This window comes from Parasteatoda tepidariorum, chromosome 3 (genome assembly GCF_043381705.1).
Source record: "Parasteatoda tepidariorum isolate YZ-2023 chromosome 3, CAS_Ptep_4.0, whole genome shotgun sequence".
Taxonomy (NCBI): domain Eukaryota; kingdom Metazoa; phylum Arthropoda; class Arachnida; order Araneae; family Theridiidae; genus Parasteatoda; species Parasteatoda tepidariorum.
The window spans coordinates 25,800,111-25,864,218 of record NC_092206.1 but is presented as its reverse complement, the minus strand read 5'-3'; the positions used below and the strand labels follow the sequence as shown (position 1 = coordinate 25,864,218).

At 27.7% G+C, this 64,108-nt stretch overlaps 4 protein-coding genes and 1 non-coding gene across 5 annotated transcripts in view; 4 read left to right on the top strand and 1 right to left on the bottom strand.

Moving 5' to 3' along the window:
- Window positions 1–3,519: 3,519 nt before the first annotated feature.
- On the top strand, window positions 3,520–11,232 carry LOC107440505 (DNA-directed RNA polymerase II subunit Rpb7). Its single transcript, XM_016053451.3, has 8 exons — window positions 3,520–3,649; window positions 5,006–5,115; window positions 6,095–6,254; window positions 6,336–6,386; window positions 8,042–8,107; window positions 8,234–8,305; window positions 10,202–10,235; window positions 11,140–11,232. Exons 1-8 carry the CDS (start codon window positions 3,638–3,640, stop codon window positions 11,148–11,150), a joined length of 516 nt encoding a protein of 171 aa, XP_015908937.1. The 5' UTR covers window positions 3,520–3,637; the 3' UTR covers window positions 11,151–11,232.
- A 2,222-nt stretch (window positions 11,233–13,454) lies between these two features.
- LOC107440507 (general transcription factor IIA subunit 2) lies at window positions 13,455–20,622 on the bottom strand. Its single transcript, XM_043041791.2, has 4 exons — window positions 20,443–20,622; window positions 18,415–18,519; window positions 14,571–14,700; window positions 13,455–13,582 (listed from the first exon to the last, which is right to left on the bottom strand). Exons 1-4 carry the CDS (start codon window positions 20,512–20,514, stop codon window positions 13,566–13,568), a joined length of 324 nt encoding a protein of 107 aa, XP_042897725.1. The 5' UTR covers window positions 20,515–20,622; the 3' UTR covers window positions 13,455–13,565.
- A 253-nt stretch (window positions 20,623–20,875) lies between these two features.
- Window positions 20,876–34,678, top strand: LOC107440506 (thioredoxin-related transmembrane protein 1). Its single transcript, XM_043041790.2, has 6 exons — window positions 20,876–21,143; window positions 22,245–22,360; window positions 23,264–23,309; window positions 27,824–28,100; window positions 32,713–32,808; window positions 34,421–34,678. The coding sequence occupies exons 1-6, from the start codon at window positions 21,007–21,009 to the stop codon at window positions 34,517–34,519; spliced, it is 771 nt and encodes a 256-aa protein (XP_042897724.1). The 5' UTR covers window positions 20,876–21,006; the 3' UTR covers window positions 34,520–34,678.
- An 18,073-nt stretch (window positions 34,679–52,751) lies between these two features.
- LOC107446208 (ribosomal protein S6 kinase alpha-5) overlaps window positions 52,752–64,108 on the top strand; it is a 149,933-nt gene continuing 138,576 nt past the window's right edge. Inside the window, exon 1 of the mRNA XM_043041792.2 lies at window positions 52,752–53,065. Coding sequence (XP_042897726.1) covers window positions 52,999–53,065 — 67 coding nt within the window. The 5' untranslated portion in view covers window positions 52,752–52,998. The remainder of the gene's footprint in view (window positions 53,066–64,108) is intronic.
- TRNAK-CUU (transfer RNA lysine (anticodon CUU)) lies at window positions 54,396–54,468 on the top strand. Its single transcript has one exon. It is a non-coding gene; the product is annotated as a tRNA-Lys (tRNA).

Here is a 64,108-nt window from a genome sequence, read left to right as displayed (position 1 = left end):
CCCATATATATATATATATATATATATATATATTTGCAGTTTTGTGACATGATATTTGATGTAAAATGTGTAACTAACTTGGATATAAATATGATATATACAACACTTTTTATACGTGTATTAAATTGATGTACTTTGAAATGTTTATATTAAATAAAGTATTTATCACAATTAAAAATTTCTTCAGACTTCTTCATTTCTTATCCATTTTTTTCGTTAAAAAAATTATCAATCAAGTGATAAAATAAAATTGAATTTCAAAATTTAAAAGGCATTTAAACAGGAAATTCTTTTTTAAAAAAAAAACTGTCATATCATCCACCCACTCAATGAATATTCCCATTAATGCTTGACTTCGGCTACTATAGAAACTTCACACTTCGGCAACTGCGAAAAATGGTCTTGTTATAAATTTGAATTAATATTTTTAAAAAAACTATTTTTACTAGTTTTTTAGAATAATAATTAGCAACATTTAACTTCCTTCTTTGAACAAAAAGTTTTAAAAAATAAAATCTCTTAAATTTTAATTATTTTTTAATTTAAATAACAAGAAAAATTTAGTGGTAATTATTTCTCCATTTTTATTTAAATATTTATGAAATAAATACAGATAAATTAAAAAAAACTATATGAATAAGTATTATGCTTTATGTATTATAAATTTCAAAACAATTTAAAAATATGGCAAATATTTATATTTTTATGAAACTTCATTTATAAGCAATATTTATTTAATTTTTGAATAAAAAGATTTTTGTGACATTGTTTTTAAAAAAAAAAATTATTTAATTTAATTCATTTGCAAAATGTTATGTTTTCTTTTTCTTCATAAAAAAGTTATAAAACTTTATAAAGAAAAAATAGAAAGAATTTTTTTAAAAAACATTAAACTCTGTACGTGAATTTTATATAAATAAAATATGTTTTACATTTATGGTATCACGGCGTAATTTTTTTTAATTTATTTATTGTTATCAATAAAATATTTAAATGAAGACAAATTAAACTTTATATTTTAAACGGTTTCTTTTTTTTTTATATTGACTAAGATTAATATTTGAAAATATTTGTTTGTTTTTTTTTGTTTTTATGACTAGTCTTTTTTTTTATCTATATTTTTAAATTCTTCACAAAAGTAAAAGTAAAAAAATGGCTCTTTTCTTACTTTCCACTTGTGTAGTGTGATCAATAACCATTAATTTTTCTCTCGCATAGTTTGAGTTTTTATTTCTCGATTATGATACCAAGGAGGTGCATGACCCCCCACCCCAATAATTTTCCAAAGCTTCTGAATATTTTTTAAAGTTTTTACTTTTTTAAATCCCTGAACCCCAACAGCTATTTTGTAATTTCAGAGTTTAAAAGCCTTTTAACATCTAATATTTTTGATAGTTTATATATAATCGATCGAAAATATTTTATGATTACTACTTTATGTAAAGGCTATCTTAAAAGCCAATTAAAGATTTTTGCAATTCGAACTCAATGAAACAATCAATCAATTTTTCAATGAAACAAAATTTAATATTTTTTTCAGATTATAAGTATATTTTAGATTATAATTGTATTCGGCTATTTTAGTTTATTTCATGAAAAATATAATTTTCTTAGTCGTAGTTATTATTTATCAACACCTACATCAGTTATTATTTATAAAAAAGTAAAAAAAAACGTCTTTTAAAAAAATCTCTTAAAATTGCAATAACTTTCCAACAAATTAGAACTTCAAAAAGAATCGCAATAAATTTATAAGTAAATTTAAACCTTTCAGCACGTTAAATTTCACCTCTGTATTTGAGTCCAAATTTAACTACTGATAATTCTTGAACCAAACAGCCGATAATTTTTAATAACCAAGCTCTTTTTTTATTGCATCCTACTTCTCAACATTTTATACTCCCTTCGCAATTTCAATTTTCTAAGTCTTACAGTTTTTGTGCAGCAAAACTAAGTGTAACATAATGCAAAGAAAAAACTGCCACAAAAGAATTTAAAACGAATTGAAGTGATAAAAAAAAAGTTTTTTTAAGTTCATAACCAAAACTGATCCTTTTAGAATAACAAGTTTCAACTCTGTAACCCTACAATTCCATTTCCGCTGCCTGCAGAGTAACGTGCATGATATTTTTTGCTACGAGTTCAGCAGTGCATAAATCTCGAACAAATTTTTTTATTTTTTTTTATTTTTTTATTTCATGGTTATTCATATGCAATTTTCAACAAATACCTTCATAACTTAAAGTTTCTTAGCAAAATCAGAGGCGGTAAAGTTTCTCATACCTTTTCTATATAGAAAAAGTTTCGTTTATGGCAGCAAACAACTTTGGAATGTCTTAAGCTCGAAGCATATATTCTGATTCATTATAAACATAAATGTCTGTGTAAATGTTGCGAGATTTCCATTTCATACAAAATATATTTTTTTCACTACTTAATTTTAATGAAACGTATGTTTTATTTTTTTTATTCACTTTTTTTTTTACATATTTTTGGCCATTAGAATGTGCTCTAAGCTATTTTGCTTCCATATCAAACAATTTTTGAAAATTCAGAAGATCAGATTTGAAAAAAAAAAAAGGAATAACAGTGGAAGACGACTGCACATAGTTTCATTCTACATTTACCCTTAGAAAGGCTACTGTCCTTCAAATATTTCTCTCACGCTTCGCCCATGCACAAGGCACGTTTTTCTGATAACCGCTTTTAGCATTTATAGCCTCCTAAATTAACACGTTTCTTCCTAGCTCGAATTTCAACACATCTGTAATGTTTTTTTTCTCAGAAAATCATCAAACAACGAATTTTCAACAAGTAACTATTAACGCTTTAATGACCTGTGACGCGTCTGGTTATCGGGTAGATTTTGTTTCGTGAATCAGGTTATTGGATTCAATCCTTTTACAGTTCCTGCAAACTGATTTGATTGAAAATTATAACTTTTAATTTTAACATTCCAGTTCAGTTACGGAATTTTTTTTTATTTTCCGCTTTCTTCTCAATTTGTCGAAAAAATTTAGGAACTGTGTCAAAAGAAATTAGAAGAGTTTAAGATTATATATTTGAAAATTTTCTTTCAGACAAAATAGAAACTTTTTATAATTTAGTATGAGAAATCAAAGTTAGCAACAGAAGAAGTGAATATACAAATTTAACAGAAATCCAACTTGTTCTTAATGGTGATAAATATTATTTAAAATACACAACAAAAACATATTTCTTCCTTGTAAAATATAATGCTGATAAAGAAAAAAAAGGCGGGACGGGGAATGTGGTAAGCTGCCAAGCTCTTTATTCTTTACTTATAAAAAAATAACAAATCATCATATCATGTTTTGCTCTATTTAACAAATAAGCGTAAGTTAAACATCAATATCAATAAATCACAAATTAAACACTGCAAAAATTTCGCAAAAATTTTTAAAATCGAGGCACAGCAAGCAGCAAAGGAAAAAAGCGCCACCTGCATTTTAGAACAATGTTTTGTGCTTGTAGCTTATATAGATCAAATAAAGATATATTTATTATTAAAGGTTACAAGGATGCCTTTAAAGATCTTTTTATCTGACAAATTTTGCATTTGTTTATTATTTTCTTAATCGCCGCAACTTGAAAGCCGTTTTATAGCTTTCAAAAGATGTTCTATCATGTAATAAACTTTTCTAAATGTTTAAATTTATTTTATTGAATGTATATCTTTTAATATACTGTTTACTCTTCCAGTCTTTTATCATTTTTAGTTTATAATTGCATTTTAGGTTGGTTATAAATGGTCTCATGGAAGGCTGTTTTCTTACAACGAAAATATAACCTAACTTATTATCTGCCGAAACCTGTTAATATGTTTAATCCTTTATAGATAAGCATTTTTATGTCTCTTGTTGTATGTTTCGTAATATGTTATTGGGAAGGTTTCCATACCATGATCGGCAGAATAATCGCCAACTCTTGCAACTTCCATGCTGCGGCCTGCAAGAAACTTAAAAAACATTACAGAAGAGGACCAACTTCAGAGATATAACTCACAGCTTCCCCAGGGAAAACCTATACATGTTGTTTTTTTTAAGAAAAAAATTGCAAGTTTAAAACCCATTTGTCTGATGTCTGTTATAGTTAGTGAAACAGGATCATGATATGGATCATTTGATGGGATTACAAGCTTATTAATGAATATGCCAAATAATGATGCATTTTTGAATTTAGAATAATTCTTAATAGAAAATTATCAGTGATATACATATATATAACTTACTGTGGATAATAAACATCATACTAATGATTTGTTAGACAGCTAAAACTGTTTATTGGTGCTGTTTATTTTATTGCCGAAATACTTGCAATGATGCTTTTCATGTTTTTATAATAAATAATTTTTAAAAAAATGTTAATGCTAATTTTGTTTACGTTTTAGTTACTTTGTAAGTTGATTTTTAAAGAAAGATTTTCGTATTGCAAATTACGACAGAAATACTGAAGTTCCGTTAACTTTCGGGTGCTTAGCCGCAAAAACTAAAATTTAAAAAAAACAATTACAGAAGGTGACCAATTAAAAGGGTTAAAATTGCAGCTGCCCTGGGCAAATTACAATACATTTGTTTTTAGAATTTTACAAGCTGATGCCTTAGTCGTGCCTAGTAGGTAATTATTTCAAAATATCCCCATTTTCTTTTTTAATATTGTATAAGGAATCAAATTTAAACGCATTTTTCTATTTTTATTTACCTTGTATTTGAAATTTAATTTCAAAAACATTGATATTTATAAGACAATGCTTTATTTATTTACAATTATAGTGTTAGTCTGACTGTTAAGGTCACTGAATATTGACTCAATATTGAACTCAGGTACTGAATATTGACTCAATAAATTCTACCACTAGAATAATAACTTGTTGAAAGAATAATTTAAAAGTGTTATTTCTTTTTTTTAAAAAAATCATATTTATTTTCTTAAAGACATTTTTTAAATTTCTATTGTTAATACCTTTCATGTTTCAAAATTTTAGATTTCCTTAGAACATGAAATTCTTCTCCATCCCCGTTATTTTGGACCTCAACTTTTGGAAACAGTGAAGCAGAAACTTTTTACTGAAGTTGAAGGAACGTGCACAGGAAAGTATGAAGCTTACAAATGTCATTTCTATTAAGTGTTAGCAACATTAAGGAATGTATTATTGCAAATGTCAAAAGAATTTTAAAAAATTTATGCATTTTTCGTGCTTATAAACTTACTGCTGTTGTTTTATTGGTGCATCACTTTTAAATTCTAACTGTCTAAACTAATTTTATTACAGTTGTGGAAAAATTTTACTTATGTTTTAATTGTAGACAGGGGTTTTTTTCCTTTTATTAAGTTTATATAAATTTTTTCCTGATTTATTTACATTTAAATGTTGTAGTTTATATTTATTTAGTACATCACTGACAAAATGTTAAAAATTTGAATAGAAAACTTCAATCTATGAGCAAAACTCCTACCTTCATATCTACATTTTTCCTGTAAATTATCAAAAAGGCCAAGAATCTCTCATGTTCCTTCTCCCTGTATCATTATGACTTACAAATAATCGAGGTGCCTTTGTAAATTGCAGTTTTGTAATTGAGTTTTATTTTGGCAAATTTGCACTTCCAATGTTTCAATTTATTCAATTAATTTGTGTTCAGAGTTTCTGATTTTTTTTTCTTGAAAAAAAATGTGGTTTACTTGATTTGAATCAGATTTTTTTTTCAATTAATATTAGATTTCTTAAAAGATACTTCAGTTTTAATGCATTTAATTTTATAAATATTATCATTGAAATATAATTAAAAGAAAATCATACATTTAAACTTAAATTATTGCCTTAAAACTTGTTTAATGTCTGTCTTAAAAATTGCCAAATGTATAAATTGTATTTATTAGAAAATTAGCAATGGACAAGATGGACAAATTAATATTATTATTTGAACCTATAAATTAACAATTTAAATTACATTTTAATAATTATATTTATAATTTTATATTTTAAACTATTTGTATCAGTTATGTGAAAGCTGATTTTTTTTTTAATGGTTATGTATATCATTGTAATAATGTTAATTTTTACTATGTATAGACATGGTTTTGTCATTGCGGTCACTACAATTGATAACATAGGAGCAGGCTTTATCCAACCAGGACGTGGTTTCGTGGTTTATCCAGTCAAATACAAAGCTATTGTTTTTCGCCCTTTTAAAGGAGAAGTTCTTGATGCTGTTGTAACTCAAGTGAATAAGGTATGATTTAAAGAGAAAAAATCTTTTGAATGAAATGTATTTATTTTTACAAAAATTAATGTTATTTCTACTGTTAAATAGGTTGGACTTTTTACTGAAATTGGACCATTATCTTGTTTTATATCCAGACATGTAAGTTAGTTTTTCTTTTATATAGAAAAGTGTTTACAATTTTCATGTTTCTAATTGATTGGATGTATTACACAGAAACTGTCTTGAAAAGGTGTTGTCATCATAGAATTACAATTTTCTTACTAACCATTCAAGGTATATTACAACTTTAATATGTTCTCCTAGAAAATTGTCAAAAATAAACTGTGGAATTCATGAAAAACATTTGAATATTTAAATTTTGACAAAAAATTTTTGTTATACAGTCAAACCTTGTTGATGTGAACATGCTTACCGTGAATTTCTTTTAACATGAGCTGATTTTCCACTACTTTTGGTCCTCTGTTCAATATAGGTAGTCATTTCTCCCACAGTCTCATAGGTTGTTCTAAGAAATTGATATGACTGATTTGTTTTTCTATAGGGGAAGACATGTGGAACTAAAAATTTTATTAAATTTCGCTAGTGAATACTTTAGTTTACTTTCCTATGTTGGATGCTTACAAAGCAATTAAAACTGTTTGTTCTTTTGTAATGCAAAATGAAAATGTGAATGATTTTTTTGGATACAGTTGATAAGTTAGAGGTTGTTTGGAAAACATGTGCTAATGTTAGTAACCCTGTCTAATTTGAGCAATCAATCAGTTAAGTCCTATTAGTAATTTTTCAGTAATTTTTTATTTGCTTCTATACAATTTTAAATATATATACAAAACACCAAAAAGTGCACTTTTTAAATTTAGTGTGAACTATAATATTTATTTCTTCCTTTATAAGTTTAATTTATTTTTTATAAAGTAACTGTCTGTACTTATGCATAGAAGTTATTGTTTGATATGAAGTGCAAAGTAAGAACATTTATTGAAATGAAATTTTTATTAATTTACATTTCAAACTGGAAATTTAAGGTAAGAAAACGCACATAGACAACATATATAGATAATAGAAATCGTCTACATATTGACGAATATTGATCTTTATTTTTAAAAAGATTCTGTACTGATAACATGAACTACTTTTAACATTAAAAAAATTTCTGTCCAAGTAGACATTTACAAGGTTTGACTATATATTGAACATACTGGGGCTTTTTATAATTGTTTCGAACCTTTAAATTTTTTTAAACTGTTGCTTTAAACTTTTTATATTTAACTAAAATTGCTACATAACTTACCTTAAATGAGTTTAAACTTGTTTTTCTTATTAGCTGCAACATTAGCATTGGAGCTAGCTTGAAGCTCTCACAGTTCTGTGAGCAACGGCATGCTTGTGACAATGTTGCCAGCATTGCGCACAAGTAACTTATACTTCCTAGACAAGCTGGTTCACATCTATTTGAAACTGCTTAGGCTTCAAGCCACCTCAAAGAATTTAACCCCAGACCTTCACAATGGCAGCTCAGTTACTATAACCACTGAGCCATCACAACTTGCATGCTGTGTCTCTGTTAGGTTTTTATAGTTTTTTTCTTCATTTTGTCTTTCTGCTCGGGATTTTAATTACCATTTATTCTAAAAGTATAAAATTGTTTAATTGTTTTTAAAAAATTAGTGTGGTGGATTTTTATCTAATAAAATTTGGATCTTTGAGCTATTAAAATTTTATTTCATAACATTATTGAAATGTGTAAATTTAATTCGTATGATCCTGTTATATACTTATTAAATTAATTTCAGTCTATACCATCTGATATGCAGTTTGATCCAAATTCAAACCCTCCTTGTTATCGTACAGATGATGAGGTAAATATATTTCTTTTTACTCAAATATTATTAACATAAAAACACTGAAAAATATTTTTTTAACTTGATAATCTGAGTAAGAACTGTAAATAATCTTTGTAAAAATGTTGATTGATATTCCCTTAGGAAGTTGTAATTCAGCAAGATGATGAGATACGGCTAAAAATTGTTGGCACGCGAGTTGATGCCACTGATATTGTAAGTTTTATTTTGTTATGGACTTCTTTTTATGCTCTTTAATGCACTTTTTTCACAATAAGTGTATTGCTTATTTAGCTTTTAATTATCTGTACTATGGATTTCTAATTTTAATTTTGTTTCTCTGAAGCAATTGCCTTTAACACTGAACTATTTAAAAAAGACAAAACTTATTTTTGTTTAAAATTATAATTAAATGTTTTGGTTTTTAAATATATTTTCCAGTCAGTAGCTCTTAAATCTGTTTGTCAATAAAATCCAGATATAATTAATAGTTCTTATAAAATTCCCTTGAGGAAAGGGTTGAAATTTTTTTATTGTTTTGTTATTTTCTTTTTTTCCTTCCTTAATCAAGTTATAAGTCAAAACATTTAATTTTTTGTTTTTGAAAATTGCCTTGCTATTGTATTCCCGTTTATTTTTTGGATTGTTTTGTTGGAAACAATCTGATTATTTTATAAAAATGTATAGATTACTGGTATTTTTGCCATTAAACACTTAAGAAAAAAAACTTTATAAACAAACAATATTTTTTCTCTGAAACCCTTTTTATTTTTATCCTTCAACAGTTAGATTTTTTTTATTTATTTATTTTTTTAGTCAAATCTTACATCAAAATACATATTTCATGTAATATAGTTTGTTTAGTTTCTATTCTTCTGTTCAATATGTAATTTTTGTTAAAATACATATTTTTACATTTTGCTGAGTTTTTGATGTGAGCAATTATAACAAATTGTTGCTAGGCAATTTTCTATTCTTTTCTTGAAATTTAATACAAATAAATTATTGAAAATTTGTTATATTGGCATTTACAGGTTTATGTTACTAGTTCTTAATGGGATTTTTTTTTTTTTTGTAAATCCTTTTTCTTTTCCAAAATGTGCCAAAGGACTGTTAATATTTTTTCTAAGAAGAAAAAAAAATTATAAAAATAGCATTTCTAGTTAATATTATTGTTTAAATTATCATTTTAGAGTGTTAGTAAAGTCCCATTTTACTAAAATTCGAAATTAATACTTATCTTATCAACCATCAGAGGTATAATACTAAAAACATTATTGAAATTTTAGTTAGATCTATTTCTTTTATTGGCTCATTAAATACAGTACTGTTTTGTATATAAATGTTATTTTCAAGTATTTTATTATTTGATTTAAAAGATTTCATTAAAATAATTTATAAATACAGTAAGACTAAATTGAACTTGTTCAGATCATTGCCTATTTTGGTAAATTAGATACTTTAGAAACTCACAAATCCGAACTACAATCATGTTATTTGATCTTTACTTTCCTACGCTATATTGAGAGTCCATTCTAATGATTAACAAATTAAAAACATTTTTTATTACTTATTGTGATTCATATTCACGAGAATTATGAATCTAATGTCAAAAGCATTCTTATTAGTTTGATAGTATTCTTAATATTAAATACCATCCCCATTTTTTTCTTCTCAATTAAGCTATATCATGCTTTGTATAATTTTTGAATATTTCTTCTAACTTAACAAAGTCCTTATCACAAATTTTAAAAAAATTTATATTTTGTCTTTCTATTGTATTATTGACCAGATGGTTGTTTTAGTTATTCTATAATAAGTATTTTTGGAGAAAAAAAATTTTTTTTTGAAGAAAAATATCAGTATGGATTATCTGAAAATTCAGATTGCCAGTGTTCAGATTTGTAAAGTTGTACTTTATTTCTGTTGGTTCAGAAATATTTAATTTTTTAATAATTTTTAAGGAACTTTATCTACTCAAAAATACTTACTATAGTATCCTTTCAATTGTTAGACTAAATTAAATAATGATAGTTAATAAATCTTTTTCTGTAGATTAATCCTAAAAAAATATTATTTTGTTTTTGATACATAAATTTCTTTCTCTTACAGTTTGCCATAGGTACTCTCATGGATGATTATTTGGGTAAGTTAAAAAAAAAAAGAGTTCATTACTTTTAGAGATTATATTGCCTGAAAAATAAATTTTGTTTTGTTACATTTCAATTCATTTTTAACTTGTCCATTTACTTGTTTGTAAATTTCTCGCTTAACCCTCTTTGTTAAAAATTTCACCTAGTGATATCAATCGCAAATTGCACAAGAGGTTTATTTATTTTTTTTTTTTTTCATATTGATTACCCTAGAGCAAGAATTTTTACTTTAATAGAATATTTCACTTTAAATTCTGTGTTTTAGAAATGAGACAGTTTTACAAAAGTAGTTAGTTATTTGTCTTGTGTTTGTTGTAATTCTACTAGATTGCAATTTTAATGTTGTAAATCTACTAGAATGCAAGCAATTTATTTCACTTCCTCAAATTTGATGGGGAAAATAATTTTAAAAGCCTGAAATAATATAAAACAATTTAAAAGACAAAAAATAGTTCACTATTAATTGTTAAAATTATTAAAATATCTTCATTTGATATTCTGGAAGCAATTTATGCAAGTTGTATATATATATATTCTCTTAACTCTGATTTTGGGAGCATTTTTGAATCTTTTTTTGTGTTTTTTAAATATTGTATTACAAAAAAAATATGTGTAAATTCATTAATTGTAAGGTTAAATTTAAAAAAAATACTGTAATCGTCAGTATAATCTTATTTATATTTTTTTCATAATTAAATAATGCAATTGTAAAACTGTATTTGCAATCCCCTATTTATGACAGAAAGAACTCTTTTATCAATTTAATCTAAAGGATTATGGATTATAATTATATTTCTATGATATACTAAGCTATTTAAATGTTAATTTTTTCCCCTTTCTAATTTTGTTTGTAAATTGATAAAGAATTGTGTCTAACTCATTTGTATTTCTTTTTAGGTTTAAATTGACACTGCTGGTGGTATACTGCCATGTTTTTATCTGTATATTTGTTTCCTACCAAATTCTGTAAATAAAATACTTTTACACCTATGCTTATTCTTATTTGCAAACCTGTTAAAAACTTTATGAATTATGTACAGAAATTGCATATTTACATGAAATTTTTATAATTTTATATAAAGAGAAATTCTACTTGTTTACATTTATATAAACTTAAGATGCTCAGGTTGAAATATATATTTCAAAACTTAAAAAGTTGAGATAATACATCAGCTGTAGATTTTATAAATCACAAAATTAAAAACTTTTTCTTTAATATGAAGGTTTATCCTACAATAATAGTGCTCTCAGATTTTGACATTTAAACAGGAAACAGCTGCATTTTTAATTATTTGCTTACAGCTGGTACAAATGTTTCCCTTCCCACAAAAGTTTCCCTTCTAACAAAAATTAAGTTTTAAAAAAACCTATCATAGTTGTATCACTTAGAAATTACACGCATTTGCTTAGACTTGTTAAATTAGCTCAAATTCACTTCCAGTTAGACTTAATTCTGCTCATAAATAACTCAGGATGTCCTAATCTAGAAAATATCCTAATCAAAGAATTTCATACTCTATTCTGGAAGTTCACAACTTTGTGTGTTTCAATTTATTTGGCATTAAACTTTTTTTTATACAATCAATTATATCTCACAAAAACTTATTCAATAGTACTATCATTTTATTCATCAATTACGATATTTTCTAGCACATAAAACTACTCCTGAATTTTAATTTCAAAATGGTATTGAGTGTATTCAGGGTATTGTTAAAAAAAAGCTAATTAAATGTTAAATTTTGCTTTCTAAAAGTCTCAATTAAATATAAAAACTAATTTTAATAATTTAAACAAATTATACAGATTTTTAGCCTTATTTTTATATTAATAACATAAATTTATGCAAAAAATAAGAATTTTTAATGTTCAGGTCGTGCTCTGATTCTGATGTTGCTTCAATTATTTTATAGAGTAAGTAAATTTTTCCATGCTAAGTGTCAAATTTAAAAGAAAAAAGTATACTATTGTAAATATATATATATATATACTATTGTTTTAAAACCAAAATTAATGGAGGGGTTAAACGATTTTTATTGCAAAACTTTTTGTCAAAGCATGGCTAAATATTTTTGAAAAAATCAAAATACTGGTAACACTTTTTTATGGTATAGTAAGCTACCTTAAAGTACCATAATATTTTTGTAAATATTTCTGTTTCAGAAACTTTCACAAGCAAATATATAAATGTTTTAACTGTCAATAAGATATGGTGATCAGAGATAGTTTACTTCTCTTGAACTAAAGGTGGAAATTAGATGTTTTTACTATTAATACTATATATTTTGTTAAAATTAACCCCTAAAATCATGTTTTAAAAAGAAAAAACTTTTTTATGTAGAAATAAAACTACGAGAAATAAAAGTTTTTCTAGTGAAAATATGGCATAAACAAACCGCTAAATTAGAAATGAACTGCAGAGATGAAGGAAAAATAGGTTCAATAGGTTGTGTGATGCATAAAATATTTTTGACACAGGGGATTTTTTTAATGAAATTCTATAACTATTACACTACTAACAAATGGACTTAGGCATAGGACAAGGCATATTATACAATAAGGCAGACTTAAAAAGAGCATATTTTTTTTAAAAAAAGTATATGCCTTGTTTGTATAAAATTAAAAGTGTATCAGAGTATACTCTTTAACCTTTTGCAGTCGTATGCCTACTCTCAATTGAGCTAGCTAGTATATTAATTCCGACCAGCTTGATGCCCATGTATAAACTTAATACAACGGCAAAGGGTTAAAAGAACTTGGTTTCTGTAGAATTGCTTTTTCTCAAACTTGACGAAGGAAATAATTTTAAAATCATGACATTACATCAGAAATATTGCAAAACAAGAACTCAGATTAAATTTTACTTCTACCTAAAACATCTGCATGTATTTGTGCTGTAGAAGAAAAATGATAAATCGGTCATGGAAAATGCATTGTTTGAAAACGGAAATTAAACAAAATTTTCAGAAACATAATTTCACCCTTGATAAAGATTCTCTGGAAGCAATTCATGTAAGTTGGTTCATACTTTAAACATTTTTGTAATAACCCTGAATTTTTGTAATAACCATGAATTTTGTAATAACCCTGAATTTTTTTTTTGTAATAACCCTGAAAATCAATAACATTGTGAAGTAAATTAATTCATTTGATGAAGCATTATACTTTTGATCAAACAATAAGTACATAATAATTACTTATATTTCTACAAGGAATGATTTTTACACATTAAGAGTTTTATTTAAACATAAAAGAGAGTTTTTTTACAAATTGCTTTTGACAATACAGACATACACAACAAATAGAAGAATTTACAATTCCAAGATTTAAGTCTTCTTTTCCTCTGAAAAAAAAAATAAAACTTGTAATATTAGAAAATATTTAAAAGCAGTTAAAAAACAGGGATACTATAAAAAATATTTTAAATAAAATTATTTTTTAAAAAAAAATAATGGGCTTTAAACAAAGGAAAATGCATTTCTCTATTAAATTAAGTAGTTGGTGCAACTTAATAGTTTCTTCTAGAAAACAAAGGGTATTCTTTGGTTACCCAAGTGCAAGGAAATTTAAACATTTTTTTTTATTTTACTTTTTATAAGTTTAAATAAAATAAAAAGTTGGCGGGACTAACAGGAAAGTATCTATTGAGCCATTTCAATAATAGATGCAATTTTTGCCTTTGTGCCTTTTTATAAGTTGATAATGATTCCATTTGTTTTCAGAATAACAATAAGTTTTGTTTTCACGAGATAAAATTTATATTATACAAAATTCATGTTATTCAAACATAGAAAAATTATAGACTCAATATATTTTTGAAAAGAAATTAAAATTTCTGTAAAGCAATGTTTTTTTTTTCTTTTTTTAAATTTTAAAACAAAAATAAAATGCTTATATCCTTTTCCTTTAGTCTCAAAACATGCTATACTTCTCACGATCTAAGTTTATCATGCTTTTATACAAAGTATTAAAAAAAAGAAACTATTTATTAAAAACAGTATTTTATAAAATTTTTGTGCATATAGATTAGATTTTAATTATAGATTTTTAAACATATAAATCTTAAATAATATTACATTAGAAAGTATAATTAAATAATCAAGATATGATTTAAATAATTATATATTAAAATAGCAGTTTCGACAATAAATATAACTATTGCAATCTTTTTTATACCTTCTCTGCATCAAGTAATTCAATTAATAATTATGTAATTCATAGTACACTGGCTTATACACTCGTAAATTAATGATTCTTAAGACTACTAACAAAGCATGATGTTGCTTTGAGTTATTCAATGAACAAAGCTGTTTGGTAAAAAAGATTTATACCTTTTCCATCACAGGCAACTATTTTGACTTTATCAACTCTAATCAATTCCTGGACCTCACGAAATTCCACATCTTTTAAGACAAAAGTCCAAACATTATCACAAAACCTGTAAGTTTCCAGATGACCAGCCTAGCAGGAAAAAAAATTTAATTTTTAAGAGAATAAATGAAACACAGAAAAGGAAAGCCAGCAAATTTAAAATACAAAATCTAAAGAGATTCAGACATAATAAAGATGAAATTATGTAGAAGACATTGTATGAGACACAAATAGATAAGAAAAAGCAACCATTTCAGAATTAATTAAATTGAAAGGGTTAAGAGGTTGAAGATTCTTTTCTTTTTCTTTTTAAAGATCATTTATTTTTGCATTATTAAGCTCCAGTAAAAATACAATTCTACTTCATTTAAATAAAATGAGGATTAAACAAAAAAAAGAAAGTTTAAAATTTTAGCTGTACAGCAATTAATGTATATGAAAATAAAATCAATTGCTTTATGTCACTGAGTAAATTAAACATACTTCCTGGGAAAACTTTTTATTTATTTACTTTTAATTTTATTGAAATATTTTTTTTAAAAAATATGTATCTTAGATTTAAATATTTACACAAAATTAATATATTTTATCTTTAAAGGAATACATTAAAGAAATTTTAATTTAAAGATTAAGAGTCATGAATTTAAAATATATCAAAAAATAACAATATAGAAAAGAGAATTTTTTTCTTTTCATAAGGGATAATTTATTATTTCTTTCTTGGAGAATTTTTCTTTTAAGTTAAAAAAAAAACTAACTACAGTCGACTCGTGTTATAACGACCCTGTGATAGAACGACCAACATGATATAACGACCCTGTGAAGGAGTCCCAATTCACATCCATAAAAGATNAAACACGTGAAGTTGATTGTCATGGCAGTAAAAGTGTTTATAATGACTCAGAACTCGGTGATGATGTTAATAATGATGATTTTTATGTAGGAAAGGACAATAATACTTAAATGGGTAAAACAGATCGGAAGAAAAAATTTGACTTAATTTAGAATTGGATTCAATTATAATAATTGATTTGTCACTTTTATATTATGTATTATTTGAGCATAACTGTCCTTTTTATACTTTTTCAACAGTTTAACATGTTTAATTAAATGTTTTTTACAGCATTTAACTTTTGTAATAGCGTTTGTGATTAATAAATAAAAATTATTATTGAAAATATTAAAAAATATATGAAAATTAAATAAAAATTAAAAATATACATAAAAAACTAATATAAGGTCCGGGTGTAAAAGCCTGGACCTAAAAAGAGTAAAAATAGGAGATTTAAAGTAATACATATTAACAGAAAACACACAAAACAGAGATGTATCTGACAGATACATCGCGCCCGATGCAGTAAGTTTCGAGACGCGCCCGACGGAGTGTTAAAGATTAAGAGTCATGAATTTAAAATACTATATCAAAAAATAACAATATAGAAAAGAGAAATTTTTTCTTTTCATAAGGGATAAAAAAAAAACTAACTATAAGATTTCTTTTTTTGTCAAATTATTTAAATTTATCTTGACACGTTATAGAAGTTAAGAGTAAACAATGAAGTAACCAAAACAACACATTAAATTTTCCAAAAACTCGATTAAAAATACAAAGACAAAACACTTGATGTAAAACAACAGTTTCTTGAAATATAGGTTTGAAAACTTTCAAATTAAAATAAATGACAAGGTGCGTAGTCAAATCTAAGCACCTTTAAAGTACTTTTTAAGCACTCAAAAAATATTTTTAAGCACTATTTACATAACATAATGCAAAATAGTTTTCAAAGACTTTACATGATCATGATAAAATAACTAGTTTCTGACAAAAAATTCTTTTCTTGATTATATCAGCCACGGTAAAAAGATCAAGATTCTTCGGTTCAATTTCAGAGAGTGGAAAATGAAGTCTGAAATTGAGAATATCTTGTAAAATATAGCAGTTGCTCATGAGAGAGCAAGAATCTCACCGAACCCAGTTCAGTAGACGCACATACGGACTCTCAAGTATTTCATCAAACATGTAAGATGATTGGTGTGTTATCATACATTGCGGGCCGATGGTACATCGAAATAGATTCTGGTGGAATGATTTGTGAAAAGGCTGAATAGAACTAAGTGAAAACTACACTTTTGAATAATACGCAGTCAAAATCGACAAGGTAAAAGAAAAATTAAGTACTTTTTAAAAACACCCCATGAAAAAAGCACCTTTAAGAGCGTTTAAAAAAATGAGAATCAAAAGCAAGCACTTTTTAAAAACGTTACGCGCCATGCATGAGTAGTAAAGATCACTTTTAAGACTTTTTCATAAACCGTGAAGAAGAAAAAAAATTCCTTTTTTTAATTGATAAAGTTAATATGATTATAAGCTTTAACTTTTGCAAAACCTATTATGGCTGTTTGTTTTTGCAGAACATATTATGGTTGTTTGGATATTAAGAAGTAAACTAGCTACAATGCAATGTCTAGAATGTCAGAATCAAGAGAAATAAAAGAAGCACACATTTTTCATCTTAAGGTAGTAGCGCTGCTGAATTTTCTGCTGCTTGTCAGGAGAAAAGATTTCTGATTGCTGAAGTTGTATTTCATGAATTAGCTATGTGTAAAAAATGTAAATAACAAGCTCCAAACCAATAATTTTATATTTAAGTTTTACTTAAAGTTTAAATGAACAATATTTCAAATTAGGATTACTTTCATGGAAAACTTTTTAATTAGGTTTCAGAATTCAACGTCGTAATATACAAGCTGGATTATGATGGGGATTTTATCTAATTCATCGTATAGCATAGGGGTGCTCAACCTGCGGCCCGCGGGCCAAATGCGGCCCGCCAACCCTCGATGTGCGGCCCGCGGCCGCAATCTGAACAAAAGGGAAAAAAATTAAATATTTGTTTTTGAAAAATAATAAAAAAATTCGGTAGTTTAAATTTACACTTTTAAGTTTTTGACGCTCCCAATCTCAATCAATGTAGTTTTTCGATGGTTAACGCTACGGATTTCAGCATAGTTTTAAAAATCTCAATATTTTTAATACATCATTATTACGATTTACGAATTTTAATTACCACTTTTGACGCTTTTCGTATGTGCCAATTCCAATGACTTTCCGGTAGTTATTGCTACCCATTTTCAAGTAGTTTCTGAAATAGCGATTTTTGAAAGTATGAAACGCTTTATTTGTGCAAACTTCATGGAAAATCTAAATGACTTTAGATCCGTTCTTCAACAGTTATTGCTGCACATTTCCGCCCGGTTTTTAAAACTTCGATATTTTAGCACGATATTATTACGAATCGCGAGTAAAGAATCGCTCATTTAGATAACCATTTTTTGACATGGCTTATTTGTAACGATTTTATCGCAANCTTGGGTGTGTACTATCACTTCCTAAAATTTTGCCCATCTTTTTAGAATCACTCTGTATATAGCAATGTATATTCATCTCTTTAGGAGGCAAGATGTAGATAGAAAAAAATGCAGGGCATTATCTCCACAACTAGGAGAATAGGAGTTTATATACTAACTTTGTCGTATAAATTCTATTATCAATATCACTTAAATCTCAGCAAAGGTAACTGATTTTGCCTTAGATTTACAATTTTGCCATTTCAATGAATCATTTTGCCCTTTACATTTATTCTCATCTCCCTAGCTCTCCTTTGCTTCCGTATCCGGAAACAGCCCTGAATAGTCACACAAACTATTTCTTCTTTACCAAGCACAATCCTGTAATAGAAGTATCTGAATTTGTCTCCCAAAAGATTTTATGACATTAAAAATTAAGAAATATTTAAATCATACCTTAAAAGTCAACCTGGACTTCACTTTTTGCGCCAATGCAGTATTGATCACTTTATCAAATTGCAGGAGTATTTTTAAGGCCAACTGATGAGTTATTTGTCCACACTGAAAATGTGTAATATTGTATTAGAATTTTATAATAATGTGTTCTGCATAATAGAATATGCTTTGAATAGCATATTTTAATTTTAAAAAATCTATCACAAAGGGTGGGAGGAGTTATCTATAAATGATGCAGTTTTCAGGTCGATTCTGAACAATGTGTAAGACTAGAGTTGATGTGTGTTAGAGATGAAATTAAGTTGCTTAGAGAAGTTAAGGAAGAAACTAAATGGCTATGGAGTTGGCTTTATAATGTTTGATTAGCACTATACGAGATAGATCCAATAAACTGTAAATGAATTTTAAAATTTTTTTAATGGGGATATTTTAATGTAATATTTAGGCCTCAACATTTTTCTGCCACAGTATGCCACCACAATTGCCAAGATACCAGAGGGAAACTTCCAAAATTTCTAAAAAAAATATGTAGAGGTTTGCTAAGAGGTATACCGAGTCCCCACTATAATATTTTTTTAATTTTTTGATAGCTGAAATTTTGAAATGCTACAATATGTCTATTACTTTGGCATAGGTACCAATACAATCATTCCAATTTTAAAAAAATAGGTGTTAGACAAAAAGCCATTTTAAAGAAAATGAAATAAATCCATGTTAACTTACGTGCGTTTGCATTTTAAATTAAGAATAAAAATGTAATAAATACACGTAACTTACATGCGTTTATATTTTAAATTCATGTATTTACATTTGTTTTTTAATTAACATGCATATTTTTAAATACAGTCAAACCTCGATATCTTGAACTTGAAGAGAGAGTAGAAAAAATTTGAGATATCGAAAATCGCATGTTATCGATGGTAGAATAAAGAAAAATGCTCTTTACACACCTTATTTACTATTCCATATTTATTCTAAAAACATTTTTTACACTTTCATTTAAAAAAAGATTCAATTGTTTGCTTTAGAGATGTGTAAGAAAGTTTGTCTATAACACTTTCTAAGTGGACTAAGTGGTTTAAATGTCTCTTCTGACATATTCGGCTGCCTCTTAATAAATCTCCTTACAGTGTCCACTGCAGAAAGTGCTTGTTTGCAAGTAACATTGGGCTGTAAATCTTTGATTTCCTCATTCTCTTCTTCTGATAGTTCACAAGAAGCTTTCGTTTGAGCGATAATATCATTGTTAACCCACTGACCACACACTGTTATTGCATCATCTACGTTTACAAAGTCATGAAATTTCATTAGTCCGGTCAATCTGTTCCAATCATTTTCAGTGCAGTTTTAAGCAGAATTAACTCTATTGATTGATTGACTACTTTTGTGATCTTTAATGAATCCAGACTTCTTGAAGCCATTCATTATCGTAGAGGAAGACACATCATTCCATACCTTGTCAGTCATTCTTAAATTTTATAAATTTTTTTTTTTGGAAAATTTTTTTTAATTTTAGAAAAAAAATCTGCTTCATTTATGAAAAAAAAATTCAAGTTATGGAGGGATTAGAAAAAAAAAATCGTGAAATCAAGTTTTTTTTTAACATTGAGTGTATAGCAAATTTGAAGGGAATTTTTTTTCCTTTGAGATATCGAAAAATACGTGAAATCCAGGTTCGAGTTAGCGAGGTTCGACTGTAATTATAGATTTATTTAGGCCTTATTAATAATTTACTTTTCTCAAATATGGATTCAATATTATTGAGCATTAGCATACTAATCCGGTTTTAATGTTGTTTATTCACTATTGTATTTGGTGCTTGAGAGCTAAGTTTGATAATTTTTTTCTGCCATTAATTGATATTTTTAATTGCTAGGCTGAAAGTAAAAAAAAACGAAACTTTCACTGCTGTAGAGAATAACAAGAATTCTTACAATAATAAACACAAAAACTTCTTCATAACACACTACTACAATATATACACAATAATTTCAAAAGAAATAGATCTAAAAGCTATTTTACGCTTACTTGAATTAGCTCATCCAGTGATTCCTGCAAAGTATGGCCAAGTGTAGTGTTTCTGTATAGCTGATAACTCATTGCGTAGAATAGTAAAAACAGATTAGAATCAAATTTTAAATAATCAAATTCACAGCTTCGCTTTATTTTCTTGAAATTTGTCAGGATTGATTAAACTTCTGGCTGTCTATCTCTGCCCGACTAAAGTCTGTTAAAATTGGTAGTGACAGTAAATTGGAAATAGCTTAGACTGTGCTTTTAGCTTTGAAATATTCGTATTTTATAAAAGAATTTGTCAGAGGCAATTTTAATTGATTAAAATTTTTTTTCATGTTTTCTAGATAAATATTCAACCAAATATTCGAGAAAAATAATTTAAAGTAATTAATTTTAGATTAACATTTACATGTTTCAAAATGGCAGTAACTATATTCCCTTTTAAAATAAAAATATATAAAAAAGAACTGAAGAAAACTAGTTTTGTAATGATGAGATGACTGTATTAAACTGCTAGTAAACAAAATCACCGTATTAAACTATCTTTATCAACTCTGGACTATTACAAATTCTAACATGAGTACATCTAAATTTTCTGTTGTTCTTCTTTTAATTGTCATCTTTCCTGCAATTGTGTTTTCAAAAGGTGAATTGAGAGTTCTAAATGAAGATACGTGGTCTGAAATTATAACTGGGGAGTGGATGGTTGAATTGTACGTAATTTTATTATTTTCATTTAAATGTGTTAAATAATTTTTTTTTTAAAAATTCTATAAATATTTTGTGTTGATTGCCCATAATTGGGTAATTTATTTTGAAGACTTTAAGACGCATTTGAGTCTCTCTGCTTAGCAAAATCTATCCGCTATCCAATACAGTCTTTTAAAAAAAGGCCTATTCATTGCTTCAAAGATATTTATCATCCCCAAATCATAGGTTTTATTTCCTTCTTGTTTCAAACAATATTTCTTGAACTTCTTAGTGCCTGTATTTAAAAAGAAAAAACAATTGTAGTGTCCATTTTATATTCATCATATAGTCTAACAAAAATCTTCTATTGGGTTAAAAAAAAAAAGGTTTGTGTTGTCATTAGTTTACTTTTTCTAATATGTAGTATGAAAGAATACCTTTCATTATAGTCCCCTTTTCCATGTGTCTTTTTATTTTTTCCGCAGTGTTACAACAAAAGTTGAAAGTATACAGCTGTAGCATTAAAAAACCTCGTATTTAAAAAATGCACTATATCCTATTTTGAAATTAATTAAAATATGTGATAATTTGACTGAACTTTTCATCTCTCTGCAATTATACAGAAGTTCATTCTAAAATATTTCACAGATCACTGAATACTTAAATTCTTCCTTCACGATTTGAATCAGATTTATGGTCTTTCTATGATCTTAAAGGCAAGTTATGTATCCCTTCTTAGTCGTCAAGATTTTAAATTATAGATTGAAATTATATAACTTCAGTCTGTAATTTTCTTGATGTCCCGTTTTGTATTATAAATGATACTCTAGATGCCTTTGTTTAAAATAAATAACCCACTAAAAAGTTTTAATTGGGTAATCTTACCGCTTCAGTTTCTTGAGATTATTTATTTAATAAAATGTATTTAATTTATAAAATTTTATCACTTTGCTCATTCATGTGCAAATATTACAATAATATAATTGTTCGATTTATATTTGTCTTGTATATTAATTGTTATATTGTTTGGCTGTTCGATTTATGTTTGTCTTGTATATTAATTGTTATATTGTTTGGCTGTTCGATTTATGTTTATCTTGTATATTAATTGTTATATTGTTTAGCTATGCACCATGGTGCCCTGCTTGTCAACAATTGCAACCTTTATGGAAAGAGTTTGCCCAATGGAGTGATGACTTAAGTATTAAAGTTGGCAGTGTTGATGTTACAACTAGTCCAGGTAAATTTTGTTCATTTTTAGTATAACCCATTGTTGTAGTATTTTGTTGATACTCAATGGAAATACAAGCCTTAGAGCAGGCAAAAGGTTAAAAAACCATTATTAACTAGCTATATTTCATGTTTCTCCATTATATTTATGTACCTTGAAGGTTGGATACATCTGTAGGCAGGGTTTGTTGATTTAAATCAACTTGATTAAAATCACGATTTAAATCATGATTTAAACCAAATGATTTTTTTAAAAAAATCATTGATTTAAATCAACTAATTTTTTTTATCGATATATATATTGATTTTAAAAGTTAAAAAACAGTGTTTTAAATTTTTGATACTTTTATTATTTTCTTTTCTTAGTATTAAANTGTTGATGTTACAACTAGTCCAGGTAAAATTTGTTCATTTTTAGTATAACCCATAATTGTAGTATTTTTTTGATACTCAATGGAAATATGAGCCTTAGAGAAAGCAAGAGGTTAAAAAATCGTTATTAACTAGCTATATTTCATGTTTCTCCTTTATATTGCACCTTGAAGGTTGGATACATCTGTAACATCCTTTCTCATATCCTTTTTTACTTACTCACAGATTTTTATACAACAAAAAATTCCACACACTGATATTTGTACTAGATATTGATTATTCACCATATTTGCTAAATAATGCATTGGAAGATAAGTTTGATTCGTTTATTTACCAGCTCATAAAATTTAACTGAATTTTATATTGAGCTACTTATAGATTTTCATATACAATTAGAAATATAATATGTTATGTATAATTTATGTTATATATTTTTATATGGAGCTACTTATAGATTAACTTATGGTAAGAGTAACAAAATAGTAAAATAATATGTAACTGTAGAAATTATCATTATGATTAATTGTTTATATTTTCCTAGGTCTTAGTGGTCGTTTTATGATTACAGCTTTACCAACAATATTTCAGTAAGTAACGAATCAAATATTAAAATTTTAACTTGTTTTTCAATTACAATGAAACCTCCAGGAAACACCATCTCTATGTAGCAACCACTTCTGAGAGTCACAGAATTTTTTTACATGGATTTCATGTTGAAGAAAACCGTTAGGAGAGACCATTAAAACCTATCCCAGCGACTGGGCAAACCTTTGCACCAAATGCAGAAAAAGTCTAATAAGGAAACACGAGAAAATATCAAAACAAATAAGTAGGATAAAATGCATTCAAAATATTTGTGTGATTTTCTTATTTAGAGCTCTTTTTGACAATCTCTGAAAAAGATCTACAAGCTCATGACGCAGTCAGCGTACACTAAAGACGATGCTATCAATGATTTGTTTTTAGAGTTAAAAGTTAATTAAGAGGAAAAGATATTATTTTAGAAAAAACTAAGAATCTCAAACAAACAAACCTCTTCTCATTTTTTAAAGCTAACAAATTTTTAGCAAACTACTTAAACAAAAAACATAATTGTTCAGTTATTTAAAAGTACTTTTGCTCCAAGAAAATGACACTGAGTAAAATTAAAATTTTTTGCAAAGAATCATATAACTTTGATAACATTTTGAAGTTAATGGAAATACTCCTAAGAAAGACCAACCTCCATTAACGACCATTTTACTATCGAACAGAGAGTGGTCGATACCAGGAGGTTTCACTGTATATAAAATTATTGTGTCTTGTAAAAATATTACATTTGTTCTAATATGAAAATATATTTCTATGTATATAATTATATTTAAATTCCCTACAGGTTAGGAGAAATATTTCAGAGATCTAAAAGTTTTATTATGATAGCAGAAAAATATATATATATTGGGCTAACATTACACAAATTTTATTAAACTTAACTAAATTTAAAGATTACAGTTACAGAAAAAAATAATCTTAATTTTTATTAGAAATCTGTCTAAATATTAGTGATTACGATTAAAATTTTGTTATTAGCAAGCTTCTCTGCTTCATAAAAATCAAAAGCTATTTTCAGTCTTGTTCAATCAATGTAAACTCTAATTCTGCACCCGACTTACACCGACCACAGTCCTGGTGTAAATTATCCTCAATGTTAGACTGATCTTAGGTTAGAATCCTCTTGCCATTTAACTAACCTTTTCATCCTTTTCCTCTCAGTGTAACACAAAGGCGGGTTAGTTCCATCCAAAAGTCCTCCACAGGGGCAAATTTCTCTCAATACCTTGATCCATGAGTTCCCTTGTATTTTGAACTGGGTTCAAAATTATGAGGCTACAGAGTTGAATACCAGAAGTCGTAAACCCAAAATTGGTTCGGCTCTTCAACAACTGTTATAAAATAAATTTAAAAAATATATGTGAACTGTCATTTGATTGATGTGTGAATATATGTCTCATTTCACGACTATTCTTTATCTCAAATTGTTATGCCGTGAGTAAAAATAAAGGAATTAAATATCTTTTGTAAAGCATTTCTTCTATTTCAAATATAAAGAAAAAAGAGTAAGATATTAAGAGGATACTATAGAACTAGAGAGCTTATCTGGAATTCTTTTTACCCTGTATAAGTAATTTAAAATTTCAAATCTAGAAAAAGTAAGTTCCTGTAAATCTAGAGTGAGACATGCTGTTTGAAATACTGAAACAAAATTCTCAAAATAAACACATATTAGTAGACTTGTATAATATACACAAACGCATGAATACTGTTCGCAAAAATTTTTTTACTGTTACTAAAACAGAAGACCCGCCTCTTCAAAGAAAGTTTATCTTTTTTGAATTCCCGAGAAGAAGAAAAAAAATATTCATTTTTACTCTTTTTCCTAACAGTTCAAATGTGATTTAAAACTACTTTTTCATGATTTAAAATTACAAATTGTGATTCTGATTTACACAATTTAGCAAAAGATTTCCATGGTGCGTAGCGTTTTTAAAAAGTGCTTAAACATGCTTATTTTTGTTTTTTAAAAGCCCTTAAAGGTGCTTTTTTCATGGGGAGTTTTTAAAAAGTGCTTAATTTTTCCTTTTCGAAAATGAGATTTTTTCCTTTACTGTGTCGATTTTCACTGCGTATTATGCAAAAGCGGGGTTTTCACTCTGTTCTATTCTATGTTTTCACAAATCAGTCGACCACAATCTATTTCAGCGTACCGTTGGCCCGCATCATATGCTGGCACCCCAATCATGTTACATGTTTGATGAAATACTTGGGAGTCCGCTTTTGCGTCTACTGAACTGGGTTTGGTGAGATTCATGCACTCTCATGGGCAACTCTGCTGCATTTTGCGAGATATTCTCAATTTCACACTTAATTTTCCATCCTCTGAAATTGAACCGAAAAATCTCGATCTTTTTATCGTGGCTAATACAATCAAGAAAAGAATTCTTTGTCAAAAACTAGTTGTTATTTTATCGTGTGAAAACTATTTTAAATTTGGTTAATGTATGTAGTGCTTAAAAATGTTTTTTGAGTACTTAAAAAGTAGGTGCTTATTTTTCGTTGAGAGATTTGACTATCCACCCTGATTGGCTATGCACCCTAAGCAAAATTTCCTGATTTCTCATGGCTTACTCTAGGTTTCCCTGAACTAACTTTTTTCTATGTTTTATATTAGTTATGGAGGGTAAAACAGAACGATGAAAAGTTTCTCCCGTTGTTTAGTTTCTGCTTAATATTATTTAAGACTACATAAAGTGTTGTTTTCTTTCCATCTATTTGTTTTCTCTCAAAATTTTCCTTATTTATCTTGGTTTATTCAAAAAATTAATTTTTATTGAAAAATTGTTCTTATATGAACTGATTGTTTCCAAAACTTACAATCATTATAAAAAAAAAGGATGCTTCATTTCAATCGTGTGGTGGCAGTGTCTTTTTAAAAATAATCGTATTGAATGTATACAATATGAATTTAAAAATTTCCAATCATGTATGCAGTACTTTTAAAAGTACAATAATAAAAAAATAATATTATAACTGAACTTACATATTTTTCAAAATAGTCAATTTATCTGTCACTTTTCAATTTATTTATTTAAAGAAAAGTCTTTGTTTTGTAGATTTTAATTCCTTGAATTCGTTATAATCTTAATCGTTTCAAAACTATGATATATGCTTGTAAATTTTGTTTTTGCATAAATTTCTTACAATTTATTTTGTAAGATATCCTTATTTGTGTTGGTTGCAAGTAACTGTTATTTAACAACTTATTTTGGGATTTAAATGCATTGTAAATTAACGTACATTAAAGACAAATTAGAAAGAAAAAAATTTTGCAGTATAGCAAATATGTAGTTGATAATAATTATTGAATGTTAAATGTGACACTTTTAAAGATATCAAATATTTCCTTTATAATTAAAAACCTTAAAATTGTTGTTTTTGAACTCAGAATTTTCTTTAAATTCTTATCTAGTATCATTATAACAATACTAAAAATAGGAAAACATTCCATATTACTAATTCATTTATTGTAACCTATTATGTACCTTATCTTACATTTTTACCTTGCCTCATTACTTTAACATTCTGATAAAAAGAAGTAAGGAAAATTGTGTAGAAGGTCACTTTTTATCAAATTTTCAATGTCTTAGATCTTTTCATTGTATGCTTGGAAGTTAACAAGATCTTACGCATACTTAATGCTATGCAAATAAAATTTGTTTTTCTTTTTTTATTATTTATTTTATATTATTTTAAATAATTCCTTTACTTTTAACATCAGATGTTAAAGATCGGAAAACTTTATTTGTGAAATAAAGGATTGGGAGTAGTTAAAATTTAGTACTGCATTTACTTATTTATATTTATTTGCATACATTACATTAATCTTACATAATCTCTTATTTGTTTAAAGATAACATTTGAACTGTAGAACTTATTAGTATATGGAGGACAAAATCTATTTATTGTTCAAGAACTTTAAAGTATTTTTTGTACTTAAAAAATTAAATATCTAATATAATTTTTTGAATTAAATAAAAAATTAAGCTTACAAAATTTTGAGTTTTACTTTTAGCCACTTGAAGTCTTATTTTTTTCCCCTTGCTATAATATTTTTATTATTTTTTAGAATCCATTTATATAAATAAGTAATTTTTTCCTGTCAAAAAATATATTTTATAGCTTAAAAGCTAATGTTGGGAATTCAATAAGGTATTTTTTTGGTACATTACTTGTATTTCTTTTGATAATATTTGTTTGTGTGAACTTTTTGAACATTTAAATCAGTACAAAAAGGACGTAAAAGCAAGAAATCAATTTTTAATATTCTCCTACAGGCTAAGACAATTATAAAATGCTTAATTATAAAAATTACTTTACTCTATTCATTTTAATATCGGTTTCTAAAAGATTTTAATGAAGATTTAACTTCTAATATCTTTAATGATGGATATGTTTACTCACTAATTCATTTTGAAAAAAATCTGATTTTAATATAGAAAACACTTTTTTATAATTCTTTTTTTAGTTTATTGAAGGTATGGTGGTTTACTTTTTTTTTTTTCAGTGTTAAAGATGGTGTATTTAGACAGTACAGAGGAGCCAGAGACAAAGATTCTTTTATAAGCTTTGTTGAAGAAAAAAAGTGGACTTCAATTGATCCAGTATCTAGTTGGAAATCCCCTCAATCTCTTCAGATGTCAACTGTATCTTATTTTTTCAAGCTTGCCATATTTTTGAGAAATATGCACACCAGTCTAGTTCAAGATTTTGGAATTCCATATTGGGGCTCATACATTATTTTTGGACTCTTGACTATTTTGATTGGTGCTCTTCTTGGCTTGGTAAGCTGTGAAATTTCTTTCTCTCCAATATTTTTTTGTAATATTTCAAAAAATATGAATAGAGTTTTTTAGCAAAGTAATGTTCACAAGCATTTTTTGACAATATCTAGGGGAGAGTCAGGTAGCCCCACCCACTTAAGGATTATTGCTTATATTTCTGTATAATATTGAGTAATATTCAATATTTTTGTATGTTTCTATTGTTTTATCATTTAATTAAATAATGCAGAAAATATAAATCAAAAAAAGAATAGTTTAACTTAAAAAAGTAGAAATTTGAAAAAACATGTTTTTCTGCTGTTTTAAAATGTGTCGGGTAGCCCCGCCCAGTTACAAAAATTATGTTTTTTTTTACTGTTTTTTCAGGTGTAAATGAAAGTGACCAATGTATTGACAAAAGATAAACCTCATTTATCATTTTTATCACAAAATTATTTTATTTGTTACATATTTATATACTTTTAGTGAATTCTATCATTTAATAACAACAAATGTCATACTTTTTATTATTATTAATGTATATTAATAGGTTGTTGTTAAAAATGCATATAACATTCAAATTTGAAGCAATAAACTAATAATCTTTGCAACCATATATTTATCGACGAAATAAAATTGGACTGTGATACACGACATTCATGTGAGCGGGGCTACCTGAAATCCAATTTTTTTGTAAATTTGAAATTACTCAAACAATTTTTCACGTATAAACTTCTTTCTTTGTGCAAATTAAACTTAAGACTGCATACTTTAATGCTGTATGTATAGAAAAAATTATTTTTTCAGTATTAAAATGAAGTTTGATCGAAATATTCAACCAATTTTTCTTAATTTCATGACTACTGTATTAAATATATTTTCAAAACTATTGTTTGCCATATTACCAGCTGCATAAATACTTGAAACTTTGAAAATAATCTTTTTTAATATAACAATTAATGTCCGATGACCCATTGACTTGAAAAAATATTCTATACATATGAAATTGACAGTGGGCGGGGTACCCGACACTCCCCTACCTGTTGTAATTTGCCTGTTATTTGTTAAATTTCTAATGCTTGTTATTGCTAAGAAAAGCTATTTGTCCTTTTAACCTACCAAGCATATTTAAAAAATTCTTTACTGAAATGACAACTATTGCAACCGGAGGAAATACTTTTCAACTGATACCTGTTTACAGTGAATGGAAGAAAAAGTGTTCAAAAATATCAGATGTAGGAAAGTGCGCTAGATTACTTAGAAAATAAATAAGCCCTTTATAGTTAATCCAGGTGGTCAACTCACCAAGGAGTTTATGTTAGCTTTTTTTACTATTCTCCAATGTAAGGAAATTTTAATGTATGTTTCAAAATGGCTGAATATTTACTGGAAAGAAAATTTTCTGTCTAACATAAGATGGTTTTTAAATAGTATTACATAGTGCTGCTAGACAAACTTTACTTGTTTTAGTGATCAACTTACAAGATTGACAGATAATCAGGTTATGAGGGTATTACTCCTATATATTTTATCGAATAATTAAGGTCAACTTGGCAGACTTCATTATGTCTACTAAACTGCATAATTATTTAAATAGCATTTTTAGAATGTGCATACCTAGTAGTTCTTGAAGCAGTAATAATGACATTTGCTATTTTAGTTAGTTTTTCTTTGTCTAAAATTTAAATAAGTGTATTTATCAAAAGTTGTTACCAAGTTTCAATTACTAGATATCTTTAAATTGTTAAACAGTGAAATTTTTTTACAAACTGTGCATTAATTCAACTGAAAATTATAAGACTTAAAGAATATCTTACAAATTATTTGCTGTGATTTGAAGACAAAAAAGTGTCTTTATCAACCCCACTGGCACTGATATGTTGGTTTATATAGCAACAGGACAGCTTTTGTTTGATCTTACTAAGTGATTGCATGAAACAAGTTAAGGATTAATGCTTAACAACAATACTAATCAAAAAAGAAAGTTTGCTAAATATGCTTAGAACAAAATTGTTTTATAGTAAAGTTTTTGTTTTTATAAAATTCTTTAAAATCAAATGAAATCATTTAAAATTCTATACTATGCTCAAATGTCATAACAAATATTTCAATGTTAAATTTTTTAAAACTTTTTTTGTTGATAAAATAGATTGTGAAGTGCTGTAAATCCAAAACCAGCTTAATTTTGTAGCTGTAAAGCTTACGTGCTTTGTATTTTTAAAATGTAGTGTTTCGTTGCCATGAGTATGCAAATATTTAACTAAAATACTGATAAAGTCAATTGTATTCGATGAGACCTGAATGATACAGAATTTTGTTAAATAGATAAAAAATTTAAAAAACAAAGTTAACTTAATCCTGCTTATTTTTTAATTAAAAAATTTATCTTAATCACTGTGCATACGAAAATCAATAAATAAAAACTTGTGTTTGCTTTAACATTGCAATTTTAAGAGTGATATAATTTTTGATAGATTTTTGAGTGTATAAAAAAAAACTGAATAATCAAATGGTATAAATGTTAAAATGATAGTCTCTCATTCATTTAAATTTATGAAGTTAATTTATTCTTTAAAAATTTATTAATTAGCGTTCAAATTTCTTGTCATGGGATAGTTCAAAATTATATATTGATGTTTTAACTATGGATATTTATTTTATTTATGGGTGTAAAGTTCAAAGAAAAGAATACTTATTTTCTCATTCCCTCATATTGAAAAAAGGAAACTTTTATGAGGTATTGGTTCTAATGTTTTTAAAGACCAGTGAAAAAGTATAGTTTTGTTTTACCATTTTTTTAAGAGCAGTTAAAGACCAGTGTGCAGGCCCGGATTAACCTATAGGCACACTAGGCACGTGCCTAGGGCCTACGAAATTCAGGGGGTCNGACCAGTGTGTCTTTAAATATGTATATTAGATTTATTATTTTAAACATGATTCAGACTGAAATTATTATTCCTTCACCATGTCATCATTCCCTCGCCTTAATAATAATAAAATAAAAAAAATTTTAAACTTGATAATTTTAGTATTTAAGCATGACTACTATATTTTTCTTACCTAGTGTCTTCTTCTGTATCTTATTGCAAAAAATTATACTTTTCTTTTCTTTGCTACTACCTGAAAATAACCTGTTTGTAGAGAATAACCCAATTCTTATAAGTGCAAAACAACTCCTTCTGATTTCCACATAGTTTTTAAAATCAGATATTTTTAATACAATATTATTTGTTACAAAGCACGGATGTCTATTTCAGTAACCTTTTTTTTAAAAAAAAAAGAAAAGAGAGAAAGAAAAGAGTGATTTTCACAAGTTCCTCTTAAGTCCACATGATTTTTTTTAAAAAAGAAATTTCTTTTAGTTAGCACGACTTTGATTTATAAAATACAAAAAAAAACCGGAAGGAATAAGCATTTCTTCTCTTTCAAAATGCGAGAATATTGTCCTTAATATTACAATGTATATTCTTTAATATGTTTATTAAAAAAAATTGCATTTACAATTCTAAAAAATTATTATGATGATGTTGATCGCCATGACTAATATCATAACGATAGTTGAAGTATCATCATTGACGTTTAGCTGTTACATACACATCTTAATTTGGATGATCAAGATAACAATCTCTACATCAAGAAGTTTTGATTGCAAATAATATTCAAAGGTTGGGACTGGGAGGCCCGAAAGGGCACCCCCAGTCGCCAGAAATTTGAAATTGAAAGTTAATTAATTTGTTCCCAACAGACACTAAAGCATGGAGAAAAGATCCAAGGTTGGCAAATTATCGAAATATAACATAGCCAAAATAAAGCCAACCCCCCATAATCAGTATTAGGTTTGAAAATACTTTGGCGATCGCAAATTGCCAACAAGACTATGAGAATTAATATAACCATGTAAGTGAAACATTTTTGTGGTAAGAAATTAATAATAAAGAATAATAAATAGATTTTTTTTCTTCGATTAGTCGTGGCAGTGAATTAATGAGTCTACATTGGTATTGAAATAAAAAGTTAGCCGTTACATTGATCGATAAGAAAAGAATAAAATATTTTATGTTCGCTTTTTATGAAGATGAACTCATTGATTTAACTTAAATATAATTAAATTAATAATGATTAGAAAAAAATAAGTTATTAAAGAAATTTCAAAAGCTAGGAATCGCATGTAATGCCAATTGTGGCATCACAATTATATTCAGTTTTATTCAATGTATGTAGACCTTTTTTATAAACACAACGCTCTTTTATTATTACAAATTGGTTACTATTATATTAATTACTATTAAAAAATATTTTGCAGAATTTTGTTAGTAGTGCTAGATAGATTTGTCGCAGAAAGTCAAAAGAAATTTCTGACTCGGCTTCGTGGATCGAAAATTCTCAAGTGGTAATCTCATGCGCCAAGAGGACTCTCATGCGCTATCTTGCGTATTTTGTACTTAATTAACTCTGAATAAGGGACAGTTAATCTAGGAGATATGCCAATAAGATAAACACTCACCTTGTAATAAAAAAAGAACTTCAATATTTTTGCTTTAATTTACTTGTTTAATCTCATTGAGTAGCTATGTTAATAAATTTATTAAAATGCTTCAAAATATTGAAATGTTTCTGTGTATATTATTTTCAGATTGTAGTATGCATTATTGACTGCCTGTGCCCTTCAAGGATTGGTGGAGGATACCAGCCAATTCCAAGAAATTCTGACTCCTCAGATAAAAATAAGGTAACTTTGAGAACTTAATTCATCCAACTATAATTATAAGTTAAGTCTGGTTATAATCAAAGCTCTATAAAACTAAAAGTTTTACGCACACAGATATTAAACCCAAAAAATTGAAGAAAATGTTTTTTTTTCTGCACTTTTAATCTTCTTATTTGAAAATATATACCTGTATAAAATTGTGCTTAAACTGATGTTTTATGTTTGTCAGAGTTTCACATTAAATAGCTCATAAAAATTTTACTTAAATCCCATAAACTTAATTTATGTTCTCTTTTCTACTAAATGCTATTATATTCTTTGTCTTCCGTTATATATTTTTTTAAATCTTTTTAAAGAACAATAAGTGACTGATGAAAGTAATCTTTTATTTAATATAAATTTTTAAAATATCTATCAAATTTTAAAAATTATTTACTGTCTGCTATCTTAGTGTGAGGTTTACAGTTGCTTTAAGTTTTTATTTCTGTCAAATGTTGCTAATTATATTTTGTAACTTTGTCTAAATATATGTGCCATATTTATCGGTATATATTTTATGGTCGCTGATGTATTGTACAGCTGTTTAAAACATAAGCCTTTCTATGAAGACAGGAGTTTGCGATGTTTATCTGTCAGTTTCCAATTTTTGACTTATTCATTGTCTATCGTGAAGCAAATTGTAAATGCTCAATCTTGAGTTATTCAATTTCTAAAACTATCAGAGCCAGAGTGTCCCATGTTGAAAACGTCAAGAGTACTATCAATATGTTCAATCCCCATGTTCACCATTAATAATATTCTGTATTTAAAAAGCATTCAGCACCACAAGTACTTAATGACAAAAAATTTCCAAAGAAATTTACAAACTCACACAGTTTTCACTTCAAGGTCAATAAAATAATCAATTGTAAAAGGCAACCTGTTTTTAAGCATTTTCTAGTGTATTTTTCTTAACCATGGCTTTTATTTTTGATAGTTTAAGCATGTTTAAGGAGCCAAATGATTATGTCCGTTTGATTATTCAGGAGCTAATTGCATAAGAGAGTTCCGTTGCAAATTAATTTTGTATCTTGTATTGGCAGAGATGATTGTGCTCCGGAAAAAATCCGGATTTCCAGATTTTTCGCTAATTGTGATCCGGAAATTTCTGAAAATCGGAAGTTTCAAGAAATCATCGATCACATTTATGTATGAAAATTTTTGGACTATTTATTTAAAAGTATTAGATCTAGAATTTATACTTGGCATCTCTTTCATTTGTAAATATTTTTTTCTGTTGGAATAAGAAATGTGATAGAGGTAAAAGTAAAATTATGCATAATTATTAATTTAAATTATGCTGCATATCATTTATTTTGAATTTCATGTGAAAATATCAATGATTTAAATTTATAAAGACATTAATTTTGCGAAATGCGTCATTAATGATTTTATTCAAGGATTTTTTAGTTCGGCTCACAATCACCCCTCTATTGGAATAAAAAGTAAATTTGGATGGCAAATGAAAGTCTATATATTGGTCTTTAAAAAGAAAGGATCTCTGCAATATCTGATCTTTCTAAAGAACATAGAATGTGCATTCATAAATACAATTCGAGTAACTTTCAATTAACAAATTTTAATTTTTTAATAGCATGAAAGTGATGGAGAGTTTGAAGCAGAAGATGTAATCAGAGATGATAGTGAAGACATTGATTTAAGACGAAGAAGAGAGCAGCGGAATGAGGAATGACAGAAAATTACGTGACACCTAATCCATCCGGCATTATTTTTTAATTGCAGCATGATGAACTATACTTTGCTGTGTATCTTTCAAATGAGTATTTTTTATACAGATTTATTAAATGTAATGAAATTTAAATGAATTGTAATAAATCTGCTTGTAGTTTGATTTGGTACAAAACTTAATTTTATCATTAGGACCATAGTTTTTATTATGTACTACTCTTGGTGCTGAGCAACTAATGCAATAAATATTGTAAGATTTTTTAGTCGTATCTAACCATGAAATTCTTTGTATATTTGTGCATTGTAAGAGTATATATTGTTCCTATACGATGTGTTACAGAAAAATGTATATCAACCTAAATATCGTTCTATCTAAAACTGAAATCATTCAAAAATATGTGAATTTATCCTGATCAATTGTTTTTATTGAATAATGTGAGGAGAAACTGATTTTGTTGCAGGGAAACAACCAATTTAGAAAAGGCCCAAAGTAATGCTCAAATGTTGTATAAAATGAATAACTCTCACTTTATATATATATATATATATATATANTATATATAGATGTGACAGAAAAAAATTTATAAAAATGTATGCCATTCAATCCTGAAATTGTGTTTTATCCATAAATAAAGAATAATTTTAAAAATATCAGAAAACTCTTAATATGTTAAAAAAATCTTAAATCATTAAGCAACATATTCAAATGCTCAAAGTGTTTAAACTAAATTTTCTTTACAATATTAAAAACTACCTTTATTTAATCAATTATTTAACTATTCCTAAAAATGCAGTAAAAAATAAATTTAAAATTCTCATCCAACTAGAATTTATACNTTAAAAATATCAGAAAACTCTTAATATGTTAAAAAAATCTTAAATCATTAAGCAACATATTCAAATGCTCAAAGTGTTTAAACTAAATTTTCTTTACAATATTAAAAACTACCTTTATTTAATCAATTATTAAACTATTCCTAAAAATGCAGTAAAAAATAAATTAAAAATTCTCATCCAACTCTTAATTTTTATTTACAAATAATTAGTATTGTTTTATCCTTGAAATAAGTTTTATTTAAAATGATTTTTTTTTTTAAATTAAAGCTGTTTATAATATCATGAAAATTTTAAACCCTTAAGTAACATATTCAAAACTCTTCTGTTTTTATTTTTTTTCCTTTATTATTATTATATATTTTCTTAAATTTTAGTAGTGTAATATATGTTTTAATTCTGCTAAAGTGCTTATTTTATAATTTCAAATGAACAGTTACAAAATTAGTAATATTGTGCAATTACTTTTTATATCTCTTTTTTTTTTTTAAGATGAGGAGTCATTAATTTTAAGTTGCTTGTTATTAAATTCCTTTTTCTTACAGAATTTTAATTATAAAATCTTGTACCTATTAAATGCTAATCTTTGATTAATGCAAAATTAGTATCAAGATTATGAACGGTTTGTTCCCTGTTTTGGATTCAGTATTTTTATATTGTTATTACAGCTATTTTCTATGTTTCCAGTGATCTGAAGTGTCAATCAGTTTTATTAATATTTTACCTTTCCTAAATCATTGTTATTTTTTCAATTAAAAAAAAATATTTATTCTTTACAAAACACAAATGAAAATTGTATATTTGCTCAAGACGTTCTATTTATACTGATGATACAACGAGTATTATTTGCTTATTTTCTTTAAACTTATAATAAATAATTTTAGCAATATTTGATAAAAATGACGCATCCCTTGAACATTTGTTTGCAACAGTAAAATAAAAGTTGACTGATAAGTAACTATGCAATTTTAATGTTGAAAAATATTTTCTAAAGTATCATATTTATAGAAAAATAAAAATTTTATATGTTTTATTTTTAAAATATTACGAAAATTTGTTTCTTTCGAATGTTTTCTGAAATTGTTTTTTAGTGATAATATGAAAAAGTACTTTGGTTGAAAAATAAATGACTTCAATTTCTTGCCCAAATTTCATGAAGTCATTTCGCCTATATTTTGGTTTGTGATATTTTCTAATCATTAACAAACTCTATTTTTTACTTTTATATGAGTATTGTGTTTGTTATAATCTTGTATTTCACTTTAATTCCAGAACGTTTGTTTGTGTTTGTTGTATTTTTAGATTAAAAAAGTTAAAGAAATTTGAAGAAAAAAAATTATAATTCAGTAATTGAAAATGTATTTCTTATTGGCATACAACATTTCAGAGGTGCATTCAAAACAATTTTGGTTATGTTTGTAAATGTTTTCAAAAATTTTGATTATGAAAAACATATCTTTCCCAAAATTGCATTAATGAAAAACAATTTTTTAATCCTCAGAAACAATTCTGTTGGGAAAAAAATCATGTTTAAAAAAGCGTTGTTCAAAAAAATTGGCTAAAAAAGGCCCATCTTTTTATTTGTCACAATTTTTCATTAACTGATGCTTTTTCATTGCAAATCGATTGAATACTTGTGCCCTTTTTTTAAAAAAATATATTAATAAAATGAGTATGTGTGAAAGTGGAATGAGTCTGAGACTTTTAAGGGTTGATGTTTAATGAATTTAAAGATATTGGCAAAGATTATCAACTTGAGTGATTTTTTTTAACACTATAATTTGATGAAAGACCAAAATCTATCGATGATTATTAAATCGTAAAAAAAAATAACTGATTTTTTCCATTTTCAAAAATAACGGCTGCAAGTCCATCTTGCATTGCAGTTTTCATTAAAATGTATTAAATCATCTCATGATGGTTGCCTTTAAAGCTAAAGAGTCCCCACTTCTAATAGTACAAATGGTTTTAGTCAAAAATGTTTAAATAATTTTTTTCCCACGAAAAGTATCTAATATTTTACCTTACCTCATTTGCCCATACTGTTGAAATCTTATGTATGATCCCATTTTTATGTTCAGTGAATGAATTTTATTTTGTATGTGTCCATTGTTTTGTCAAAAAAATCATTCAATATTTTTTTGATGTGATAAAATGTCTTAAAAACATTTGTGTATTTAGTCAAAGTAAACTTGGTTAGTGATCTTTCTATTAACTCTAATTTATTATAAATGGTTACTTTCTTTAGTCTCAAAACTGTTTGTGTAATTATATTTCCGTTTCATTTGACACTTTTGATAAATTATGACGACTTTCAAAGTGACTTGTTTTCTCATTGTTGTCATGAGCTTGTATGTATATGTGATGAATGAACATTGTTTAACCGACTTGTTTTGGAAAGTTATGTTGAATAAAAAGGTCATTTTGAGATCTAGCCCTTTATTTTTAGCTTTTCAGATACAGTCGATGTTCGATATAACGAATCTCTTCAAGGACTTAATATCGTGAATTAACAAAATACCGTAAATATTAACTCACAGCTAAAAAAAAAATTCTTCATAAATTTTTAAATAAAAGTAATGTTTTTGTAAGAATTAGGTGACAGAGAAAAGGATTTGTAATAATTAAATTTTTTTTTTTGATATTTTATTAATATACTTTGAAATAATACGTCATTGGTGAAAAATACATTAAAAATAATATGCTGGTACGTGGCAGTCGTTATTGACAAATAACATAAGTCAAGATATATGCAAAAACCACACGTTTTAAGTCGAAAATAAACTCTACTGGGAGACGGACATTTCATGATTCTGACTCATCATTAATGATGTCCAGAAGAATCATTCTTTTCGAAGAAAATGTATCCCATTAGCATTTTATTATTCTTATAATATCAGGAATCAGGGGGGGGGGATATTTAGTAATCTAAAAATTTCTTTATTTCACGCTTGTTTCTTAAAAATTTTCTTTATTTAGGAAGTTAATCTTGTAATGTTTTACCATATTTTGAAATGCTTCAAAAAGAAATGCTTAACATAATATCAAGTTCACATAATATCAATTTTTAAAACTTTTTCAGCGTTTGAAAAGTGGCCACTGTTAAAAATGCTATTACTAGCCACTGACAAGTGGCAAAATTTCCTGACTTTGCTCTACCAATCACTTTCACGACATCAATAAGAGGGCCTTCAATATTTTTCCTTGGCAAATTTTTGAATATCAGGTTTTGACTGTGACAAAGCACACTTAAAGCTAATTAACAGCGTTATTTAAAGACAAAAATAATAAATAAATCACGCTATCCTTCTATTCTTTTGCACACCCAGATTGAGAACTGCAGATCTAGTGGGAATGATGTGCATTTCCCTTGGTTATATATTAATGTGTGATCCCTTATGTGCAGCGTGCGAAAAACGAAAAGGAAGGAGCAACCTAAATAACTTTTTATCGAATGATCGGATTTTCCTTTATTTTGAATCAAACTTAATGGTTAACGAGGGTGACACAACCTCAAATATGCTAATAGTGCAGACGATATTTTAAGTTACGAAATCAAACCTAAAAACGAACTTTGAATAATTGAAAAAATTTTGTACACAATTATAAAATTTGTTTATCCAAACATTATCTTGTTATCTAAACAAAAAAAAAGCGAAAATTAATTTTTAATATTTATTATTTTACTCAATAATAGTTTGAAGAAAAAAAATTTTGAATTATAAGGTATTCAAATTTTTATATAATTTTGAATGTAACTTTAGGAAACCAAATACAAACAAACTTGTACCGAAATCGGTCGAATAATTCCTCAGAAATCGAATTTTAAAAACGTCGTATGTTTAAAATTTGATTTCTCAGGAACTGTACTGGAGTGCTATTAAAAAAGAGACTACGTTCAATGCACTCATTAGCCACTGAATCATTCTGCAACAAATGGTTCCACTTTGTTAAAATTGTATCCAGTAATTAATATTGTTTTACACAATCTCCTTAAAAATTTCATGACTTTTAAACTGGATTCCTATCCAATTGTTACTGTTTAAAAGATATCTGAAGAAGTTCAAGCAGTTTTTTTTTTATATAGTTCTAATTGAAAATTGATTCATGGGCATAAATGTTCCATTAATTGACCTTTTAAAAGTATATTATTATTGTTTATTTATCAAATGTCAGTCGTTTGGCCATAAGACAACGGGTCTTCAAGATTTTCCCACTCGACTAGAGCAAGCAGATAATACTGGGCAGGGGCACTCTTCCAAAATGTCGATGTTGAGGGTAATGACATTGCAGACTCCTTGGCTAAGAGCGGAACTGATCTGCCCTTGCATTCTTCGGCATCTCTGACTTTCTCGGAGCTCCACTCCCGTTTTAACAGTAGGCTTCGTGATCCTGTGGCCCCTCCAGTTCATCATTGGTATCAGTGCAACCGCCCAGGTGGCAGCCTGACCCTTCAGTGCAGCAGGGGGGATCAGACGGTTATATCAAGATTTCGAAGCGGTCACCTAAGAACTATGTTGTTCAATAATGGTTCAAGAGTTTTCCCTGTTTGCACTAAGTGTAACGACCAACAAGCTACTCCTGAACATATACTTCAATGCCTAAATATCTCTAAAGTGGACCTCTTTTCAGATCCACTTTTTGTTACAGACTTACTCAGAGTCTCTGGAGTCATGGACTTGGTTTAGCTCCGCTAACCGTGTGGGCCAGCAACAACAACAACACTCTTCCAAATGCAAAGCAGCCGTACCCTGGAGACTCATACAAAAAGAAAAGAAAAAATTCTCGTAGGAAAGTCAACGATGTTTAAACGAAAACAATTAAAGCGATCAATCTCGGTAATTGATATTCCAAAACCAACAAAAAACTTTTTTTCGTAAAAATTTTGCATACTTTTTAACATTGACTGCTTCAATTGATGTCCCGACAAGAGTCTAAAAGACCTTCATGCAACTGAAGCAAAAATCGATCGAACTACTGGTTTTCGCTCAATGTCTGTCTAGTCTAAAAAATGCTTGTTTTGATGTTTAAAATATGTCTGTTTCCTGATGTAACATTACGAACGTTTTTTGCCACGTGACCAGCACGATAGTTCGATGGCTAAGTTAGTTAGAACTTTTTTTAAGCATTTCAAGAAACATATTCTCTCTTTTTAATAACGGTCCCGTGGTCAAAACCAGGAGGATAGAAAAGGAAAACAAAAACTTGGTAACTTGTTTATATAATTCATCTTCATGACAATTTTATGTAAATAATACGCTAATTAAACAATGTGATACCATTTTCTAGTTTCGATATAAATCAATGGGTGACCCTTCAAGTTCGATTGTGACGTAATGTTACAGTTGCAATAACCGATGAGGATCAAACAGCAATCGAAGGAGCACAAGAGATACGAATCGATGGTTCGCGTTTCAGTTGTATAAGGACGTAAAAGTTGCAACTGCAGAGACGAGTCAAGAACATCCTGTGGTTAGAGAACAGTGCATTCCGAAGTTAGCCGTTCGATCGATGTAAAACCGTTTAACAGAGGAAGCACTTTAAAATCCTTGCAATTTCTCATTTAGCTGAATGGAATTCCAACTTCCAAAGATCTCTTCATACAAAAGTAGTTAACCTTCTCATTTCCCGCAATGCCACACTGTAGTAGGGATTCTACTGCTGTTGTAGTTTATTAACTTGAGATGCACCTATGGGTGAAACATTCTTGAGGATGATCCGAAGACATGCCATCACAATTTCAGTCCTTACAGAGGGGGGCACCCCTACTTCGGTGCCGGACGTAGAAAACTTCGAGTTATATATATATCTATATATATGTTCGAATTGATTTTTTATGAAAAGCGTTGTTTTAATTATTTTAAATAAATTGCTGCTGTTTCATTAAATGACTTTTAAGTTAAAATACATATAAAGTTATCTGAAATCTATGTAGTACAATAACAAAAAGAATACAATTTTAAATACGAACAAAAATTAGAAGAGGGTTTTGATTTAAATTTTCACAACGTATCAAACAACTTTAATTCCTTTGTTATCCAATAGATTTTTCTTAACTATAGAGTTATTAAATCCAAATACGTAATCATTATAGGTACTTTGCTAGTCACTTTTAACAGCTTTTATCCCGAAAGGGTAAAATTATCTTTAATTTATTCTTAATTCAATTATTGTCTATAGATTTTAACTAGTGTTGTAAAATTCAAATATATATAATCTTTAGGTACAAAGGCATTTTTGACACCTTTTGTCCTGAAAATGTTAAATTATCTTTTTGAAAAAGCGATGAGTGAATTATCTTTCGGTTATCAGAAATTACAAGCTGAAACAGATTACTAGAAACCAAATGACAAACGTTAGATCAAAAACATAACCGTTTGATAAAGAATAGATAGAATATTTCTTTGAATTTTTCAACTTCGCATTTTAATCTGATTACATCCTTAATGTTTCTGAAAGAGCACTCATTTTCAAATATTTTAAATTTCTGAAATCCAGAATACAAAACCCAGTTGTAATATGTTTTTTGTTTTTATGAATTTTACCAATGTTTAAAATCAGGTACATCAACTCTTTTGTGAGTGAATTTGTTGACCGATCGCGGTTTTTAGTGGTCACCTTGTAATAGAGGAAGAGTTAATACCCATTGGCAAAATAAGTTTTGGTTTGAATTTGATGGCGTCATCACACTTTTCAACTACAATAATCAAGAGTAATAGTAAACTGTGCGCATGCGTTGCTATGGCGACCGCTGCTGTTTGATAATTTTTTTAGAATTCTTTTTTTCACTTTTAATTTCGTTATGCCTTTAGTTGGTGAGTTTATTTTCGAAACATGAGACCAGAGAGATCCTATAAATACTTCTTGAGTTGTGAATAAAAGAGAATTTCATCAAACTTTGAACGANTTTTTATTGTTTTAATTAAGAATCAGAAATTCTAACCTGCAGTTCAAACTGGATCGTTTTCAATACTAATTCAGGTGAATATCACAAATAAAAAGGGTCCAAACTTATTGGCACGGTCCCAAAAGTTACAGTTGAAGCAAGAGAAAAACGATGCCAAGGCCCAAACTTACCGAGGCTGAAAAAGCCAAAGAACATAAACGCGAATACCTTAAGCGTTACACACGAACGAAAAAACGAAAGGATTCCGCTCGCAAACGGAAACATGAAGCCCATCCCTCACAAAAGTACCAAAGTGGTTAAGAGAATTGAACCCTACCGAAGAGCAAATGGTGGCTCTCCGAACCCCTTTCAAGCAAATACGAGAACTGGGTGTTGATCACCAGTTAGGGATAAAAGGGAAAATTGTCAACGTACCCAATGACTTGCACAAAACCGTAGACTGTCTTCCACGTAATATAAATGATTCATTCATTATTCATGTAAAATTGAAAAAAAAAGCCTAGCTTTCAAATCATATTTCATGTATGAACTTGTGAATCCGAAACGGGTGTATGATGCAGCTTACAATCTCCTTCAAACACCATTGTACCAATCCGATAATGTTATGATCTCGATTGGCTGTGTTCAATGTCTATTCACTCATCAAAAGAATTTACACAGAATGTGTCTGAGCTGCATTCAAATATGTGTGCGAAATTGTGTACCGAGCAGTTCAGGATTAACAGTTAAAGATGTCCAAGATGAAAACACAATAAAGTTGCTTTTCCAAAAAAAATTTGACAACCATTTTGCCAATGGTTGTTTAACTGTTTAACGGTAATGGCAAATATTAGATTTTCTGTGTAAAAATATATATCATTAAATAAGGATGGAAACATTTCAGTTTGACTAAAATGTAAAATTTTTATAACAAATAATTGTAATAGATTCAGAATTGTTTAACTCGAATCTTAATAAGTAATTGCTGTTGCTGACAATTTAAAGACTGGTTATTTTCCAGGTATAAAATAGGAATTCTCCAGGTTTTTGTGAAGAAAAAAAATTGCAACTTACCCTGACTATTCCTGTTTTTGGATCTAAAACAAAATTCCCTGACAATTTCAAGTTTTCCATGTTCTCCCTTACCCGTGGGAAACCTGTTTTAATCGTTCATTTGTTTTAATTGTAATTTACAAATGAACTGAACGCAATTAAATTGTAAAAAAAAAAAACATAATTAAAGCATCTTTGGTAATTTTAAACTTGCTTTTATATAACGTTATATGCATCTGGAACACAAATGTAAAAATCACATTAAGTCATTAATGATAATTATTAAAAATATGTAACTTTCATGTCAGACTCGTTTCATGTATTAACGCTTTGCGGTTATAGTCTATCGACACTCAAAAGCAAAGATGACAACATGCTCCGTTTTGTGGATATGATTAACAGTTGTGTTGCCCACCGCTACATTTAAATAATTCAAATATGTCAATTTTACCATGCCATCTTGATCAAATTATTTTGTGGTGCGCCTTCTGAAGCATTGGTGAAGGGAAATAAAACTATGCAGGTCTTAGTTTTTAATTCTTTACCACTTTATAAAATGTCATACCCAAAGTGGAGCAGTCAGCATCCCTGCAAAAGGAATTGGCGCCTGAAAGCTATCATACAACTACAAAGGATTAAAACTTTTAATATAAAGTGTGAGAATGCATTGGTGAATAAGGCAACTAAATTATAGAAAAAAGATATTTTATTGAATACGTTTTATTATATTTATGACATTTGGAAAGTAGGATGCTTGAATTTTCTATGGTGCTTTTAGCAGGACCTTTTTTTAGCTCATACAACATGAACCAAGGAACAAGAAAAAACATTGAATTTGTTTTATTGTTCTTAACATTGAAAAAACAGGGTGACTCTTAAATACAGAGTCTATTGCTCTTACATAGCAAGTGCCTACATCCGCATTCATCTTATCCAATATAAGGAAAAACTTCAAATTTTTTGTTTTTTTGTTCCCTTCACAGATGAGGAACGGCTGTGGGCAGTTTATTTTATTTCGCTCCTCATCAAAATTCACATTTTCCTGGAAAAAAACATTCATACATCATGTAGACAATTTTTTAAACATATATTCAAATTTTGGTGTGCATTCTTTTTCTATTAAACTCCAAATTAATGACCTTTTCCCCTTTTTTATACTAATAAAATACAAACTGTTTCATTTAAAAATTCAAATTACTTTAAAAAATCTTAAACATTTTTGTAAGTTAGGAGAAAACTTTAAAAGCATATTTCTTTATTCAAAAAATAAATTATAAAATAAAACTCACATCTTTATTAAAATTTAACAATCAAACAAGACAATAAGTACGAAAATGCATTTTGCATAGATAACATTATTCACTCCTTTCACTTTAGTATGTAAAACGCACTATTATTTATTTATTTATTTTTGTTTAACTCACTGAGCTTCTCCCCATCGTCACTGAGAGGAGAAAGAAGATTAAAATCTTCCATAGGAATACACACATTTCAAAAAACTTGACTCACTCATTCAAAAAAAAAAAAAAAAAAAAAAAAAAAAAAAAAAAAAAAAAAAANAAAAAGGAAGGAAAAAAAATAAGGATATAACCTTGATTTCGGTTTTTATTTTATTTTGAATGAAATTCAGCAGTATTACAGCTTACAGCTACATAACTAAAATAAAATGAAGGAATCATAGAGTACCTTATGCTAAAAATATATCGTGATAAAATTAAAAATATAAAATGAAAAATTACAATATAGAATTGTGAATCTAATGTTCATTAGAGCGATGAAAGTGAAATATGTTATTTTGTGAGAATAAAACAAAAACTTAAGCAAAAAGATCAAAATAAAATCTCGTACGTTAAATGCTGGCAGGACCTCTGATAATTATTCTAAAGTGGTCCATGCCAAACTTTAAAAGCTCCGGGCCAGCTAATGGCCATCAAATTTTGACCCTTGCTAAAGAATATCAAAGTTTGTTGAATTTTTGAACTAAAATATTTGCTACAACTTTATCTTCACTTTAGCATTCAACAAAAAGAATAGTTTTTGATTTGGCATGCTTTATGATTTATTTATTTAGAACTAAAGGGTTTATTATTTGGATTTATAATTTAAATTTTATAATTTCAGAGTAATGTTAAATACACGAAGATGAAAACCTTCAGAAAAAAAAAAAAATTTCCTCGAATCTGCTTTAGCTCTATGGACAGAAAAACCACGAAAACGCTACACGGCTAGCCCAACGACAAGAAGATTTTAAATCATGATCCGTCTACCAATGAGGATATTTTATGACAGAACTGTGATTAGTGCGAGCCGAAAGCAGAATTCGTATCAACCAGCCGTGGGATTCGAACTTGGGTCACCACATTAAGAGGCGAAAGCTCTGTTCTTTGAGCCACCACGGCAAACATTATCATCTTTAAAATAAATTTAATTAACATTAATTATGACTAAAAACCTGATAGGAAATAAAATTCAAATACATTGGACGGTCACGAGTTAATAGCCTACGATTTAAAATAGATCCCATTTTTGTAGAATTGCAATATATACAGTTGAAATCTTAAATGTATTAATATTAAAACGCATTTGATAAAAAAAAAAGTTTAGCCAGTTTTTTCGGGTTTAAACCAAGGATTTAATTCGAATAAAAAAGCTTTAATTTAAAAAGAAAAAGTGCAATAATATTGTTAAAATAAAGAGTAAAAATGAAAAATATAGTTTTAAATGTTGTGCTTTTAATATATTGTGAGTCAAGCTGTATTTTTGTAGATGTATCAAATCTACAACTTTATGAACGACTTGGATGGCATTATAGATCCATACTTTGTTATTTTTGTTATTTAGTGAGGTGTTTCATTAGTACTATAAGCACTTATTAGTACTACTATAAGTACTATATACATGTGTGTACGTATTATTATTTTTTTTTGGAATATATATATACATATATATGAAGAATGAGGAAAAGAACTGCCTTTCATTCCTTCTTCTGGCGCCATTATTCCAGCGCCACAACTTCCTCCGCTCCAACACCATTCCTTTTTAATCGAAAGAAACAGTTTTCGTTTGTTGCTGGAAGAATTAACTTCATAGCCCTGGTCGGTAAGGTGCTGGGCCCATGTCCAAGAGGTCGTGGGTTCGATCCTCGCCGGCTGAAGACTCCCCGTGTAGTAAATGGTGACTGATGCACGTTAAATCTGTCGAGTCTCAAAGTCCTCCATGTTCCCACAACAAATCAATACCTCTGGGGGTACTGATCCAGGAGTTTCCTTGTCTTCTGGATTGGTTCAAAATTACAAGGCTACGGAGTTGAACATTAGTAGTCGTAAACTCATGAAATTGGGTCGGCTGTTCAACGACGGTTATAAAATAAAATAAAATCATAGAAAAAACTGTTAATTCCTCGAAAACCCCACACAACTTTACTAATAGAAAGCAATATAAATATCACAAGTATAGACTGTATGAACAATAAATTATTCCAAAAATAGCTTTTTTTTAAAAAAAAGTTATAAAATGATATGAAATTAAATATCCAAAAATGTTTTGTACCAAATTACGTAATAAATAACTGAATAATTATAACTTAATAAATAACTGAAACACGGATATAAATCCATTATATTAAAATAAAAATTCAAATTTTAATATAAGATTCAAAATAATTCTAAAAAACTTTACAGATCTAATATATCACCACATACTTTGACAAAAATTCTAGCACGGAAACAGATTTTTTTTAAATATTCCATAATCATCCACATTTAGTACCTACAATTTTTACAATTTCTGTAAATTTCTCTTGAAAAATAAATTGAAAAAAAGCAAACTAACTGAAATCGCTGAACAACATCTCATTTAAATGGAAAGTGCATACAACATGTTCTAAATTATAACATTTTAAAAATAATATTATTTTAAAAATAAGATGTTGTTGTTGTTGTTGTTAATTTACGCCGCACTAGAGCTGCACAATGGGCTATTGNATCCATTATATTAAAATAAAAATTCAAATTTTAATATAAGATTCAAAATAATTCTAAAAAACTTTACAAATCTAATATATCACCACATACTTTGACAAAAATTCTAGCACGGAAGCAGATTTTTTTTAAATATTCCATAATCATCCACATTTAATACCTACAATTTTTACAATTTTTGTAAATTTCTCTTGAAAAATAAATTGAAAAAAAAAGCAAACTAACTAAAATCGCTGAAAAACATCTCATTTAAATGGAAAGTGCATATAACATGTTCTAAATTATAACATTTTAAAAATAATATTATTTTAAAAATAAGAACGAAGTAAATTATTTACTTACCAAACAGTAAAACAGCGTCTTCTTCAGAAATACCGCTGTTAACTAAATGTTCTTTTAATTCTTCTTCATNGCGGGACTTTAAAAATAAGAACGAAGTAAATTATTTACTTACCAAACAGTAAAACAGCGTCTTCTTTAGAAATACCGCTGTTAACTAAATGTTCTTTTAATTCTTCTTCATTCAAAATATTAATTGACATATTCTCCAGAAAAAAATTAACCTTAAAATCGAAGTGAGAATATAACTAATTTAGATCGTAGAACGTAACAATTTTATTTAGATTTATTATCGTTTGCTTTTTAAAATAAAACGATACAAATTCCAGCTTATAGCTCGCACACAATTAAATAATAAATAACTCACTCATGCTTGAGCGAAAACAACTCAAGTATCTCTTAATCTGCCACTCAAATTCGATTTAACGCTAAGTAAATATTTCGCTCAAATATAGGTGTATTCAACTTAAGTTGAGTTTAAAAAAATTTCATTCTTTTTTGAGTCAGGGAATTCATTCATTCATTTTAAGAATCGAAATCGCGTAATTTTCGATCTCTCCTTATAACATTTAAGTTTTAAAAATGTGATCAAGTTATAAATATGCAAAACATCAAAGTTTGTCCTCTATTACGCAGAAACAGTGCAAAAGATGTACAGTCGAATTTCTATTTAACGAACTTCCGTTTTGCGAATTTCTCTATTTTTCGAATTTTTTCGAGGAACCAAGAACATTTTGGAAATTTCTTCGTAAAATAACTTCCAAATAGCTAAGTGAATTTTCTATTTAACGAACTTTTCTTTGAGTTCCACTTTTCCTATTTCCCAAAATATTTCAGAACATTTTAAACTTGTTAACGCATTTTATGGGGGGAATGACCTTGAATTGATTTTTGAAGCCACTTAACTTTTAGAGAAAGCAGCGAAATCCCTTTCCCTTTTTGTTTGCATTTCAAACGAAAAACTCAGTCAAAATTAACGGATTTTATCAGTAGCAATCAAACTTATGAACGCCTGTGGTAATGTATGTTTAAAATTACTTCTATAATAAATGCAGTTATAGTTTTTTACATAAATTTAGTTTTTTTTAGTTGAAAATGTATGTAGCATGATGGTGTAACACTGGAAAATGTTTTTCTCTATTCTTGCTTTTTATGCAGATTTCTTTTATGGTTAAGATTTATAAAATAAATAGTAGATACTAGTTTACAAGATAAAGGTGTATCAATTGCTATTTTAATTATGTCTAGTGTTTATGAATTTAAAACCTGTTTTGTGTCGTTAAAGTACTTCAAAAAGGAATTTTCCATTTAACGAATTTTCAATATAACGAACTTATTATCGAGATTTAGCGAGATTAGATTGAGTAAATAGAGGTCCGACTGTATCCAGCTTATAGGATTGCTAGCTTATAGGATTCCAGCTTATAGCATTGGTCCGACTGTTCCAATATTGTTATGAACTGAGATATTTATGAGATTGTTGATGAGCATGGAATTCAGGACCAGGGGGATTAAAAACTCTTCCCCAGTGAAGACTTAGCTTAAACATTGAAAATAGTGATCTAATTATACTGATCATAATAAATTGACGACGGAGGATTTGAGAAAACTATTAAAGAAAAAGGGAAGAGTAACGAAACATTGGGTTAGCAGACTGCTGCTCAATAAACAAGCTAATTTAATCTGACTTTTTTTTAAAATTACTGATAAAGTTTTTCAACAGATGACTTGGCTAACTGAGGTAAACTCTAAAATAATGTTTTCAAAATAACCGCCATTTACAGAAACAACGCTGCACAGTCCGAAGACAAATTTAACAACACTCGCGCAAATATTTCGATGGGCAAATATTCGCAAATATTCAATAGCTTAGCATGCAACAGTAAGCATAATCTCATAGTTTTCTAGCCATCTATTGAGGAACATAGTAAGACATTTTGAAATTTGGAGAAATTAATTAATCTAGTTTTAAAGCAGAAGTAGCGAATAGTATAAGTTTGTATAGTTTTTGCTTTCTTTTAATTAATATTTATATACTATTTCCGAAGTTGTCATTTTTAAGACACCTGGCAATAACGGCATTTTCTATATTATTAATTAAAAATATAGGCTATTTACATTTGTAAGAAGTTTTATAATTCAGATACTTTCTTGCTTGTGTGTAGTTTTACTTTATATCTTCAAAATTATTAAAATTCAAGTAAATAAAAGTTGCAAGCGGGCTGTAAAGAATTAAATTGGAAAAAATCAGTAATTTACATAATTTATTCCTCTCATTTTTGGCTTTTTCCTTAAATATCTTTCCTTGTGCCACTAAATTAATTTTAAAAACGATTCACAGAAATGTACATTCCATTACTTTAAAGCCAAATTGCGAAGAATTTATTTAAAAATCATATAAGTTTATTTAAAACTCATTATTGCTTCGGTGCCCATAGAACTGTAATCTTTAAACTCTGACAACACGTTTCCAAGAGAGAGAGAAAGTTTTGTGATAAAAACATTTTTCCGGCAGAAAAGATAATTATTATTTCTTTTTTTTCATTTTTAAGGAAAAGAGCATTTTATACAACATAGTAAATAGAGATTATTGATTGTCTTATGAATTAATATTTGTTCTGAATAGTTTTAGAAGGAACACTATATTAGAATCTCATTTTTGCATCATTTTCACTATCAATTAAAAAAGTCAGAATGTATTTGCAGAAAAAGAATCAGATGTCATTAACTTATAATTTTAAAAAAAAAGAAAGAAAATGCGCTTAATATAATCGAATAAATAAGAAATGGTTGGATTTGTAATAAATTAATGTTTCTTTTAAGGAGTTGAATGGAGGGAATCTTGCCGTTAAATCTTATTACATCATTTTGTTATCATTTTTTAAATCGTCCGTCATTATTTAAACAATAGATTTCAAATATAAGCCATTAAAAAATGCAAATTTCATTAACTAGAAATTTTTTTAATAAAGAATTTTTTTTTTAAAGAAGGAGTGCTTTATACAATTGAGTAAGTAAGAGAAGATAGATTGAATGGGAAATACAGTTGTATACTATTAAATCTTATTATACAACATTTTACAATCCCTCTTAAATCATCCTGTATTATTTTGACAATTGATTCTAAATATGAGCCATGATATTGATAAAAAGATTAAGTGTGATTAGTTTTAACTTTTTTAGTAAAGATTTTTTTAACGAGTATTTTATACAATCGAATAACAAAGTAGAAAAGGTAGGATGGATTAGAATTTGATATTTGTTATGAAGAGTTAAAGGGGAAAACCATTGCTCATCATTTTTTCTTTTGCATCGACTTTGTCACTGGTCTTCGGTAATCGATTTTAAATGTGAGCAATAAATACATTAGTAAAAATATTTAAATGTTATTAATTATCGAATTTTTCAATAAACATTTTTTTTTAAAGAAGAAATATTTAATACAATTGAGTAAATAAAAGAAGACAGGATGGCTCAGGAATTACAATATTTGTTACAGGGCTCGAAAAAACTCCGAAAATTTACCCGTCCCCGAGGACGGCTTGTCCAACAATGCACCCGTCCTCCGTTGAAACTAACCCGTCGCTTTTAAATAAATAAAAATATAATTTTCTCCTATTTATTACAAACATTTATATAAATTGCACAATGAATTAGTCNAAATACATTAGTAAAAATATTTAAATGTTATTAATTATCGAATTTTTCAATAAACATTTTTTTTTTAAAGAAAGAACATTTTATACAATTGAGTAAATAAAAGAAGACAGGATGGCTCAGGAATTACAATATTCGTTAGGAATTTAAGGGGATTACCGTTGTATACAATTGAATCTTATTACAACATTTTATAATCCTTTTTAAATCAACCGGTATTATTTTAAAAATTGATTTTAAATAAAAGCTATAATGTATTTGTAAAAAAAATATTGAGAGTCATTAACTTTCACTTTTTTTAATAAAGGATTAAAAAAAAGTATTTTATATAATTGAATAATTATGAAAAGATTGGATGTCTCAGAATTTGATATTTGTTATGAAGAGTTTAAAGGAAACACCAATGCATCTCTTTCATCAATTTATAACCCCCCTTTTTTTTTAAAAAAAAAAAAAATCAACTGTCCTTATATGGATAATCGATTTTATGTGTGAACCATAATGCATTTGTACAAATATTTAAATATTATTTTTAAATAAGCATTTTTTAACAAAGAAAGAGCAATTTATATAGCGGAATAAATAATCGATGATTAGAGGGCCAAAGTTTTGAAAATTAAGATTTTAATTTTTAAAAAAGTGATTTGTCGGCATAGCAACAATGAGTAATAAGTACAAAATTAATTACTTATATAAATATATTACTCTTCTTTCCTATTTAACTCATAGCACTTTTTTAAAAATATGCTTATGCTTGTGTGAATTTACTTTGTTCCAAAACAAACATTTAAAAACAAATAACGATTACTAACCTCTTTTTAAATTTTTTTTTTATTTAAGTCAATTTTTTCGCATAACTACTGTGGGTAAGGGTGGGTTTTTTTAATGGGAAATATGAATGTTTAATTTTCTACCTGAATTGGCAACAGCTAGTATCATGTTTTGTGTGACTTTTTTGTTCCTCAACAAAAATTTAAATTGTAAAGTAAAAAACGAGTACTGTAATCCTTTTCTTAAATTATAATATTTTTTTAGAATTTATTTTTTCGCTTAACAATAATGTACAATTTATGCAAAACTGATTGTATATAGAAAATATATACTTATTTGACCATCACTGCATAAGAATATAATTATGCTTGTGCAATTTATTTTGTTCCAGACAATTTAAATTAATTTGAAAAATAGAAAACTATTATTAAACTTCTCTATTTAAATTTTAATTATACCTTTCTTTAATTGAATTTTTTGGCATTTTTACAGAATTAATTTATTAAAAAAATATTGTTATTCATTCTCTCCTAATTAATTATCTGTGGCTGCCAAAAAATAATTATGTCTCATAATTCCCGCGCTTAAGACGAGACGGTTGTTTCAATCTATTACATAGCGAAATTCTCTCTGCCTGCAGAGCTCCAAGGCCAAACAAGCGAAGTCCAAATTCATGATTCCTCTACGATCGACGGTGAAAAAGTTAACCGAGGTCTTTTCGGTGTTTGTTGATGATAAAGCAAGTGGGAGCAAGTGCGATTGCGTAACACTTCATTTTAGCTAAGTCAAAATTTTCAAAATTACCCTGCATTTAAATTTTACTTTGGAAAATTCGATTTTTCGTAGATATTCTCGTTAATTCTAGCTATCATCTGCTTGCGTAATTCTGCATTATGATAAATTTTGAATTATTCTATCGATTTTTGTTTATATTCTGAATCGAGACAAAACACCTGTTTTTCGATGGCCTCATGCTCGTACAGAACAAGGAGCAAGGGAGACGGAGGTTATAGATTCGATCTTACTAATGGTAAGGGACTTTTTGAATGTATATGTTGTGCAATTTTTTATCACATGACCTTGTTTAGGTCAACATTTATTCTGTTGCTAAGTCCCTGATTAATGTGAATTTTATTTATTTTGAGTGTTTAATCTTAATGAATTTTTTTTAATTAATATTGAAACTTCTAATAAGTAGATTTATTCTTTAAGGAAAATATTTTTTTTTTAAATAATTTTTCTCGAAATGGAACGGAATGTTATTATATATATATAAAAATAAACGCATTAAAAAAATTATACGTAAAAAAATTATTTAAAGATCTTATTAAAAAAGAAAAAAAAGGGAACTTGAAAAAAATAAGAAACTTGGAATTATAATGCTTGGTTAGCAAATTTTTTATTCCGTACTGCGTAAAAATATTAGAATAGTATGTGGAGATACGAACAATATTGCATTTTATGGCAAATATTATTTATTGAATATTAATTAATTTTATTAAATTCTTTTCATTTTAAATTTATAGTGCTGTTGTTTTATAACGTTTTATACATTTTTGAGTTTTCTTATTTTTCGGTATTTTTATGAAATTATACATTGAAGTATGCACATAAAAAAAATAGCTATTTTAAATCATCATTACAGAAAATATAACTAATGACTGAATGTAAGCTAGTGTCATTTTATCAATGTCTATACATTGAAATAAATATATAATTTTAACAGATAAGTTCTTTTTTTAATAATTGTAAATATCAAATGATACATTTATGTATTTTCATAGCTTTGAATTTAGCTGTTTTTTTTATACTTTCCATAATACTCTCTTTGCGTTGCTTCCTTTGCAATTATGCATCGGTTTAATTTTTAATGCAGTGATAGAAAAAAATTTTTAAAGAAAAATTAAGCTTCAAAAAATATAAGCTCCTAAAAGTTAAAAAAACAATAAATTTTGATACGAGATGGCGCCACTATGAATACATATATTTCTACAAGTGTGCAACAGAAAAGTCATCTCGGGTATAAAATTTTCTTTTCCAGACAAACATGACAAAAAAATTAAATAAAGAATCATATTTTTCAATTGTTCCTTGAATTTTAAAACATCAAGGATTCATTGTTTAATGCGCTATTTTACATTAGTCAGCATTTTGCATAAATTCCTATAATTGTAGTCAGTCTATAAAATAAAATTATCGTGGAGTGTTTTAAACATAACTACTGTGAGATCAAGTGCTTATAAAGTTAGAGTAATATATTGTTAAATTTCCCTAATAATCAACAACAAAACAAACCAAATGAGATGCAGCATTATATTGACAATTGGCTTTATGATTAGTTTTAAAACAATCTTCTATCAGCCCGGCTAGCTCAGTCGGTAGAGCACGAGACTCTTAATCTCGGGGTCGTGGGTTCGAGCCCCACGTTGGGCGATGTTTTTTTTCCCTCTCTTCATTGTCTTGTAATTCAATTATGAGTACGAGTATTTTTTTTAAAAATTGGTTTTCATATTTTTACCTAGAAGTTAATTCTAGCAATAGTTGCCTAAAATAGTGGGCATCGGAAAAAATATTTTAAATTTATAAATGAAACTGTCAAGATTATCATGATTTATGTAAATAGAAAAACACATTTTTAATACAGCTTTTTTTTTTTTCAGTTTTTCTTTTTTAAAAAAATAAGGCGTATTTTTTCATTTTACTTATTTTTGATTTTCATTCGCATTGTAAAAATTATTCTAATGATGTAATAACATGACATTCTTCTCCAAACGATTGCATAACATTGATAAAACCATACACAAAAATGTAACGTGCTTGAAATTCCTGGTGAACTTAATAAAAATGTATTCCGGCCAGACGACTGCTTGTCCGCTTGACTTCTTTTTTAGGCCATCTCTGTGTAATTGACTGACCCTATCATATTATGTTTCGCCACAATTGTTACGAAGAGCTCAATGCTATCAGATCCACTGTTGTGCCATTATCTCTGCTCGATTCTTTTATTCTCTTCCTTCGTCGTTGCCATAACAACATATGAAGGGGAAAAAAGGAGGATTACAGTTTGAGAAAACGATCATCTTTCTCTCGTTTCCAGTTAAAAGGGGAAAAAATCGCTTTAGGAGTTAAGTGACGCTATTATATGAGATTACTTGCCCCTTTGTTAGAAAACTAAAAATATAATTAACAATATAAAAGCTATTTTTTTCTTCATTTGGATTCTCTTGTTCTGAAATTATATTATTTAATTGTTTATTAGTTTTTACAATTCAGGGTAAATTTGTCTAGGAATTATTTATTTATTTTTAAGGGTAAAGTTAAGGAATAGTGTATCTTTTTATCAAGACCTAGAAAAATCTTGTGACAAACTTGGAAAATAATCGATCCACAAGGTTAGGGAAGCTCAGAAAGTGCGTTTTTTTCCTCCAAAACTTGTAAAAATTCTGCAACAAGACTGGTAAAAAAACCATTCCTAAATTTGGTTAATTTGGAATTGTCAGAAAATGTGATGTTGGATCAAAAAAAGTTGGTTAATAATTATTCTTTTTAGCTAAAACCGTGAAAAATTTTGAAAAAACCCGAGACACATACACAGTAACAATGTGTAGTCAATGATAGAGCAAAAAAAGTTAGGGAATAATTTTTTTATAGCAAAAACCTTGAAATATCTTGCAAAAAAACAATTTTAATATTCACAGTAACTCTATTAAGTAAATGATGTTCAAAGTAAATGAGTTTCATATCTATTACTATTATTTCTTGTAAAACTTTCACGATTTCTTGTAAAATTTTCACGATTTTCTGTAAAATTTTCATGGTTTAATTCTCTTAGATTTATTAAAATTAGAATTTTAATTGGTACAAGTACAAAACTACTCCTTGTTTTCAACAATTTCTTGCTACGAATTGTTTCTTCAATGTCAATAATAACGTTCACTATGCTAGTAAAAATACTTTTTTAAAATGTTCAAATAACTTCTTGAGACATTATTATTATTGAAATCAGTGAATAAAAATCTTATCAGGTGTCGTTTTTATGTAAGATTTTTCTGTTTTTTTTTTGTTGTTTTTTTTGTTTATTGAAATTAACTTTAAAAAAACTAAAAATCTAAAGCATTGTTTGAAAATGTTTTTAGTCAAACGTCTATACTATGGTTTAATATCTATCAACAAATTAGGCATTACACAAAACACTGCACTAGATCAACTAATAACTCTATCCATTAAATTGGAAATATCTTTTTTTTTCCATTAAAATTTTTTGTAGTTCTTTGCTCTCTCAGTCCTCTGTATAAAACAATTTCCCTTTTAAAATTGAAAATAGCTTTTGTTTCCATTAAATTCCTTTATCTTATTTACTTTTGCGTTTCTTTGTACTTTTTAACAATTTAGATTAAAAAGATTTTCAATACCTTTTATTTTCATTAAATTTCTATCGATTTCTAGTTCTTTTTTTCCTTTGCATATCTTAACTGTTTCAATTTAAGAAAATTTGTAATATCTTTTTTTTCAATTATTAATACCCTTTCTATTTTTTTTTCTCTTTGTATATTTTAACAATTTCCATTTAAAATTTTGTAATGTCTTTTTTTTCTTCTTTAAAATGTGTTGTATTTTCTCTCTTCTTTTCTTTTGTATAATTTTCCAAATAAAAAGTTGAGACTTAATTTTTTTCATTAATATACTATTTTGTATTTTTTTCCATTCCTTTCTTTATGTACAATTTTAGAATTTCTATTTCAATGTTTGAAATATACTTTTTTTTTTTAATCAAAATCATATCTATTTCTTTTCTCTTTAATTAAAACTGCATTAGAGATCCAAAATGTTCTTTATTTAATGGTTTGAGAGAAAGTTCAATAATTCCGTACATAATGAATCGGTCACAGAAAATTTTAAAAATCTAAAAATTATTATCTTAAATGATTGAAAGTTTTATACATAACTAGTCGATAAAAAATATTAGTTTCACTAAATTGTTCCGATTTGTTTAAAAAAATCTTACCCTTTTTATATTTTTATATTAATTGACTTTTATTTTATTATTTATTTTACTTTATTTTTTTAATTGAATTTTAATCTAACTTTAGATTTTGTTTGCAAAAATGCTTTAGTAATCCAAAAATTGAAAACACGATAAGTATTCTTAATCACATTATCTTTATTACTTCTTCACTTTTAAACTTTAGGTTATAGCTGTTAATTTTTTAAAGTTGAACTTAGTTGAACTTTTTTAAAGTTCGTTATTTTACTATTTTCTATTTAACTTAAATTAGTTTAAGCAAATAGCGAGTAATTTGCTGGGCAGCTAGTTAGTACTGTTATTCAAATTATTTTGTGCTGTCATTTAAATCTTTTATCTTTGTTTAATATTATTATTATATATAATTCAAGTAACTTTTGAGCTGACTGGCAACAATATTCCACTTCAAAAAGTGAAAGTTGATGTATTTTGATCGTCCTCTAAAAATTAATTAGTAAATGAGACTTAAAAGTGAAACATACATAAAAGTAAAGTATTGAAGGTATACATAAAAATTATTAAGCCATTATTATAAAACTGCTGATATTTTGATTAAAAAAGTTTAGAAACTAGCTTATTTCAAAACATCATGATTGTGTTTTTGTTTTAAAGTAAGCTTTATTAAAAGAAAACCAACACACATAAATTAGCGTTTTTCTCATATTTATTTACTTCCTATATTCCAATAATCGAGTTCTCTCATCAATTTATTTCATCACGCAATCGCCCCAACACCGTTATTTCTTTCTCCGAAACAAAAACAAACGCATCTCGCCAAGATAGCTTCATCGCCAAGCTTCTAATCACTGCAAGGAAAACAACGTCATTCAATCTCTACGCTCTTTCCTGACGTCAGATGGCTGTAGTATCGGAATCGGCTTTTTTCGGAAACATTCGGAGAATTGCTCTTTAGGTATGAGGAGATGAATACGTGGAGGAGTGAGTCGTGACGTAATCATGTTAATACGTGACGTCAGGCTTCATTACTGAAAGTAATGTTTTATGTGTCTTCTATGTCATTTTCTAGTGTGGGACGACGCACAAGCACAAAATCTCATTTACAACCCCCTGGGTGTTGCTTCTCCTTTATAAACAAAATGTGTTTTCTGGTCTTATAGTATCAAATTGTACAAGAATTTGTTTACATAAAAACTCCTATAGAGAAGATATTTAGTTCTGCTATATTTAACCTGTTAAATCTCATTCTAGTCAGTCCAGAAATTTATATATGGAATTGTCTAGAAAAAGATGGGTGTTTTTTCTGTCCTGTGATTTCGAAAAATATATGACTAAATTAATAAATTTGAATTCGATGGGGTATTTAATGCATAGGGTATAATGACAATGTCTTGGTTTTTATTTAAAATTTTTAATTCAGAACTATTTTTATGTGAGGCTTATATTGGTTACACCGATACGCCATTTTTTATCGATGCAAATTCCTCAGGGGCTGTTTCAAATATTTCGCAGTCATCTTACGTGAGGAATCGGTTTGTGATTTGCTTATTTTTTCTGACAAGGGCGGTGGAGAGGTATGAGTAATACTTGCATAAAATATTAAAATCCCTTCATTTTACTAATTTTCCAATAAGTAAATAAATTAATTTGGAACAAAATTTTGAGGTAAGAGGAAAATCGGAATTTTTTTTTAATTCATCGTTTATTTAAATTCACCTCTAAAATTAGCAAAAAATCTGCTTACGTAAGTTTTGTACGGCCCCTTATTAACTCTCTTCTATTAATAAATCTGAATTAGGTTTAAAATATTTTGACGCCATCTTGAAATTGGAGTTTTATTTTAGGAGCTGTTTGAATCCACCATTTTTAAATTAGATTTTCAACTATCAGATTCGCGAGTAACGACTCTCAAATTTTCGTTATAATTTGCGGCTATTTACAGTTTTGGGTGTCATATTTATATATTTGGCTGGCTAATAATTTAAAAATCCGGTTCTTTGAAATCAGTCACCTTCGTTTTGCAACGGATAATTGAAGAAAAGTTTAGAATTTTCTTGACATCTTATTACTTTTTAAGCTTATTATAATGAGTCCAGATATTCTAAGGCTAATAAGAACTCATTTAATTGCTCAGCAGCCTGAATCACTATAATTCTCTATTCAAAATGCCGTCATACTACAAGGCTCATTACAATAAACAAAATCTGACCGACTGAGTAAATTTTGAGCTGATTGAAGCTGATGTATGCTGATTGAAATAAGCTGGTAAAATATGAGGCCGAATTGAAAAGTTAATTTCAAATTAGCTTGACGCATTGCAAAACGACGAAGGCTGTTTACAAAAAGCCGTTTTTTTCCCTTCAAAAAAATTAAGTCTTCAACATATAGCAAGATCAGCGAGATTTTTATGCGGGACTTAAAATACGTTTTTCTCTAAACTGATTTTCTTAAAATGGTTCACAGAAACTGATTTTTAAAACTATTTTGTTAACGAATTCTATTAAAATTGTGTATCAAGTGAGGGACTTTTTTGTTGAATCATATGTTAGAAATTAATATTTTGTTTAAAATTACAAATTTAAAAACCGGGATCGATTTAAGACAGCCGTCTATCGAAAAGTCATAAGTTTTTTAAAAACCGGGATCGATTTAAGACAGCTGTTTATCGAAAAAGTCGTAAGTTTTTCGCGTCAATGGCGATTACGTTTAAGTGTCCTATAAAATAGTTGACAGTATGACATTCGAGCGACGAATGTATAATTTCTGGAATATCTCATATATTGTTTCTGTATGCAGTAGTTGGGAGTTTAAGAACATATATTACCAGAAGAGGAATCTAGTTCACAATAAAAAAAATTTCTTTCATTGCACTACCGCCTGTAATGACCCTTATTTTGATAAATAATGTTACATCAAACCTTTCCCGTTTTGGCCTTGGATTTTCACTTGGAAATTTTCATTATGGTTACATCTTCTGTTACATCATTTAAACTCTGTGTCTTCCTGTAGGTCTTAAAAGGACACAGGGAGAAATTTTTCCTGGCAAATTCTGTTTTCCCTCCATTGGTATTTTAAAATTAAGAGAAAAGTCATTTTAGGTAAATCACGAACTTCGAATCATAAAAATAATTCATGGAAAAATCAATAAATCAATGCAAAAACTTATTGCAGGATAGCTTCACAGCTGCGCAATCCTAATCAATTTTGCCATAATTTGTTTGCATTTTGATAGATTGAATCTTTTTTCAGCATTGGAAAGTTCATGGTTTATTTTAGATATCCCTGGATTCACTTTTCTGTACTTTGAATTTAAAATTACTTATGAACAGACTTCGATAAAATGAAAACCCTTTCGTCGCCACGGAATCACAAATGTTTTTAAAGAATTTTTTTTTTTAATGTTTAATTTTTATAGAACTCTACATTGATTACTACCCCAGGGATGAGTTTAGTAAAAAGCCAAAAAAAGCTGAAAATAGAAATCCAAAAATGTTAGGTGCAAAAGCACTTTTTAAATAATTGAAAAAATATTTGAAATTTGAACAAGAAAAAAAAGTGTATATAGGAAGCATTTATCCACAGAATGTTATCAACATTTCAATAAAAATATGGATGCGAGATTTTATTTATTTATTTATAGTGTATATGAATATGAATCTCAAAGCATCTAAATCACGCGAATTCGAATCTCGACATCTAATTTTAAAATCGCGTGAATGCGAATCTCTATGTGTGATTTTAAAATCGCGTTAATACGAATTTTGATGTCTGATTTTAAAATCGCGTGAATACGAATCTTGATATTAGATTTTAAAATCGCGTGAATGCGTATCTCGATATTTGATTTTAAAATCGCGTGAATACGAATTCTGGTGTATAACTTTTAAGTCACTTGAACACGAATCATAATAGTGGCTTTTAAATCGCGTGAATACAAAATGCGATTTGATATAAAATCGTAAAAATATGAAACACTTTGCGCGATCTTAAATCGCGATGTGTGATTTTAAATCATGTGAATGTAATTTTAAATCGCGTTTTACATTGGTAGGAAAAACCAGAAAAATGAATTTTTTTTCTCGTAAATTCGAAAATGACAAAAAAGTTTTTTTTTTCAAGAAGATGGTTTTTTTTTTTTTTTTTTTTTTTTTTTTTTTTTTTTTTTTTTTNTTTTTTTTTTTTTTTTAAATAATAATAGTAAAAAAAAAATTCGCGAATTTCGTAGGTTATAGATTATACGCATTATATTATTATTATTATATATTACCGTGTATATTATATGAATCTGCTCATGAAGATGAAAGCGAATTTGCCACGAAGGACCCATGGTAATTAATAGCGCCTTTTTTTATCACATTTGTTTCCAATTTAAGATTTTTCTTTAACCTTTATTTTCTTTCATTAATTTTTTTAAATGGCCCCGTCATGCCATGAGCCTTTATTTTATGAACCAAATTATGTTTTTCTGTTTAGTTAAAATACCTAATTAAATGAGCCCATTTAAATACTATTATCAACGGCTAAACTTAATCTGCATTACTGAAAAAAGGTCACAATTCAAAATCCATTCCAAAATCACTTGCCATTAGAGAAGCTGGATCAATACTTTTTTACCACTGTTTTATGGGAACAGAATATTTTTACGAACCTTGCTTGAGTTCAGAACTTTTAAAATAATGCAATGATTAAAACTAATTAAATTTATACCATTGAATTTATTAATTTTTTAACTTAACATAGAACTCGTTGAGAAAAACCTTTTAATTATAATTCGGAATCATGCTGTTATTTATGTTCTATATTCCGTTATGAGCAGAGAAGAACATTCTTCGAATTCCATTGTAGTGACGGAAAAGGTCACAGGAAGAAGAGGGCACACTTTTAACATCCCGCGGATTTCGCCATCCGTTTCTTATCTATTCGCCAAACAAGACAATTCTCCCGAAGTTACTAATTTTTCGACGAAAAGAAAACTATTGGGGTGTGTCGATCTAGCACTTACTGCTATTCTTATATATATTTGAGCACTAGATGCTATTTTATCCGGTTTCGCTACATGAGGAGGAATTGAAAACATACCTGATTTATATATTATTCATAGAAATTCTATGCATTATTTTACAAAGTAGAAAAGTATTCTGGAAAACCCGATATAATTCTGTAGCTTTAGATACAAAAGGCTTAGAATTGAAAAAGTACCTGATTTATGTATTTTTCATAGAAATTCTATGCATTATTTTACAAAGTAGAAAAGTATTCTGAAAAACCCGATATAATTCCGTAGTTTTAGATACAGAAGGCTTAGAATTGAAAAAATACCTGAGTTATGTATTTTTCATAGAAATTCTATGCATTATTTTACAAAGTAGAAAAGTATTCTGAAAAATCCGATATAATTCTGTAGTTTTCGATACAAAAGGCTTAGAATTGAAAAAGTACCTGATTTATATATTTTTCATAGAAATTCTATGCATTATTTTACAAAGTAGAAAAGTATTCTGAAAAGCCTGATATAATTCTGTAGTTTTAGATACAAAATGCTTAGAATTGAAAAAGTACCTGATTTTTATATTTTTCATTGAAATTCTATGCATTATTTTATAAAGTAGAAAAGTATGCTGAAAAACCCGATGTAATTCTGTAGTTTTAGATACAAAATGCTTAGAATTTCAACAATCTACAATTAATAGTCTACAACTATCTATTAGTTATAAAATCAATTTCATTTTTTTTTTTAAAATTAAGCTTCTGATTAATTGATGATTATCCGAAAACTTAACAAAAAAATTAGTATTAAAAGTTTTCATTTTATTTATTTAAAAAAAAAACATATTGCGTTTTATGGCGCAACTTGTTCAGTTATGTCATAAAACGGGAGAAATTTAACAGGAATTTCTTCCTCTAGTCTAACTGGAATTCCCGAAATTTCTTCGTAGAGCGCAACTCTTTCCGGAAAACCTTGATTCCTGGAGAAGGAGCCTCGACCTGATCAAAATCAATAATCGTATCTGAGAATTGTTGTGAATTTCTTGAGCTTTCCTGGAGTAATCTAATATTTTATTTCTGTGTTCAAATATTTTCTTGTGTCAAAGAGAATTTTCATTGTTCTGATCTATGGAGTATGTTCGGGAAAAAGTACTTGTTTTATGTTTCTTTAGTTTTACAGTTAATGGGGTCAAGTATGAAATAGAAGAAAAAAAGTGTTTGAACATTTTTATTAACTAAACAGGAGCTTGTTCGCACGTTTTGTGAATGTCATTTTTTTGTGAGTGTGTGAAAAATCTGTTTATAATTTACTATTCTAATATAGACGGTAAATCGCCATAGTCTAGTTTAAGTTTTTTTTAAATTTTATTTATGAACAATCGACCCAATTCTGAGTTTACGACTATCAGTGTGAAACTCCGTAGTGTTGAACCCAACCCAGAAGGCAAGGGAACTCCATGATCCAGCTTTGGGTCAAATTAGCCTCCGTGGTGGACTCTTTGATGGAACTAACCTGCACTACGTTACACGGAGAGAAAAACCGATAAAACCTTCCCTGTTTAACCGGACTGTAAAGGGATTATAACCTATGATGCGTTTATCCCTCAGGATATTTTTACATCAGCAGTACTGTCGGTGCAAGCCGGTAACAGAATTCATAATAACCAGCCACCGCTGGTATTTCAACCAGGGTCACCTCATTAGGAGGCGAACGCTTCATCCTCTGAGCTACCGTGGCTCATGGTCTTGTTAGTTATAACCGTTGTTGAACAGCCTACCTAATTTTTGGGTTTACGACTTCTAATGTTCAACTCCGTAGCCTTGTAATTTTGAACCCATTTCAGAAGACAAGGGAACTCCTGGATAAAGTATTGGGAGAAATTTGCCTTCGTGAAGGACTTTTTGATGGAGCCAACCCGCATTTGGCTACATGGAGAGGAAGACCACGAGAGCCTCCCACGGTTAGCCTGACGACCAAAGTACTCTTACCCATGATCTGGCTATCTCTGAGGATATTTCACGTCAGCACTGTGGTCGGTGCAAACCAAATGCGGATTCGTATCGACCAGCCATCGCCGGGATTCGAACCCGTTTCACCTCATTGGC

What these genes read in the sequence shown, in the direction of transcription:
- LOC107440506 (XM_043041790.2), top strand. Translation starts at nt 21,007, where the DNA reads ATGAGTACATCTAAATTTTCTGTTGTTCTTCTTTTAATTGTCATCTTT. An exon ending in GGGGAGTGGATGGTTGAATT is followed by an intron (nt 21,144 to 22,244) that starts GTACGTAATTTT and finishes TATATTGTTTAG; the next exon opens with CTATGCACCATGGTGCCCTG. An exon ending in ACTCCTCAGATAAAAATAAG is followed by an intron (nt 32,809 to 34,420) that starts GTAACTTTGAGA and finishes ATTTTTTAATAG; the next exon opens with CATGAAAGTGATGGAGAGTT.
- LOC107440507 (XM_043041791.2), bottom strand. Translation starts at nt 20,514, where the DNA reads ATGAGTTATCAGCTATACAGAAACACTACACTTGGCCATACTTTGCAG. An exon ending in CACTGGATGAGCTAATTCAA is followed by an intron (nt 18,520 to 20,442) that starts GTAAGCGTAAAA and finishes ACACATTTTCAG; the next exon opens with TGTGGACAAATAACTCATCA. An exon ending in AGTCCAGGTTGACTTTTAAG is followed by an intron (nt 14,701 to 18,414) that starts GTATGATTTAAA and finishes TTTTCCTGCTAG; the next exon opens with GCTGGTCATCTGGAAACTTA.
- LOC107440505 (XM_016053451.3), top strand. An exon ending in GAAGGAACGTGCACAGGAAA is followed by an intron (nt 5,116 to 6,094) that starts GTATGAAGCTTA and finishes TACTATGTATAG; the next exon opens with ACATGGTTTTGTCATTGCGG. An exon ending in CTTGTTTTATATCCAGACAT is followed by an intron (nt 6,387 to 8,041) that starts GTAAGTTAGTTT and finishes AATTAATTTCAG; the next exon opens with TCTATACCATCTGATATGCA.